The sequence below is a fragment of the Schistocerca americana genome, chromosome 4 (assembly GCF_021461395.2).
Source record: "Schistocerca americana isolate TAMUIC-IGC-003095 chromosome 4, iqSchAmer2.1, whole genome shotgun sequence".
Taxonomy (NCBI): domain Eukaryota; kingdom Metazoa; phylum Arthropoda; class Insecta; order Orthoptera; family Acrididae; genus Schistocerca; species Schistocerca americana.
In genome coordinates this window covers 430446343-430518431 of record NC_060122.1, presented here as the reverse complement: position 1 = coordinate 430518431, position 72089 = coordinate 430446343, and the positions used below count along the sequence as shown (strand labels likewise).

At 38.2% G+C, this 72089-nt stretch overlaps 1 protein-coding gene across 5 annotated transcripts; it reads left to right on the top strand.

Moving 5' to 3' along the window:
* Positions 1–23161: 23161 nt before the first annotated feature.
* LOC124613964 lies at positions 23162–70820 on the top strand. 5 transcript variants are annotated; one of them, XM_047142751.1, is made up of 5 exons: positions 23162–23381; positions 60863–61099; positions 69229–69422; positions 69534–69660; positions 70615–70820. In XM_047142751.1, the coding sequence occupies exons 2-5, from the start codon at positions 60915–60917 to the stop codon at positions 70664–70666; spliced, it is 558 nt and encodes a 185-aa protein (XP_046998707.1). In that variant the 5' UTR covers positions 23162–23381; positions 60863–60914; the 3' UTR covers positions 70667–70820. The 5 variants fall into 5 exon arrangements, with proteins under 5 accessions (XP_046998707.1, XP_046998708.1, XP_046998706.1 ...); XM_047142752.1 differs by lacking the exon at positions 70615–70820 and adding an exon at positions 70201–70608 and having other exon boundaries at positions 23171–23381; XM_047142749.1 differs by lacking the exon at positions 70615–70820 and adding an exon at positions 41119–41197 and having other exon boundaries at positions 23176–23381; positions 69534–70062.
* The last annotated feature ends 1269 nt before the right edge of the window (positions 70821–72089 follow it).

Sequence of the window (72089 nt, the reverse complement as noted above, 5' to 3'; positions counted from 1 at the left end):
TTTAATTCTACGTTTCCATTTAGCACAAGTTTAAAAATGGCTCTGAAATTTCTAGGATTCAGGGAACCTTCTGTTGCATCATGACCTCTGAACGTTAGTTCCTGCTGATATCCATCAGAATTTTCAGGATATCTCTGTTAGCCTTCACTTCATTGCTGTGTCTGATTTTCATCAGTTTATGATGTTCATTAAGCAGTTCTGAAATATTAAACACTTGTTTGGATAGTTTGTTAAATGACATAAAACTGCTTATATTTTTTGTTGTTATGTCAGTAATGGACGTCCATGTTGGTCAGGTTCACATCCCATTGCAAAGGAAAGCTCCCACAAGGAAGTAATGAGTCCTCACTCGAATGCATTACATCCATATTGGCTGTACAGGGGACAAATAATATAAGAGAAACCTAGAGAGGTGGCATCACAGCAACTGGCCTCCTGTAGCATGAAAGGACACAACAGCATGGCTAAGGTGGTCTGTACCCCCATGTCTGTTTCTATAGCCTGATTCAGGAACGATGGCGGTTCACACAGGTCGAGGAATGGATGAGGCTTACAGTGTTTCTGCTTCTCAGAATGATACTTGTGGCATACACATTGAGGACTTCGCACTTGAAGAATGCATGTATCTTGCAAATGAATTTTTTTCCTATACTTTTGTATGTTCTCTCCATTTCGGTTGGTTTTCTATATACATCCCTATAAAATTGTGTTAGTTACACAGTTTACGTCTTAGACTCTCCCCACTTTAGCACAAGTCAATCAGGAGCTGGATCCCAGCATTCAAAGCTGGGAGAGCGACCCTTGCTCTGCATACACCTATATGACCAATCAGAGACTTTAAAGTTAATTGAGAGAAAAGGAAAAAAGTTCCGCTTCATGGCCTCTTTCCCCGCGCATTTACGCCGTGTCTTTTGCTAACAACATGACCAGGATGGAACCACACCCCTCCATAAAAAGTTTGTTATCTCCACTGTTGCAACCATTTCAAAGTTACCAAAGAATTACCATAAACTTGCTAAAAGCCTCGTGCTTCCTCAAATATGTTTTGTAACAGAGTCAGAGTGTCTGGGCGCCAGTAGCCTGTGTCACGGAAATTCGAAGAACGCTCACAGTTGTTTTGTCAGCTTCCTGCCTAACAAGTGCCCATCCTCTGCTTTATTGCCAGTCTGCAATGCGCTGACCATTGCAGCGGCGACTTCTCGGCGCTGGTCAGTCTACCTGGATGCGGCTGCCTCCCAACCGTCGCTAACAAACGTGCCAGCACAATGAGACCTCGGAACTCGGCCGTTCGGAAATGTTTCCACCAGGTGCTGCAGAACAAAAGGGCTTCCTTCGGCCCATCGCCGCCGGGCTCTTTTATTGAAGTCGTTTAAATCGGCACCCAATTCCTTTGAACGTAGGTACAGCTTACCTTTATTCCTTCCCTAGAGCATACAAGAAAAAGCATTAACTACTGCCCACCATTTCATCATGATGTAATTAATATCATCGTCCCTGAGAATGCAAAGTGGCATAACTCCGAATTAGAAGTGAGAATGCGCTGCAATCTCTCAATGTAACTAATGAGGAGGTACTGAATAGAACTGAGAAGAAGAGGAATTTCTGGCACAACTTGTCTAGAAGAAGGTATCGGTTGCTAGGACATGCTCTGAGGCATAAAGAAATCACCAATTTAGTACTGGAGGGCAGCATGGAGGGTAAAAATCGTATAGGGAGTCCAAGAGATGAATACACTAAGCAGATTCAGAAGGATGCAGGGTGCAGTAGTTACTTGGAAATGAAGAAGCTTGCACAGGATAGAGTAGCCTGAAGAGCTGCATCAAACCAGTCTCTGGACAGAAGACCACAGCAGCAATAGCAGAGAATTAAACTGAACTCGTTCAAGTGGCTTTGTCAGAAGGAGCCAACTGATTCTTCCCATCCATTTGTTCTGCCATAGTACTTTGCAACAGTGCTTGTTGTTTTATCAATTTCACATTGTAAAGTATGCAGAAAAGAAGTATTTTCTTCCTAGTCACTGCAACAATTAGAACATCATTAACATAAGTTGCTACATAAAGTCTATTTTCGTTGTGTTTGCGGTAAAACTGGCAAGGATCTGCAGCATTGTTTTGAGAATCTGTTTCTTCATGAGTTCCATCAGCTTAAACATTCTGACTTAGCACCCAGCGATTCTGCAGTTCCAGTATTTTGGATCTCAGATGATGTTCAACTGACACCCTCATATTGTGTTTCTTTAGTGATTCCTTTCCTTCATTAATAGCTTGAATCCATTTTCCCTTTTCAACTGACTGAAATACCTCAGAAAAACGGTTTGAAACTTTATATCCATCACTACCAACATTTGTTAGCATCAATAATTCACCACTGTCCATCCAGACTGATTTTCTTCATTGTTTTCTGACCACCCATTTATCATATTCAGAACATTCAGAACTTCTGCTTTATGAATTATGTTGATTCTTTGTCACAGTTACTTGCTATTTGACTTGCTCCACAATCAAGTGTGCCAAATTTTGACTCCTTCCAGAAACAGACTGCCTGTGACATTTGCTTTTGTCTGCTTTGGGTATGACGTTCGACCATTTCAATCTGGGAATTTTGCCAAGAAATACCAAATTCAACATGGTCACTACAGAAGCTACAAACTGCTTCTAGTCTAAATTTTATGTTTAATACAACTTAAAACTATCAACTTTGACTGGAAGTATTTGTTTATACGAATATAACAGCCTATGACAAAAATTCTGAGGTGATCAAGTTCTCCTACTGGTCGATTATACCACAGCTCATAAGAGATTTTCTCTGGAAATGAATACCTTCCAGCACGATTTAAGACATAGACTGCTGCACTGCAAGTTTTACCCACAATTCTTTCGGTAGTTTACTTACTTTCAGAATCAAACGCCCAGCTTCAACAATTGTTTTACTTTCATGTTCAGCTGCATCATTTTACTTAGGTGTAAAGGAAGAAAGAGTAGATGATTTGTTCCTTTATTTATGAGAAATTCCTAGACTTCGTTTTTCTCTCCATAACATCTTGATTGTTTAAGTCCATAGCCATTGGCTTGAGGGTAATTTAAAAACTGTTTAAGTGCATAATATGCTTCATATTTGTGTTTCAGAAACGAAGTTCAAAAAACTTTATTGGAATCATCTTTAAAATGTAAAGTTGAGCATCTCCAAACGACTCTGTACTCGTTGGACCACTGGCAACTGCTTGGGTTAATACGCCAGCAACCACGGAGAAGTTTATTCTTTGTTTGAATGGTATTCTATGCATATTTTTTAATGTACAATAATCGCAACGTTCTTCCCTCCGACCTTCTATACTGATGAGAAGTTTCTTCAAGAAGTTCTTCACATGTTTTTTACTTTGATGACCAAATCTCTCGTGATACTATTGCAATGTTTCAGCAAGTTTCACTAAATTTACTTGATTTCTCTTTTGTGATCTGACTGCACCCATATCCAACACATACAGCCCACTTTACATATAACCTATCATGTTAGTGTCACCACTGCCGTATTCCCGAATTCTAACACTTTCATAGTCAACCATTGTATTGTATCCATTATTTGCAGCTGCTCTGGTTGAAAACAAATGAGCACTTGCATCAGACACTGTACCATTGATATCATTGTCTAGTTTCAAATGAACTGTTCCTTGAGCAAATGCAGGCATATTAGTACCTTGATTTCCCAATGAAATCACCTCAGGAACATAAAATTCACTGTGCAAAACAAAGTACTGTTTATTAGGTGTGATATTTAAAGTATTCACTATGGGCAGTCAATAAAAGGTATGGGTATAGGTTTATTGAGACGCAATTAACATGATAATACTGTTTATTAGGTGTGGTATTTAAAGTTTTCATTACAGCCATCAAGAAAAGAAGGTCCAGGTATACAATAAATCTCAGGTTTACTGAGACACAATTATCATAATAATCCCAAGTGGTGATTACTTTGTAACCAGTAATCAAACAAAACAAAATCATCTGAAGTTAACACTAAAGAGTTTCTGTGGCAGAAGGTCATGGTAGCCATGATATCTCAAGGAACTAAACAAAGTTCAAAACTAAAATCTGCACACACAAGGTGCCAGAATTAGAGACCAGAAGGGAATAGCAAAGTCCAGCACAGTCAGTGACAAGAAAGAAATAACATAAATACAATTCAAAGACAGAAGAGCCCTAGAAGGAAAAAAACACTGTTGGGAAACTGTTGTTACTAACTAGTAAGTACACAAAGCACTATGCTAGAAAAAGTTAAAATCCTTACAGGACAGGCCAAATGTCAAATGATGAGAACTCTGAGTCAGTTCAAGCAAAAGTCCCCAAAAGGCAGTCTACTATTAAAATACCAATACGACGAAAACATAGTCAAGTCTGATGTACCGCTAGCAAAAACAAAGTCCAGAAGACCTACAAGTCCACTCACAGAAGCACTAACATGAAACTTCACCTCATCGTTGCAGTGGTACCAAAATGCGTTCCTGACTCCTGGAGTGCAACTGTATTTGAGAGCTGATGGAGGAAGCCCTTCTCTTTCCAGTGACGTGGCCCACGTAAAGGAAGGTCCTCTAATGACGCTTGGGTTGCTGTCTTGTGGCCATTGGAGTGTGGCAGCCTTCACGTGTCGTCAGCTAAGAAGCTGGTCACATGTGTCACTCCAATGTAATGTATTTTGCCAACAGAGTAGCTATAGGCCCCCAACTCAGTAGTGTGTTTCATAGCACCACCGTCACTATACCATTTATTTGTAGCAATGAAGTTTCCAGCAGACTCATGCCAGGCCTGCGAATTAACCACTGCGTTTTCATTTACTTTCTCCTCTTGCCATGCATTAGTTCAAACTGGTTCAAATGGCTCTGAGCACTATGGGACTTAACATATGTGGTCATCAGTCCCCTAGAACTTAGAACTACTTAAACCTAACTAACCTAAGGACATCACACACATCCATGCCCGAGGCAGGATTCGAACCTGTGACTGTAGCGGTCACATGGTTCCAGACTGAAGCATATAGAACCACACGGCCACACCGGCTGGCCTTGCATTAGTGCTGTCACAACTGGCCATAACTGTTCCATGGACACTCTCCTGCCCATTCTCCTGGCAGTTTGCATTTAACATATGGGAATTTCGCCTTTGCTTTTTGTTTTGACATCTTCCTTTGACTGTTATTTTGTTCTCCTTTTCATGCATTAGAAGCAATAAATGCAGTTAGTTCTCCTGTGATTTGTCCAAGCAGTTCAATAGCACAGAGTTTTTCGGTGAGTAAATTCATACGGTGCTTTTCCGATGATATTGTATCCCAAAGAACTTTGAAATTATCATATTACTTTCCCAGAGTAGATAAGATTCGACCATTTAATATTGTTTCAGACCACGTATTCTCTTAATCTTTCGACAATTGAAGACCTTAGCTATAAACGGTGGTAAATGGCACACAATGGCAAACTGAGTTATTGCATGCAAAACATAGAAGTGATATGCTTTAGTCTTGTTAGTTGAAATTTCCGTGATAATCTGAGGGATAGCAACTCTGGCTCAAAAGTCAGATTGTAGCCAATGGCCACATTGACAGGATGTGTGCAGGGAAACAGTGGCAAGTGCTACATACATGGCTACCTGTAGTCACAATACATGTGCTTGTTGTGTCTAGAAGACGCTTTCCAGAAACGAACTGTACGAATCAGAGGATGATATGGATATATTTGACTTTGATACATATCATGCATGTGTTCCTAAACGGAAATGTTCATCAAATGATGCTACTAATCTGATAAATGTGCGTATTTCATTAAGCAAGTAAACAATGATAGTTCCCATTGTTTTCCAGTGTTTACATTCATGTACATGACAGTGTAATGGCAGGTACATGAATCAACATTCTTAACATTGTTAAAGTGCAGTAGATAGGTGCTTGCAGTGGTTCCTTATAAAGCATTACACTGAACAACAAATTTGAAGTGAAAATGTGTAAAGTGCATGATGTTGAGTTAGTTATGTTTATTTCAGTACAAAATGATACAGAATCATCATCTTCATAAATATTTAGCTCTAGTTTCTTTTTAAAATAAGTAATCTACATTTTTGTACAAATAAGTCACTAATTAAATATGCATTCACATTCCAAGATTCAGCATAACAAATTTTAAGTGAATAATTACTTGAATTATGTTATATGTTATGCATTGATAAATTTCAGTGGCATTCTGGAAGTACAAAAGTAAAATATTAAGAAAAAATTAAGATGATATTACATGAATTGAAACACTTTGTAAGTCAACTTTGTACCAGAAGTATAGAACTATGTAAAGCACAAAAGAAAATATATAAATTAACTGATCACAAATGTGTATAAAGGATTACAAATGTTAAATGTCCATATATATATATATATATATATATATATATATATATATATATATATATATATATATATATATACAATTACATATTTTGTTCAGAGATAAATTCAGAAGGTGACCGTTTCCACTTGGCTTGACGTTTCCACACATACTCAGGAACCTCCCTCATGACAGTCCAGCAGTAATCTGCTAAAATAGTAGGGCTCCACTTACCAGCATACCTCTTCTCAAATGTGGCAGTATCTTGATGAAATCGCTCCCCATGTTCATCACTTACTGTACCACAATCTTTGGGGAAGAAGTCGAGATGGCTAGGTAAGAAATGAATTTTCAATGGCATGTTGCAACCAAGTTTTTCATAAAATGACAACTTGTTATCTACAATCTCCTTGTAATTTATCGGTGGTTTGTTCTGTAAGAACTGTAAACAGACTGTCTTAAAACATTCCCATGCATACTTCTCTTCGTCTTGTATGATTACATCAAATGCACGGTCTCCAAAAAGCTCTCAAATCTGTGGGCCTACAAAGATGCCCCCCCTTTACTTTGGCATGAATTAAGTAAGGGAATTTCTGCCTTAAGTACTTAAATGCATCACCATCTTTGTTCATCCCCTTAATGGAGCTTTTCATGAGGCCCAACTTGCTGTGCAAGGGCGGGATCAGAATCTTTTTAGAGTCTACTAGAGGTTATCTCTTAATGTTCTTTATACCTGGGGGAAGAGATTTTCTGGAGGGCCATTCATGTTTACTGCAATGAGATGCACGAGCTTGGCTATCCCATTCACAGAGAAAGGAGCAATATTTAGTATACCCTAACGGCATACCTCATAGCAGTGCAACCACTTTCAAGTCACCACAAATCTGCCATTGAGATTCATTATACTTGATGGCTTGTAGTAAAATTTTCATGTTTTGGTATGACTCTTTCATATGCAGACTATGCCCACCTGGAATAGAAGGAAGCTCATTACTGATCTGCAAAAGCACTGCTTTTAAGCTCAACTTTCATGAATCAATAAAGAGTCTCCACTCACCAGAGTTGTAATTAGTTCTGAGAGCCTTCATTGGACCATTTATGTCTACACATTCCACAAGACTATCTCGCATGTTAAAAAAAGGAGTGAATTGTTGCTCTCTTCTGTGGCAGAATGAAACATTTACATTGCTTCCCATAAGATTGCGCTACTGCAATCTTGATACTAAAATCTCAGCCTTAGCTTTAGAGAGCTCCAAATCTCTAATGAGATCACTTTACTCATTTTGACACAATTTTTGTGGATCATCACTTGATGATGTATTTGAAAGAAACTTTGGATCTTGTGATGTACATGGTTCAGGACATTCAGAATCCGCATCAGAAGTAATCTCATACTCTGTCAGTGGTTCAGGTATTGGCAACCCTTCCCCAAGTAGATCTGGAAGTATGGCAGATGGAATGTTACGATAGATCACTGTCTGCTTCTTCTTCTTAGATATTCTCTTCTTGATAGGAGGAACCACAAAAAAGTAGCAGTCACTGACATGGTTAGTTGGCTTACACCAGATCATGGGCACTGCAAAGGGCATTGAACGTCCTTTCCCATGCATCCAATTCCTGAGGTTGTTGGCACAAGTGTTGCAGATCACATGTGGAGCCCAGTGTTTATACTGATCACCTATTTTGCACCCAAAATAACAACTGTAAGCTTTTTTAATCAATGGAGTTATTTGATGCTTTTGTGAAGCAAATGTCACTTCTCCACAAACATAGCAATATGTGTCATCGCTGTTAACACAAACTCATGGCATTTTTGTTCACTTCAATAGCAGTCAACTTGAACAACAGGTAGTTAATCTGGAAACAAATCAGCAAACATTATTACATGCATTAATAAAGTCACTGAGGTTGAAGAGGAGGGAGACAAACATATCACTAAAATTGGTATTGGAATGTTTATATCCAAAATATTGCACACACATAAGGCAAGGGACAATAATATAATCCATTGTTACTAGTTATTATGACTTTAAACTTAGTACAAAAATCTGCATATAATTATCTCACCGTAATACAACAGTGTAAAATGAAAACTAGAGCTAATTTTGAATTGTCTTTGTGATATTCATGATCAGCACATTAGAACTGATGGGAATTGGCTATTTTCATTCGCTTTACATTTTCATTGTTGCACAGTGTTATCTACAGCTATATCCATTGTGTGAAAAACTATATGAAGAAAAGTCAGTTATATGTTTATGTGCTTATGCATGTTAATACTCATTTATATATCCTATAAGACCTGTATTGCGTGTATATTATTAATTTGTTGTGTGTATGTGGGTGTTAACGATTACATACTACAAACTGTCAATGGACATATTTTACTTTTGACAAGGGCGCGCTGTAAAGTAATTCCTCTGAATATTTTATTCTGTTCTCAATATCGATTAAGATATTGCATTTCATGCCTATTACATATTCGACATCCGTGCTTCACTGAAGCAACTCTCTGCCGATAGAATGCATTGAATTGTAATGTGTAACATGGCAGTGTTTCATCTTCCATACAGCCGATCCGATTCGATTTACATCTGGTCCAAAACTTGATGAAGACCCTCAAGCACTTGGCTTTGGTATTGACGAAACGGTGCAAGTAGAGCTGCAGTTGTGGCCCCATCAACAAAGTCAGTCTAAAATGACAGTATCAACAAAGTGGTCTTTCTTTGGGAGAAATGTCTTCATGGTGACTATGTTGAGAAATAAACACGTAGACACGAAGAAGAAAAATGAGCTTATAGCTCTGAATTTTTATAGATTCAGAGGAGCATCACAGAAATGCATTCTTTCGAAGATGCACCAGGCACCTATATAGGACAAAACATGGAAGTATCCAGGAATAAATGAAGGAAAAGAGAAGTGAGTGAAAGGAATCTGGAATATACGGGGGCAAGGGGGATGTTGTCGTATAAAAACATATAGGACCCTATGTGAATGCGCTAATAAGAATTTCTAGTGAGAAAATGGCAAAGACAAGCCAAGCATATTCAAGAATTTCTGGCAGCTGCTATGATATGTAAAATGTATACCTAGAAGGTGTTTATGTTGCATAAAGGATTATCTGTAAAAGGACCTTTTAAAATTCTATTTTGGAGAGGTTTCACAGTTAATGTTCTGGTAACTCTCCCACCAAGCAAACAGCAGTATGGTAAGTCAATGTAACTGATGCAAAGTGCAAATAAAGCATATTGAGTACCTACTGACGAAATTTTAAGAATGGAACTCTAGGTAGAATTTAACAGTTTAAAAATGTTTTTACGGTATACATATGTGAAAACATTGTGTATTTGTATACAAAATGTTCATACGATATCTTACTTATGGAAATTTATTGAAAACTTACTGTGTGATTTCTCAGAACAACCAAAATGTCGCTTACAATGGTTTACAGTCATCATTTAGATCTACAAATAACTTTTGCCACTTAGCTACATGTGTGCTAACACCTTTCATCTCTTCACATTTGACTTGAATAAATATTTCGACTAACGTATTCAATCGTTGTGTGGTGCTACATTAAAATTCCACACAGAGTTGGTCCATATTTGTTTAGCATTATTGCACATCACCATAAATGACAAACATAAAAAAGTAATGCATGTGACCATAGTATATGTCTAGCCCACACAAACTGTGCAGAAATAATGGACATCATTAGCTCTCTAAAACCCTCTAATCTAGCTGGGCACGATGGCCTAAATATAATGGTTTAGAAGCCTGTAGCCAAAATGTCTCTGTACCTCTGTCTGTAGCAGTCAACAATATAATAGAACCAGCACCTTTCCAGACAGACTAAAATAGCACAGGTAACACCCATTTTTAAAAAAGGTGATAATAACAAAATAGGAAACTACAGACCAGTATCGATCCTTTCTGTCTTTTCCAAAATAGTTGAGAAAGTTATATACAACAGGATTGTAAACTTTCTTAACAAACACAATCTGATGTTTGAAAATGAAAATGGATTTCTAAAAGATAAATCAACTAGCACTGCAGCTGTTCAACTAATTGAAGAGGGGGTATCGAAAGCAAGGAACATGTGGTGGGCGTATACCTAGACCTGGAGAAAGCCTTTGATTGTGTGAATGTTGACATCCTATTACACAAGCTATGGAACATAGGCATTAGAAGCGCTGCTTATGACCTAATAAAGTGTTATATGAGCAACAGAAAACAGTCTGTTCTGCTTGAAATGGAAAGTGGTGTCTGCAAATCAGAGATCACTTATATAAAATATGGCGTGCCCCGGGACTTGCTGTTGGGCTCCCTTCTGTTCTTGATCTATGTAAATAATATTAAGGGGACCACATTGTGGTTCAGGTCGAAAAAAATCTATTTTCGGTTTTCATCATATTTCGACAGATTAAGGTTTTATTTAAGTATTCTGAAAAGGATTTTGCTAGAAAATTTTTTTTCAAGCATTTAAAGAGCATTTTCCTACCACGTGTGTTTGTGTGCCATGCCCACTTTTCTCTCACCCACTTTTCTGCATATATTTTAGATCTTTATATCCCCTACATTTCACGTTAGGGATTTTTTTTTACTCCCGAGTGTGTTGGCTATCTGTGGAATGCAACGGTCAGTATTCTTTTGTTTCTGTTGTTTGTAAACAACGCACTTTCAAAGACGTGGTTTGTTTTGTTCAAGTGTGACTGCGAGCACTTGTCATACTTACGTTTGCAGTGCTTGTTTACATGTGTTTTGTTGTGTTTATTGAAGATGACGAAACGTAAAGGCATTTTCAAGAAACGACAATTTAGAGAAAACAAATTTAGAAAGCCTTCTGTACAGGAGGTTATGTCACCTGACATCGATGTTTCTAATTGTAATTCTTCAACAAGTGCATCATCAAAGAAGCTCTCATCATTTCAAGAGAGTTACAACGAATTTACTGTAAGTTACAAGGGGTGCAGTAACATTATTATAAGTTTCAGAATATTATCAGACGTAATTTCTAAATTTGTACAATGTAGACAGTGTGGTCAGTCACTGAGCGTGAAAATTTGTGAGACTGCCAGTGGGAGAAAAGGCCTAGCAATTGCTTTGGATTTAATTTGCACTAAATGTTCTGCTGTGGTTTCATTTATGAGTTCTTCAAAACCAGATGCAAGTAGCCCTTATGAAATGAATACTAGATTAGTTTATGCCTTACGATCCATTGGCAAGGGCAGGGAGAACATTTTGTTCAGTGATGAACTTACATCAACCACCAATTAATTTGAAAAATTGACTGCAATATTAGAGAAAGGTGTATGTGAGATCAGCGAGGAAAGCATGAAACTGGTTGCTAGGGAAGCAGTGGAAGAAAATGATAGACGTTCAGATATTGCAGTTGCACTTGATGGAAGTTGGCAGAAAAAGGGACATACTTCTCTGAATGGAGTAGTGACTGCCACGAGTGCAGACGCCGGTAAAACGTTAGATGTGGAGATAATGTCTAAATATTGCAAATGTTGTAAAGTCGTTGAACATAAAGGACACAACTGTGTGGCTAATTTTAGAGGAACAAATGGTAGTATGGAAGTTCATGGAGTACAACAAATATTTATTCGCTTCATAGAAACAAGAGGCATACGGTACACCAAATATTTGGGCGATGGTGACAGTAAGGCATACAACAATGTGGAGAATTCTAAGCCATATGGAGAGGCCATTATTACCAAAATACAATGTGTAGGCCACGTTCAAAAACGTTTGGGAATGAGACTGAGAAAACTAAATGTTGATATAAGAGGAAAAAAATTAGAAGATGGAAAATTTTTCTTCCATAAGTACTCTACTGATGATAAGCCATGTCATGGATTGTATCCATCATGAGAAAATTCGTGGTGCAAATACAATAGGACTCAGGCAATTGGAGAATCTTATTTTCACCAGCGTTCTCTTCTTGCTGCAATTAAACCTATTTTCAGAGACTTGGCTCATGCTGAGCTTCTAAAGAAATGTCTGCATGAGCAGACACAGAACCCAAATGAATGTTTCAACAGCATAATTTGGAACTGCCTTCCTAAAACTGTATTTGTAGGCATGCATACAATGAAGCTAGGAGTTCATGGTGCTGTTATTACATTCAATTGTGGTAATATTGGAAAGTGTTAGATACTGAAAAAGCTGGGAATTAATCCTGGTGAATATATGATCATTGGGCTGCAATATTGCGATAAAATGAGGATAGCCAATGCAGATGGGTCTGCATCTAATATGGCCAAGAAAGCAAGACAAACATCCAGGAAGGTGAAAAAGAAGCTAGAAGACCTTCTAGAGGCCAAAGAAGGGCCATCATATGCAGCAGGACAGTTTTAATTAACTGTAAGTTACAAATTTCAAAAGTTTTTTCTTTAAAGTCAATTTCCTGTACACTAAAATTTTCAGTACGTATGTCCCATTATATCAGAAACTATTATAGATAAATGAATGGAATTTTCAGAGACTATGCATAACATAAAAAGCCACCTCTGGTATTACATTCATTAATATTCCCCCATTAGGAAGTTCACAAAACAATATTTTCTGCAGAAAAACTTAATATTTTTTGTTAATAAATTTAAAAAAGTATTTCTTAATAACTATAAAGTGGATAAAGTATATTTTAGTACAGTTGACTATTAGCATCATGTAAGATGCAGTAAAAATATTAAGTTTCAGTTTTTTCAGAAATGGGTCAAATACTTGCCTAATTTAACATGGGTTATATAGGCATGGTGTGGTCACCTTAAATTCTGTACTATAAATTCCAAAATTGTTCTGTATGGCGATGACACATACATTGTGTGTAAAAAGGAATCATGTTATGAACTAGAGGCCGATTGTAATAATGTAACAAAAGACATTGTCCATTTTATTAATGAAAGCCACTTAAATGTAAGCACCAGTAAAACATGTTTGATGCAGTTTAACAAAAGTAGTTTGTATAATGAAATTAAATTATACATTGGCAAGGAATTGCTAAAGAAAGAGTCTAGTGTAACATTCCTTGGCCTAACAATCTGAAGCAACCTGAAATGGAACACACATATTGACTTCCTAGAAACTAAGTTGTCAAAAAATATATTTGCAATCAGTACTATTAGCAAGTTCTGTAAAGACACTGTAGTCCTAAAGACTGCATACAAGGCTCTTTTCTCCTCTCACTTGAACTATGGTATTGAAATTTGGGGGGGGGGGGGGTCAACAACCAAAGCTAATCTAGATAAGCAACTCATTTTTCAAAAAAGGGTTGTGAGAATAATATGTGTAGCAAAATATAGGTAATCTTGTCGCAACTTGTTTCCAAAAACAGGGGTGTTAACTGTTATAAACACATACATTCTAAAAGCCAAATTGCACCCAAACACTTATTCCCATTTCCACCAATACAATACTAGAAATAAAGAAGGATCACTCCACGTGAAGTGTCCTAGGGCTCCCAGATTTACCATCTTCAGTTTTGATGAAATTTGTACAGGATGTACCTGTGGGGCCTACATGAACTTATGCAAAGTTTCAGGCTCACCTGTAACTTGGTTGATGCGCTAGAGCCATTTTCGTGAAGACCACTTTTACAGAGACCGAAAAGTCGTGAAGAAATCGTCAAGTTTGCCATTCCACTGTTCCAAATGTAAAAGAGCTAGACTCTTGCTTCTGGGTATAGTTAGTGGCACAACTTTGTGTGCTCTACACACAAATGTTGCAAGTAGAGTAGAGAAAGCAATGCACTTGGTATATTCTCAGTTCAAAGTGGGCAACAAATCATGTTGCAACAAATTTGCCCCATAGTTTAACAAGTCATAAGTAGTGGAGAAAGTGCGCTATGGACCTGGTCTTTTACCAAACTACTGTCTGTCTGGGTGTTTAGTACATCACAAATTTTGGCCTGGCTTGTGTGTTTAATTACTGTGCAACCATCCCGAAAATTTGCTAAAAAACATGAGTGTATCAAAATATACCCATGTTCGAAGCCATGTATCTCAAAATGGACACCTACAACATTACATTCATTAATACCATTCAACAGAGCACATTTCATTTTATTTGGAAAAGTTATTTTCATTTTGGTGTCTCTTTGGATAAGGTGCAAGAATGTCGCCTAAAATTTGGAATTTTGTTGATTATGTCTTCATGAACCATGGACCTTGCCGTTGGTGGGGAGGCTTGCGTGTCTCAGCGATACAGATGGCCGTACCGTAGGTGCAAGCACAACAGAGGGGTATCTGTTGAGAGGCCAGACAAACATGTGGTTCCTGAACAGGGGCAGCAGCCTTTTCAGAAGTTGCAGGGGTAACAGTCTGCATGATTGACTGATCTGGCCTTGTAACATTAACCAAAACGGCCTTGCTGTGCTGGTACTGCGAATGGCTGAAAGCAAGGGGAAACTACAGCCGTAATTTTTCCCGAGGACATGCAGCTTTACTGTATGATTAAATGATGATGGCGTCCTCTTGGGTAAAATATTCCGGAGGTAAAATAGTCCCCCATTCGGATCTCCGGGCGGGGACTACTCAAGAGGATGTCGTTATCGGGAGAAAGATAACTGGCGTTCAACAGATCGGAGCGTGAAATGTCAGATCCCTTAATCGGGCAGGTAGGTTAGAAAATTTAAAAAGGGAAATGGATAGGTTAAAGTTAGATATAGTGGGAATTAGTGAAGTTTGGTGGCAGGAGGAACAAGACTTTTGGTCAGGTGATTACAGGGTTATAAATACAAAATCAAATAGGGGTAATGCAGGAGTAGGTTTAATAATGAATAGGAAAATAGGAATGCGGGTAAGCTACTACAAACAGCATAGTGAACGCATTATTGTGGCCAAGATAGATACGAAGCCCACGCCTACTACAGTAGTACAAGTTTATATGCCAACTAGCTCTGCAGATGACGAAGAAATTGAAGAAATGTATGATGAAGTAAAAGAAATTATTCAGGTAGTGAAGGGAGACGAAAGTTTAATAGTCATGGGTGACTGGAATTCGTCAGTAGGAAAAGGGAGAGAAGGAAACATAGTAGGTGAATATGGATTGGGGGGAAGAAATGAAAGAGGAAGACGCCTTGTAGAATTTTGCACAGAGCATAACTTAATCATAGCAGACACTTGGTTCAAGAATCATAAAAGAAGGTTGTATACCTGGAAGAATCCTGGAGATACTAAAAGGTATCAGATAGATTATAATAATGGTAAGACAGAGATTTAGGAACTAAGTTTTAAATTGTAAGACATTTCCAGGGGCAGATGTGGATTCCGACCACAATCTATTGGTTATGAACTGCAGATTGAAACTGAAGAAACTGCAAAAAGGTGGGAATTTAAGGAGATGGGACCTGGATAAACTGAAAGAACCAGAGGTTGTAGAGAGTTTCAGAGAGAGCATAAGGGAACAATTGACAGGAATGGGGGAAAGAAATACAGTAGAAGAAGAATGGGTAGCTCTGAGGGATGAAGTAGTGAAGGCAGCAGACGATCAAGTAGGTAAAAAGACGAGGGCTAACAGAAATCCTTGGGTAACAGAAGAAATATTGAAGTTAATTGATGAAAGGAAAAAAATATAAAAATGCAGTAAATGAAGCAGGCAAAAAGGAATACAAACGTCTCAGAAATGAGATAGACAGGAAGTGCAAAATGGCTAAGCAGGGATGGCTAGAGGACAAATGTAAAGATGTAGAGGCTTGTCTCTCTAGGGGTAAGATAGATACTGCCTACAGGAAAATTAAAGAGACCTTTGGAGAGAAGAGTACCACTTGTATGAATATCAAGAGCTCAGATGGAAACCCAGTTCTAAGCAAAGAAGGGAAGGCAGAAAGATGGAAGGAGTATATAGAGGGTTTATACAAGGGCGATGTACTTGAGGACAATATTATGGAAATGGAAGAAGATGTAGATGAAGACGAAATGGGAGATAAGATACTGCGTGAAGAGTTTGACAGAGCACTGAAAGACCTGAGTCAAAACAAGGCCCCGGGAGTAGACAACATTCCATTAGAACTACTGATGGCCTTGGGAGAGCCAGTCATGACAAAACTCTACCATCTGGTGAGCAAGATGTATGAGACAGGCGAAATACCCTCAGACTTCAAGAAGAATATAATAATTCCAATCCCAAGGAAAGCAGGTGTTGACAGATGTGAAAATTACCGAACTATCAGTTTAATAAGTCACAGCTGCAAAATACTAACGCGAATTCTTTCCAGACGAATGGAAAAACTGGTAGAAGCGGACCTCGGGGAAGATCAGTTTGGATTCCGTAGAATGTTGGAACACGTGAGGCAATACTAACCTTACGACTTATCTTAGAAGAAAGATTAAGAAAAGGCAAACCTACGTTTCTAGCATTTGTAGACTTAGAGAAAGCTTTTGACAATGTTGACTGGAATACTCTCTTTCAAATTGTAAAGGTGGCAGGGGTAAAATACAGAGAGCGAAAGGCTATTTACAATTTGTACAGAAAGCAGATGGCAGTTATAAGAGTCAAGGGACATGAAACGGAAGCAGTGGTTGGGGAAGGAGTGAGACAGGGTTGTAGCCTCTCCCCAATGTTATTCAATTTGTATATTGAGCAAGCAGTAAAGGAAACAAAAGAAAAATTCGGAGTAGGTATTAAAATCCATGGAGAAAAGATAAAAACTTTGAGGTTCGCCAATGACATTATAATTCTGTCAGAGACAGCAAAGGACTTGGAAGAGCAGTTGAACGGAATGGACAGTGTCTTGAAAGGAGGATATAAGATGAACATCAACAAAAGCAAAACGAGGATAATGGAATGTAGTCAAATTAAATCGGGTGATGCTGAGGGAATTAGATTAGGAAATGAGACACTTAAAGTAGTAAAGGAGTTTTGCTATTTAGGGAGTAAAATAAGTGATGATGGCCGAAGTAGAGAGGATATAAAATGTAGACTGGCAATGGCAAGGAAATCGTTTCTGAAGAAGAGAAATTTGTTAACATCGAGTATAGATTTAAGTGCCAGGAAGTCGTTTCTGAAAGTATTTGTACGGAGTGTAGCCATGTATGGAAGTGAAACATGGACGATAACTAGTTTGGACCAGAAGAGAATAGAAGCTTTCGAAATGTGGTGCTACAGAAGAATGCTGAAGATAAGGTGGGTAGATCACGTAACTAATGAGGAGGTATTGAATAGGATTGGGGAGAAGAGAAGCTTGTGGCACAACTTGACTAGAAGAAGGGATCGGTTGGTCGAACATGTTTTGAGGCATCAAGGGATCAGAAATTTAGCATTGGAGGGCAGCGTGGAGGGCAAAAATCGTAGAGGGAGACCAAGAGATGAATACACCAAGCAGATTCAGAAGGATGTAGGTTGCAGTAGGTACTGGGAGATGAAGAAGCTTGCGCAGGATATAGTAGCATGGAGAGCTGCATCAAACCAGTCTCAGGACTGAAGACCACCACAACAACAACAACAACATGTCTTCATTGTTTAAATATTCATTTTGCTGTTTATTCGGTGATTTTAAACCAGTTTGTGACTGGTTCGTTGCTAAATTTAACCATTTAACTGTACTAGAAACTGCTACATAATTTTTGGGAAGCTGAATGCTTATTAACTTTATTTCTTTTCTTCATTTAGGACTCAACAATCTGATTTTAGTGTCTGAAGCATATCAAGTTGTTGCTTAAAGGGAAGAACAAGATCAAGTTAATGTATGCAGTTTCGGAAATACTGATTCCCCATGCCATTTAACGACATACAGTGCCTTAAAAGGACTGAAAGCTGTAAAGCAACTTTTCTCAGAAGAACAAGAATTACTTTCTACTTGGAGTGGTTTATACTCTACTGAAAATACTCAACTATGCTTCCATCATGAAGCTTTACTCCTAAAAAGATTTGAATTCTTTCAAAGATCACGGTGCAACTCATTTGGCAAGAAAAACCACACTGCAAGAAAAAGCTTGCGCTCAATGAACATTGAAACAGCTGACCTACTAAAAAGGGTGATCATGTCTGATATTAAACCAGGCCAAAAAATGTGCCCTTTCTGTAGAAAAAAATTTGATACACTAAAATATTCACAAATGGACGTTACATATCAGTCAGATGAAGATGATGAGACTAATGTTGGTCACAATTTGAATACAAGCTTAATGTCTGTCAGAATATCACCATTAAAATTTCAACAAATTGGTGCAAGGGATACAAAAGGATATGCAAAGCGCAAAATACACCAAGTTGAAGGTGCAATTATTAAGAAAATTGCAGAAGTGGGAGGACTTGATCCCAGTGAATTGGAGCAACCGTCCACAAGCAAGCAATGCTTGACTTGTTCAGATTACATTGGGCTGATCCAAGAATTGAAAGAAAAATTACATACATCAAATAATAACGAGAAAATTCAAATTTTGACCTTAGTTTCCCAAAGCTGGTCTATCAAAAAGACTATGGAAGAATTTTGTGTTTCAGAAACAATTGTAAGGAAGGTTAGAAAGTTAAAAGCTGAACTAGGAATCCTGGCACAGCCCAAAGGCAAATCTGGGAAAAAGCATTATTATGATGAAGAGTTTAGTCGGATTTGTCCAGGAAAAAAGGACTGTATTACTGTTCAGATAGATGGCGAAAAGGTTAAAAAATAGAAATACTTATTACTGGGCAACTTTAAAGAAATGTTAGTTGCATACCACAATAAAAATGGACTGGAAATTGTATTTTCCAATTTTTGTGAATTAAGGCCAAAGTGGTGTGTGACTGTAGGCACACCTGGTTCACATTCAGTTTGTGTCTGCACAACACATCAAAATGTGAAACTAATGTTAGCACATAGCCCAATAAAAGAAGATTACAAAATTTTACTGAGAAAAATTTTCCGTAATTTGGAAACAAAGGACTGCATACTTCATTACTGTGAAGTATGTCCAGGAACAGAAGCTCTAAATGAATATTTGGAAAGCGCTTTTGTAGATATTGATCCTGAGGATATAATTCAGTTGAAACAATGGACTCACACTTATAGAAATACACTTGAAACCAGAGAAATGACAGTTGAAGAATTCATTGAACTATTAGTTACAAAGTTTTTGATCCTTTCTACTCACCACTACATTGCAAAGCATCAGAGCAAGCATTTCCAGTTCACTAAAGAAGGTCTCAATCCAGAAGAATTGATTATGTTAATGAATTTCACAGAAAATTACTCCTTTATTGTCCAAGACGCAGTGCAGGGATTCAATTGGGAAAATAGTCATGCTGCAATACATCCATTTGTCATTTACTACAAGGGTAATGAAGACCTAAAGAGTGTCCGCTACTGCATAATCAGTGATTGCCTCTGACATGACACAGTTACAGTGCATTTGTTTTTAACATACTTGATCAAAACACTTAAGTGCATTTTTAAAGAAATTAAGCATATTCATTATTTTAGTGACGGTTCTGCAGCACAGTACAAAAATCTTAAGAGCTTCCTAAAACTTTGCCATCATCAAAAAGATGTTGGCAATACTGCAGAATGGATTTTTTTCGGAACAAGCCATGGGAAATCACCATGTGACGGAACTGAGGGCACAGTTAAGCGTTTAGCAGCAAGAGCTAGCCTTCAACGCCCAATTGACAACCAAATCTTAACTCCAACTGATGTGTTCGAATATTGCAAAAAAATGTTCATGGCATTGAATTTATTTATATTAAAAAAGAAATTATTAAAGATGCAAAAATTGATCAAGAGAAACGTTTTGAGGATGGATGTACAGTGGTACAAGAGACCATCACCATTTGTGCCAATAGACGAAAAGCGACTCAAGATTCACAGAGTATCAAATGATACATTGTCCTTTATAGCAAACGTTAACTGACATGCTAAAGTTGCTACTAAACATGTTGCCATTAATGAACTACAGCCTGGACAGTATGTTGGTTGCGTTTATGATGAAAAAAGGTTGATAGGAAATATCTGTGAAGTTTCATGTGAAGAAAAAGATGCCTTGATTAATTTCATGCATCCTCATGGAGCTGCCGAATCACTTCATTGGCCTACTAGAAGAGATGTTTGCTGGATCCCAGAACAACAGATAATTGCAGTCATGCCAGTCACAGCTGCCACAATGATGGGGCGGCAATACAGTTTGCCTGAAGCAATAATTTTGGACATCAGCAAAAAATTTAAAACATTTAACAATTGAAAAATTATGTATCACAGATTGGGAACCACAGAGAGGACCAAAAAAGGGTTTGGAACCTGCTAGATACCCACATTCACACTTTGGAACCTGCTAGATATTCGCATTCCGGCTTGGGAACCCGCTAGACACCCACTTTCAGGCTTGGGAACCTGATGTAAAGAAACCCACACATGGCTGACCTTGCATGGCTATTGGGCGTAGCCCCTTGGCGATGGGGTTACCAGACGTGAGATTGGTAGTGGCATAGCCACCATGGACCAACGCAGGTATTATCCGAATTACCAAAAAAGTCGATAGTTTAGGCGAATTTTTTTCACCTTACCCAAAGAGACACCAAAATGAAAATAAGTTTTTCTAATAAAATGAAATGTGTTCCGTTGAATGGTGTTAATGAATGTAATGTAGTAGGTGTCCATTTTGAGATACATGATTTCGAACATGGGTATATTTTGATACATTCATGTTTTTTAGCAAATTTACAGGATAGTAGCACAGTAATTAAGCACACAAGCCAGGCCAAAATTTGTGATATACTAAACACCCAGACAGACAGTAGTTTGGCAAAAGACCAGGTCCATAGCGCACTTTATCTACTACTTAAATCTCGTAAAACTATGGGGCAAATTTCTCGCGATATGATTTTTTGCCCACTTTGAACTGAGATTATGCCAAATACATTTCTTCCTGAACTCTACTTGCAACATTTGTGTGTAGAGCGCACAAAGTTGTACCACTATATCCAGAAGCAAGAGTCTAGCTCTTTTACATTAGGAACAGTGGAATGCCAAACTTGACGATTTCTTCACGACTTTTCGGTCTCTGTAAAAGTGGCCTTCACGAAACTCGCTCTATCACTCCAACCAAGTTGCGGGTGAGCCTGAAACTGCATAAGTTCATGTAGGGCCCTCAGGTACATCCTGTACAATTTTCATCAAAATTGAAGATGGTCGAGCTGGGATCATCTTCTAAACTGGTACACTTGACATGACCCAGAAAGATTTAACATCAGCAGCCACAGAACAGCACTTTACGAAAAGGTGCCTCAGTACACAGGTATAAAATTAGCTAGTGCACTGCCTAGTGCAGTCATGGCTCTTCCTACAATGAAACTGAAACATCAGCTTAAGAAATTTTTAGTAAAGCACCCTTTCTACACATTAGAAGAGTACCATACATATACGAAGAACAATAAATGCTTTGTGAAATTATGTAAATAGAAATCAGTAAACATCTTATTGTAATTTTTTTGCAAATGAATGACGTATTCAGAAGAATGTGTCTTGCGTATTGTACAAACAACTGTAATCATTACTGTTTCCGTACATGTGCAGTGAACCATTAGATGTTGAATAAAGCTATTATTATTAAGTTCAGTAACCGGTTAAATTAGCTCAGTTGCACTCAGACAAGCTACTTTCGCGTCATGCTGTTGCCATTCTGTTCATGGTGCCTTTTGTATCTTTGTCGGATCCCATGGCAATACCACACATGTTAATAGTACCGCTAGTGGTGATAGTTGTGGTAGTAGTTTATTCATCCTGAGACAACCTAGGCTTACACTGCACAGATTTCACCACAAAATACGTAACATACAAATGTGAAAGTATGCCCTCGAGTACGTGTGAACGAAGCGAAATAGACACAAATACAAATACACTTAGTCCAATCATCAGGCCATTAATGTTCGTCAAGATTCACTTTATAATCGCCATTTTTAGCTATGTTGTTATGGACGGTTCCCGTTACCGTTCGAACGACTGGTATCAACAATAATTTCTTCCACCAAGACGCACTGGATTTGATCAGTCTTCTCCTAAAACTACGTTTCGTTCAGCTAGACGTGGCCTGGACCCATGACCTCTTGTAGAAGTTCGACCAAATCGGTTTCATTAACGAACAGTTTATTCCCGGGAGACATACTGTTCCGCAACAAAAACGTATTACAAATAGTTTCTGTAAAATTCAAGGCTATTTCAGAAATACCATGGAAGATTAGTTTACACTGCATCCTTAAACATGCTTCCTTTTCTTACAACACATGGGAAGATGTATGTCGGTATTATGTCGTTTATTTTTCTTCTAATAATTTCCGGGTATGCAGCCGGATCCCGTCGACATTCTGCCACGATATTTCGGCCCAGAGACGTCCGGCCATCAACATGCGCGAGATTCGGCATAAATACCGCGACTGCACCTGGGCTCTTCAGTAGTTGTGTACTCACCTGATGATGGCCGGACGTCTCTGGGCCGAAATATCGTGGCAGAATGTCGACGGGATCCGGCTGCATACCCGGAAATTATTAGAAGAAGAAATACGCCGGGAAAATTTCAGAAGTCACATCGTTTATTTTTATTCCATTTATTTCTCTGTCCAATTATTAATATTGTATATTGTGTTATATATTATGTATACTTGTCATTTGTGTATGTAGCTGAATGTATTTTATCTTTATGTTTACGTAACCAATAAAACCCACAATATGTACATAATCAACAACGATAAATAAATATAGATATGAATATGCACGTCGTTCGACAATTATTATACACTCGGTAATAAATGTACACAATTGCTTCCGCGATCAGAGCTGTGGGCGATACAGTTTGTGAGACATGATAAATGTTCAAGCTGCTAGTTTCTACAGTGAAGTGCTCGTCGATTTCCATATGCGCATGCGTATTCATCTGTGGAGTGCTAATGTCAATGCACTAAGGCGCGACGTGTAACTCAAACTTTCCGCCCCGCCTTTTTTATGCATATATCAGCGGATGTCCTGTGCCACCCTCGTATCTACTGAGAATGAGATAATTTAGGTCTTTTTAGTTCGTAGCAACCTTCGAGGAATACCGCTATACCAATAATTGAGGTAAAATAAATTCAGAATCGCTTGTAGCATGAACCTGTCTTATTAATACCCATCGCATTGCTGTACAAGGTACCTAGGTAGAAGGAAGAAAAAAGTATTAAGATGTCGCATAGTCCTTTCATTTCCTTTACTTATTTTGTAGACTTCAAGGCCGTAAATATTTGCTGTCGGTCACAACGTACTGAAACGTTCAATTCTGTAATGATAATGCTGATTTCAGAATTAAACCCCAGGCATTTGCAAAAATGTTGTAGTAGTAATTGCCACATCTCTTAAATTGTTCTTAAATGTTTATCTTATTGTAATACTGTTATCGAAATGAAGGCAACACACAAATAAAATTTATTGAAAAACGTGTTTCCTGTGTTTTATCTCTCAAAAAGAATTTGGCAGCTGCAATGCAAAACCTTGCATACCTGACTAACGAAAATTATTTGATGCCGAATAAGAGACGTAATCGAAATAAACGAGGTGGTATATAGAGATCTAATTGCAGAAGTTATTAGTACTTTATTAAGAATACTGTAGCCCACTACAGTTGTAATTGTTAATTCTGTAATGCACAGAAATTTTCTTTGCATACCAAGAGCTTGTTAGTTTTTTATTGTACCCTTAATAAACAGCCCACAATTAACGTCTGAATTTACATTGCATTATTTATTTATCAGTCTTTAAATGTTCTTATACAGTGGATGTCATTGTTTTATGTCCATCTACATACAAGGTACACATATAATGAGGCAGATACAGTATCTCATAACAGCTAAAATTCTCATTATTACACATTGTATGGTTGCAATAGTGTATTTATATATTAATGTATAGTATTAACAACTTACGTTAAAGCAACATCGAGAATTAATCGTGTTACTGGCATGACTTAAATTCTTCCAGTTCTTGAAGCAGTTGCATGCTTCTCTTTGTACGATATGAACTAATTGCACTTGTGAGTAGCTATAACTACTCTGCCACACTCTAGTTTGTGCATAGTAGCAGATATGTTGATCACCTGCCTGTGGTGTGTGTCATGCTGGCAAACGAATAGTTGTTTTAGCTGCTATTTTTTGTTTTCATGAACCAACTGTTTGTACGTATGAATGAGTTAAACAGTTTCTTGGAAGTCAGTTTCCAAGATTCGTTGCTTTTTACCCTGGTGGTGTACATGATAAACTTCACTGCGAAACAAACATCCTTTTGCTCTAGGGAAACTTGCATGTAACAGCACTGTATTTGTTAAATGGCTTTGTAGAAAAATGTATAACAAGAGCTGATCAAGTGTAACTGATAACTAGGTTTCCACACAGTCTTTTTACAAAGGTGACAACTACTGTTAATCTATGTTAAAATTATGTGCATATGAATTCTGATGTGGTAAACACACAAATGATTACCGTTATGTAAACTGGAGAAACTGGCAGTGGCTTTGCCTTGATCGATATGTAATTTATTCACTTTTTAACCACATATTAAACTATTTGAAATGTTCTTCAGTGTGCTGCATTGATGTCTCCAAATTCTTTTAGGAGCTAAGGGAACTATTTTTAAACATTCTAACATAAAACTGGACAAATCATTTGTGTAAATTAAAACAGTGGAGACCTATGTACATAATCCTGCTAAACACTTGCTGTGAGACCTTCACATTAAATCCACTATTGCTCAAATTGTACTGTTCCCAGGCAGTCCTCAGGTAAGATTTCATGACAAAGGGTCTTCAGCCACTTCCGGTAACACTCTAATGGCACAATATTTTGGATAAAATTCTGTAACTGAGGGAATAAAATTGTGTAATAAAATCTTTCATCTTAGTATTAAAAGTAATTTGGATTCAGATGAAGCTGATGTAACTGAAAGCAAATTTTTCATAGCTTTAATGTAGATATATAGTAATGCTAAAAGAAAGGTGCCTACAGATTTACTGTTGTGTTACTTTACTGCTGTTTTAGATATGATAGAATAAATTTGAGAGAAATTGTATTAAAAAGGTAATCATTGTTTTATAATAGCTTCTCTATAAGAGAGAGGAAATGATGAGGTGGAAGGAATGTGTCAGTTTAGCATAGGAATGGAGTGGAAAGTGATAAGGAGGGGAAAGGGGTGGGCAAAACGTGGGAACTGCTGCTCAGCACGCCTTGAGATGAGGGGTGTTGTACTTAAAAATGATGTCTTCATCCCCCAAAGCTGTATTTCATCATCCATGCAATTTACACAATATGCTCACTGATTTGTATGTCATTCCTGCTAATTATCCTGTACTCCATTGGGTATTGCACTATTGAAGTCCTGAGTACAAGAAGTGTAGTATATCTACCCACACACTAATGTCTCCTGCATTCCACTCAAGAGCATTTCCTATCCTAACATTAAATTTGTTTTTTAATCTGATATGGTTGGCTTTATCTGTGTCATTACCTTTTGACTTTTTTGGGATACTAACTGCCAAGATTGATAGCACTAGCATGAATTGTACATCACTTCTATACAAATGTGAGGTTGCCTTTGCTGGTAGCTGCTTTATTTTATTTCACTACTGTAGGTCAACCATTACTAAAAAAAAAAAATATTTGTGTGTGTACTGATAATTGGGTTTGTGGCAGCTACATTGTTTTCCTTCACACTGTAATGCCTTGTGCATGCAAAAATTTAAATTTGAATTGACCATTAAGCATAAATCCAGTAAGCTGGATGGTGGGTCATTTTCATGTGGAAGAAGGCAAGGACATATTAACTCCAATACTACTATGCTTAGGAAAGCGGAAATACGGAAGCGTCCGATACCGCCCATCTGCTTTGACCCATGACGTCACAAATATGGCGGAAACGACCATAAACCACGGTTCCAATATGGCACATATAAAGTCGGTATGTACACATTATGAGGATGAAAATACATTGAAAAACAAACACACACACTTTCCACAAAAAGCATAATGACACTAACGGTACAAGGACGGGAAATGGGGAGTTTTTAGGTGGGGGCAAACTAAATATAAACAAATTTAGACAGCCACCCCCATACAAAACCACACAAAATGACTAAAAAAACCGACATCACAAAACTCCCCAAATACCACTAAACACATCATTTGGAATCGGACACTTCCCTTGACCTATATAGCTCAACAGCAACTCGCGATCCCATAAATTAGGCTCAAACACTTCCCTTGGCCTATATAGCTCAAAAACATCTCCCGATACCAATATCAACATACACAGCCACACATTGAGATCGAACACTTTCCTTGACCTGTGCACTGTTAATTTTATCCGTCATATCCGTTCCTGAACAAAAACAACAACCGATTAATTTTACTAAAATTACCACATGATGTACAGCGAACAACACTAAATTAACCTTTACACAAAATCGTTAACTCACTGAAACGAATTCCACTACAAACGCAGCCGACACTTGAACAATTCTGGATAATGAGCAAAAGCAAACTGAGCCCATTACACCACACAAATGAAAACCCTGAACATACCCCCAGAGAGCACAACAAACCACAACATGATGACATCTACAAACATGCCACACTCACAAACCAAACTCCGCGCCGTCATGACGTCACACATGACAACACCCTTACGTCATGGGTCAAAGCCGATGCATGGGATCGGATGCTTCTGTCGACCCAGGAAAGCATTGTGGAAATCTAATCAGTTTTTGAACTGTTGGCTGCTTCACTTTCTACTGATAAATAATGTTTAACATTTTGCAACGCTCTTTCCATCGCGATAGCAATCCATTTCGCTACTTGTAATTGTGTTCTGTAGGGCTGAATATGGATCACATGTTCTTTCCAGCTTGATATCAGTCCACTTTGCTACTTGTAATTGTGTTCTTTGGGGCTAAATACACATTGCACAATATTTAGTGATTTTCTTCAGGAAACAATGATATGCGAAAGAGGACCACTCATTATGCAGGGGAAGTGCTGAGAACCAGAAAAGCACACAATCAAGGTGTTAAAAATATAACTGTTTTTAAATTTAATTCTTTTAATTAATTAATTGTGCTCCATACATTTCATCAGGAAGGAATGTGAAACAAGTTAAGTATACATTAACAAAATCAGGTAATTGCCAGGTACTTTGACATGCATGAATCTGTTTTAAAGATGAAGGTTGTCTGTTTGTAAGGAAATCGATTGGCTATCCTCATGTTTCTGATGAATGCATAGAGAATGCATTCAACAAATTGTTCACAGTCCAATAAAGGTCACTTGTCAAGTAAGTAGAGAACTGGTAATCCAACTATCACGTGGCTTGTATTTTATGGCTTTCATTGGACCACTCTAGCCAGCTTTATACAAAGAATTTTTCAGTTTCCTGTCAGCCCAGTACTTCTTCATTCCCTCGAATCTCATCCTTCTTTCTTCATCGGAAATTACCCTTCCTGTTGTCTGTTTATTGATTCTCGTTTGCAGTCTGGTTTGTGTGTCTGTGAGTTTCCTGATTTTGTCAGTTTTGTTTCTTAGGTCTTCCACAGTAATCTGTAGCTCATCCATATCTTCCTTGATTTCTGTAATCCACTTAATGTTGCTCTTACTATTCCACAATTTTTCTATTATTCTCCTTAGGCTCCTGTTCTCCGGTGTTCTGATTAGATGTCCGAAAAAAGAAATGCATTTCTTCCTGATTGTACTCATTACCGGTTCTGTTTCCTTGTAGACTGTTTCATTTGTAGCTATTCTCCAGTGTCCATGTTTCTGGTACGATTTCAACCTTATAATAGTTAATTGGACAAGAAGAGAATAGAAGCTTTCGAAATGTGTTGCTACAGATGAATGCTGATTAGATGGATAGATCACATAACTAATGAGGAGGTATTGAATAGAATTTGGGAGAAGAGGAGTTTGTGGCACAACTTGACTAGAAGAAGGGATCGGTTGGTAGGACATGTTCTGAGGCATCAAGGGATCACCAATTTAGTATTGGAGGGCAGCGTGGAGGGTAAAAATCGTAGAGGGAGACCAAGAGATGAATACACTAAGCAGATTCAGAAGGATGTACATTGCAGTAGGTACTGGGAGATGAAGAAGCTTGCACAGGATAGAGTAGCACGGAGAGCTGGATCAAACCAGTCTCAGGACTGAAGACAACAACAACAACAATAGTTAATTACTGATTGCTCTGTATTACTTGAAGGATACATCACGTAGTGTTTTATAATTTTACCCTCAGCACAGGATGAACATACTTTGTCACTTCTCGTGTTGGTTGGTAAACAACAGTGGTGTTCAAAGCATTCATATGAATTAGACCAGCATGAAAGAGATCTCCTTGCTGAAACATTTCTGTTTATGCAGGTTGTTCATGAAAGACTGTCATAAACTTAATGTATTTTTGTATCATTTCTCGATAGAGGTGTATGACCCAGACTTCTTTTTGACTGACACTATCACAGAAATATCAAACTTGTAAATTATGAAAAACTGGCTTTTCTGAAAGGGAATGTGTGACTCTGATGATGTCATTTTCCAGAAGGGTGGAGTTGTGTAACATTATTAAAATGATTTCTGAAAGTATTTTAACACAGTTAACAGTGGATAGATCTCATGGGTCCAAACAATTTGTGATTGTGTAAATGGCTATTTATGTTGCCCATCATTCTGTGTCTGGTTTTGTTTCTTTGTGGGGTATATTAAAGACACTTATCCATCAACCTTTGGGTCTTCATCAATGCAAAATCCATGTCTTATATGAATATTTTTGGCACACATATGCTGGCCATCCTTTGAGTGAGCCAAGAGAATAACCTCAAAGGAGGAGGTATATTATGTGATGACACAGTACACACAAATCTGTAGCAAAGACTTGGCAAAGGTCCCTCGTAGTTATGTGCCCCTACAGGAGGTGGAGAGATTGCTCATTTTGTTGAGTCACTCAGCAAAGTATTTTTGATCCTGACAACAATGTATCAACTTTTCTGTAAACTAACTACAATGTGGTCCAGATTCTGTGCCTTGTCCTGATTAAAACCACTATTGCAAATCAGGCAACCTCACCATGACCTTTGGAGTGTATGTTTAGGCGTTTGTATGGTTGTATGTGTGAATGTGCCTACTTTTGCTAGAAAATGAGTGTGTGCTTGAAAGCTAGTTTGAGTGGTGTTTTTGTTATGTGTTTCAAGCATTGATCTGCTGTAGGGGAGTGGTTGTCTTTCCCTTATTTTACACATGACTGTTGTAATTTAAAGAGTTCCATATGTCAGAGTAATGTTTATTGGGACTACCACTCAGGTTCGATACACCTTTCACAAACAGTCTGTGTTGTTTGTTCAATATTTGAATTGCTGTAGCTGCCACAAGGAATGTGGTACACATCTGTCTAAATGAAGCAACTAAATATATTTGACGGAACCAAAAATAAACACAGTCTTCCCATTGTAACAAAGCAAGCTGGGATTATCCGAGCTGCTCTTATACGACTCCTGATGCCTACATTATTTTCTCCTTTTCTATTGTCTTTTTGTTATTAGTTGGTATACAATAGTTACAGGAAATAACTAATGTCTCTTTTAAGCAGTATTTCATTAAATTTCATTATTCACTGTATAATTTACAGATTGCTGATGACAGCAGTTTATTTAGTTATCTTGGAAATGTTATATTTAAAGACATATTCATTATTTACTATGCAAACTGTATGAATGTAAAAATTCAATAATGATACAATTGTTTGTTTTAAGAGGGACATAGCATGTCTGAAAACCTTTGTTCTCCACTTTGAAGCAGGCATCTTACTTTTCCTGATAACACCTTGTTTCAAAAGTTATTCATGTTTAAAATATTAATATTCCAGAATGCCCCAATCTTGAAATGTAATTCATTGCAAAATCCAAACTTCACAGTTTTTGTAACACCAATTTTTCTATTTCCAGAAATATATACTTTTACTTAAAAACCTGTTAGTGTGTTAATTATTCCAATAAAAATTTTACTTTCTTGAAGATTTTTGGTGAACTTTGGAAACTCCTGTGCACATTAAGATTGCTCTCCCATAAAATAGTACCTAATAATTCAGTTAATAGTTAGAAAAACTTAACTTCACTATACAGGGTGAGTCACCTAACGTTACCGCTGGATATATTTCGTAAACCACATCAAATACTGACTAACCGATTCCACAGACCGAACTTGAGGAGAGGGGCTAGTGTAATTGTTTAATACAAACCATACAAAAATGCACGGAAGTATGTTTTTTAACACAAACCTACATTTTTTTTAATGGAACCACGTTAACTTTGTTAGCACATCTGAACATATAAACAAATGCATAATCAGTGTCGTTTGTTGCATTGTAAAATGTTAATTACATCTGGAGATATTGTAACCTAAAGTTGACGCTTGAAACCTCCGATGTTCAGTTGCGTATTGTAACAAACACAGGCCATGGTCGGCGAGCAGCATCTGCAGGAACATGTTTACGATGACGACCGTGTTTACGAGTGTGGCTGTAGTGCACTGTTGTGGTTTGGTCTAGCTGTCGCAGTGTCCGCATGTAGCGCTTGCTGCTATTGTTATTCTTCATTCGTCTCCGCACGCAGACCAACTGTAGTACACCGTGTTACCAGATGTCTGTGATAGTGTAGTGTTGTAGGAACTGTGACCATGGTGTATTCGAACTCTGAAAAGGCGGAGATGATATTCATCTATGATGAGTGTCGACGAAATGCAGCTGAAGCCTGCGGGATGTATGCAGAACGGTACCCGGACAGAGAGCATCCAACGTGCCGCACATTGCAAAACATCTACCGCCAGCTGTATGCAACAGGTATCGTCGTAGCACGCAAACGGGTCCGTAACAGGCCCGTCACAGGAGAAGCAGGTGCAGTTGGTGTGTTAGCTGCTGTTGCCATGAACCCACACATGAGTACACGGGACATTGCGAGAGCCGGTGGACTGAGTCAAAGTAGTGTCATGTGCATACTGCATCGTCACCGCTTTCACCCGTTTCATGTGTCGCTACATCAGCAATTACATGGTGATGACTTTAATCATCGAGTGCAATTCTGTCAATGGGCATTAACAGAGAATGCGTTGCAGCTCTACCTGTTTACCGATGAAGCGGGTTTCACAAACCACGGGGCAGTGAATCTATGGAACATGCATTACTGGTCCGTGGACAATCCTCGCTGGCTCAGACAGGAAGAGCGACAGCGACAGTGGACTGTAAATGTATGGTGCGGAATCATTGGCGACCACCTCATTGGTCCTCACTTCATTGCAGGGGCCCAAACAGCTGCAACATACATCGCGTTTCTACAGAATGATCTGCCAACGTTGCTCGAAAATGTCCCACTGGAAACGCGTCGACGTATGTGGTATCAGCATGATGGTGCAGCTGCACATTCCGCAATTAACACTAGGCTGACCCTTGACAGGATGTTTGACGGGCGTTTCATAGGACGTGGAGGACGCATAAATTGGCCAGCCCGTTCTCGTGATCTTACACCTCTGGACTTCTTTCTGTGGGGTACGTTAAAGGAGAATGTGTACCGTGATGTGCCTACAACCCCAGAGGATATGAAACAACGTATTGTGGCAGCCTGCGGCGACATTACACAAGATGTACTGCGGCGTGTACGACATTCATTACGCCAGAGATTGCAATTGTGTGCAGCAAATGATGGCCACCACATTGAACATCTATTGGCCTGACATGTCGGGACACACACTATTCCACTCCGTAATTGAAAACGGAAACCACGTGTGTACGTGTACCTCACCCCTCATGGTAATGTACATGTGTGTCAGTGCAAAAGACCAATGAAAAGGTGTTAGCATGTGGACGTAATGTGCTGTTCCAGTCTCTTCTGTACCTAAGGTCCATCACCGTTCCCTTTGGATCCCTACGTAATTTTGGTGCTCTCCGATACACACGATCGAATAGCGGAGGAGTGGTACTCAAGCGTCAACTTTAGGTTACAATATCTCCAGATGTAATTAACACTTTACAATGCAACAAACGGCACTGATTACGTATTTGTTTATACGTTCAGATGTGCTAACAAAACTAACGGGGTTCCATTTAAAAAAACGTAGGTTTGTGTTAAAAAACATACTTCCGTGCATTTTTTTATGGTTTGTATTAACCAGTTACACTAGCCCCTCTCCTCACGTTCGGTCTGTGGAATCGATTCGTCAGTATTTGATGTGGTTTACGAAATATGTTCAGCGGTAATGTTAGGTGACTCACCCTGTATATTGCATCTTTGTCACTTTTAATTGTCCTCTCTTTTATGTTAAAATATAAAATGAAATAACATAGCATTTTCCCATTTTATAATTCCTTTAATACTCACATATATAATAGGCGTTGCAAATTTAGCATGATTCAGCCACCAGTTATCATTCATTTGGTGCAGCCAGGAAGTCAGTCAGGGCCCAGCAGTGAACTCGCAAAATATCTAATGTTTACGTAATTTTCTTTTGTGGAGAAGTTTTAAATCATCATAGGTGCAATGTCAGCCTGTACACGGTAATTGAAATGTTAGTTTCTGTGTCATTCAGATGTGATTCAACGGTTGAAGTGTGTAGATGCAATATGTCAGAATGGTGAAGTTTTAAGTGAGTCTCATAAAATTTACATTTATTTTGTTGATTATTTCCACTTGTGAAAAGAGTGAACATTCTCTGATTTTGTGTAGCTTACTGATGTGTGAAAATACAGATGTCCTATAGTTTACATAGCTAGTCTTTGAAGCAAACTATGTGTCAGTAAATGTGAAGAGAAATTTAAATAAAATTCTACTGTTTTGTTTACAATTTAATAACAGTGCATCATAGTCTGTAATCACAGGAAGAAGATAAAATAAAAAATTCTGTGAGATTTATGAGGCAGAGGCGTACACAGCAGGTTGGCGAGACAAAACACAAGGGCAGAAAATCACATTTGCTTGATATTTTTGGAGTATCTGCCCTAACTTGTAGAAAGAGCACTCACAAAAAACACGTATACCGCATACTTAAACACATCACATTCATATTTCTGATCTTATACCTGCACCACGGGTTTATGTGAAACCATGCTGCTGACATCCATTTTCCTCAGAACCACTCTCCAGTTGTGCAAGGTCATCTTCTAGGATATCCTTCTCAGCAATACTTTGTGCACTATGCACCTAGCCTGGTGCAATTAGCTCTGGGATCTGTGCTGGAACACTGCATAAACATGGACCGCTTAGTTGAGATTTTAACAACCACATCACTTTTTGTGTCTTGGTGATAAAGAAAGCTGTGAAGGTTTTTTATTGGTGGAGCTCAATAAATCGTGATAATAGTTTTGATTTAGATAAGGCACACAATCTAGCTTCACTATAATTATATTGCAGGAAAGTAACAACAGTTTTGCCAGCAACAAAAATACATTGAGGAATGAGTCAGTCAGTTAAACACCCATTAAAGAACTGTTTATGTACCTCCACTTCTGACTAATGTGAATGAACTACACAATCAGATCACTGTGGCATTGATTCTTGGCGTGCTCACATCAGTATGGTGTGAAGTGCCCTATAATATCGACAAAATGTGCTCATATAAACATTAAAATTTTTGATTTAACTATGTATTTAAAGACAAGCACTTATTTTTGGTTTATGATTAAAAATATATAGGTTTTTGAAATCAAATTATTATTTTTGAAGCAGCCTATGTTGTTACGAGAATAGTGTTGCATAAAACTACTAACTACATCGTGGTGGCAGTACAGAGTGATAGCATTAAATGTAGATATAGAGCAACTGGAATTTGTGAGTTGGTGTTTTGATAGTGAAAGAAGACAGCTGATGTTAATCGAGAGTTGTCTAAGTATCATATGTCAGATGAAAAATGATAGAAAACGATTGGGCGATTCGAGGCATGTACATTAGACTGCATGAAGAATCATGTATGAATTTCAGTTTAGCTTGCAGTACGCACACGGGATGAAATATTTGTAGGTATTACTGACTGCACAACATTAGATCACTGATGGTTATGTGTGTGTTAATGCTGGTGCAATAAATGATCATTTCACTCTACAGGTTGACTGTACTGTTCCACACACAGCTGGTTTCATCAGTGATTATATTAAACAGAAAGAATTTCAGCTCTCACCTGACTCCTTTTAAGCATGATTTCTATGCTTGTAAAAGGCTTGTTGTTGCTGACAGTCCTCTTCTATGATCTTTCCTGTGTTACAGGAAGAAATGTGTTTCTCTCCTCTGAGGCTCATTGATGCTGTCAGTAATAGAATCACCATTATACTACCACTTTCAGTACTTACATAATCACACTCTGTATTGACATTCCTTGTGCTGTACCAAACTGATAGAAATTCTAGGTTTGAACATAAATTCTTTTTTGCTTATCAAGTCTTCTATACTCTGGCTTAGTTTCAACACAACCAATGCACATCTGTTTGAATTTCGACAAGTTTTGTGATTTTTTTTAAAAACCATGATTATCTCATTTCATCCTCCAAGGAGCACATGGAACCATTACTTAGCACGGGCTTTCTTATTATTGTCATCTCCTCAAAACTTCCATATTTTTACCTTGATTTATAGAAATCAAGGTATTAGGTTAGTGCATAAGTTTGCAGCATTTTTCCACAAGCTTAAGAAACACAACAGAAACACTTAACAGAGACTTTAGTCATCAATAATATATTCTCCTTCATTATTTACAGTAGCCTGCCAATACTAGGGTAAATTTGCAGTTCTGCCTCGAGCCATGTTCGGAGCGCGTTTTCATCTGAAAGGAAGTGCCTCGAAGATTGTTCGATAGAGTGGAAAAGGAGAAAATCTGAGGGTGCAAGACCAGATGAATAAGGTGGATGTGGAATGACTTCCCAATCCAACTTACATATAGTGGTTTTTGTCAGTCTAGCAGAATGCAGGCAGGCATTATAGTGGAGTAGCATCACTTCGTGCAGACTTCCAGACAGTTACTCTTCAATTGCATCTGCAAGACATCTCAGTTGTTGACAATAAATGTCAGCAGTGATGGTTACACCTCAGGGAAACAATTTCTAGTACACCACACCATCACCATTCCACCACATGCTTAACATTTCCTTTTGTGGGTGTACGTGAGTCTTTGTCCGTGGAGTTGCTGCTTTGTTTTGGCTCAGCCATTCGTTTATTTTCCATATGTTAGCATAAAGACACCATTTACCATCACCAGTAACAATACAGGGTAGGAAAAGTTGGTGTTGTTCACTAGCCAATTGATGACAAGCAAGCAGAGATGCATATATGACCACACACAGATTTTTGTGATTTAGGCATAGAGTGTGCGGTACACACACACCCAGTTTTTGACCCTTCCTTATTGCATGCAAATGTTGCATGATGGTGGCATGATCAAATTCCTTACCTTTGCCAGGTCTTGAGTACACTGACATGGATCATTGTGGATTAAGGCGTGTAAACGATCTTCATCAAACCCTGATAGTATTCCTGCGCATGGAGAGCTACTAATGTGAAAACAGTTCTCCCCAAAAGCAAGACAATCAATGTCTTACTGTGCTCTGTTCGATGGATTTATCCCCATGCACGGTGCAAATGTTTCTGGCTGCCTCCATGCTGTCATCCCTTTATTGAACTCAAACAGAATAATATATCGAAATGTACTGAGTTCTCCACTTGGTACTCCATATTCTAATATCCACAGCTCCACTCACTATGTACATATGACAAAATGACAATATGTAAACATCAGTAGCAATAATGAACTACAAATAAAAAATGGCAATTGATAAATAAACCTATAGTGACCACAATACCAACATGCAAAATAAAAACACTATGGACGTACTTACCAAGCTAATACTTTGATCGTATCAGATAACAAACATAAGGGCTTTCTTTGCAGTTGTTCAATATATGCTGTTAGTCTAATGTGGTTTCAATTTATATGAATGAGAAATATTCATGAGTAGGCAGTGTGAATGTTTTAACTATATTTTCCTTTGCAGATGAGCCATAGTTATATATATCAAACAATAGAAAGTCCATGATGGAATAACGACAATATGGAAAGAATAGACTCCAGCTCACCACAGAGAACAGATGTTGAGTTGCAGATAGGCACAGTGAAAAGAATGCTAGAAAAGTTCAGCTTTTGGACTATGTCCTTCATTAGAAGTAGTAAAAAACACACACGTTCACACAAGCATAACTCAAACACACATGACCTCTGTCATCTCCGGATGCTAAGGCCAAACTGCAGCTGAATCTGAGGTGAACAGCAATCTAGCTGGGGTAGGTAGTGGGGGCACAGAGGAGACGTGAGGCAGCAGGGTACGGGGAGACACCAGTGTTGCCTGTGCTGTGAGCTGTAGGTGGGGTGGGGGGGGGGGGGGTGAAGTAGAGCGGAAGAAAGGACTATATGCATGAATTGGTGGAATGGAAGGCATGAGTAGTACTAGAGTGGGAGCAGTGAAGGGAAGAGGGAACTGGAGAGTAGGGACTAGCAAAGGCTGAGCCCAGGACCATTATGGAAACAAAGGATGCATTGCAGGGAGAGATCCCACCTAAGCAGATGAGTAAAGGTGGTGTTGGTGGGACAAATAAGGGTAGCACAGGCTGTGAAGCAGTCATTAAAGTGCTGGGCAGCACAATCAGCAACTGAGTTGGCCAACTGCCTCTCAGCCACAGTTTGGTGGTAGCTATTAATATGGACAGACAACTTGCTAGTAGTCATGCCCATGGAGCTTGCAGCACAGTGGTTGCAGCCAAATTTGTAGGTCACATGGCTGCTTTCACAGATGGCTGTGCCTTTGATGGGGTAGGATATGTCTGCGACAGGATTGGTGTAGCTGGTAGTGGGAGTATCTATAGGACAGGTCTTGCATGTAGGTCCATTGTAGGGATGTGACCGACGAGGCAAGGTGTTGGGAACAGGGGTAGAGTAGATGGGCTGACAAAGATATTGTGTAGGCTGGGTGTTCCGTGGACTACCATTGCAGGTAGGATAGTAGAAAGGTTATTTTTCATTTCATGGCATGATGAGAGATTATTGAAATCCTGGCAGAGAATGTGATTCAGTCACACTAGTTCTGAGTGGTACTGAGTCACATGATGAGTACTTATTTGTGGATGGATAGTGAGTATGTGGGGGGTGGGGGGTGACTGGGGAGACAAGGCATGAGAGATCTATTTATGGGCAAGGTTTTGAGGGTAATTTTGGTCATTGAAGGCCTCAGCTAAACCCATGGCATATTTTGAGAGGACTGTTGTCACTACAGATGGGAGGGCCATGGGTGGCTAGGCTGTATGAAGGGACTCACTGGTGTGGAATAGGTCACAACTGTTGAAGTGGAGGTATTGTTGATGACTGCTAGATGTGATGTGGTACTGATGTGTCCATCCTTCAGATGGAGATTGACATCAAGGAAGATGGCTCATTGGGCTGAGGAGGATCCGGTGAAGTGTATGGGGGAGGAGATGTTGAGGTTCTGGAGGAATGTGGGTATGGTGTTCTGCCCTCGGTCCAGATAATGAATCTGTTACCAGTGGATCTGAAAAGAAGTTTGGATGGATGGATAGCCCACGAATAGATTAGCACAGGAAGGTTTCATGTGAGTATCTATTGCTGAACCATGGATTTGTTTGTAGGTGATGCCTTCAAAGGAGTTGTAACTGTGGATGAGGATATTGTTGGTCATGGTGACCATGAAGGAGGCTGTAGGTTTGGAATCAGCCATGGATTGGGAAAAGTAGTTTTCAATAGTGGCAAAACCATGGGCAGTGGAGATGTTAGTATAGAGGGAGGTGCCATCAACAGTAATGAGCAAGATGATGGGTAGTATAGGGAGAGAAACTATGGAGAGTCAGTGGAGAAAATGGCTGGTATCTTTGTCGTGGGAAGGTGGGTTACAGGTGAGTGCAGATGTGAGGTTGGTTTCCATGTTGTGGAGTAGGATAAGAGGAACGATGGCTAGGCAAGGTTTGAGGTTAGGAAATTCTGCAAAGTTAACAGGGGATGATTTGGGCCACTGGGGATGCATCACAGTTAGATGGAGAAATAAAGGCTGAAGGTGTCCACTAGGGCAGAGATACTCTCTGTGGGGGCACAGTAACCAGCCATAACAGGGTGTCCTGTATGGTTGGGTTTATGTCCTGTAGGTAGCATATAAAAGGTAGGAGTGCAGGGATTGTTGGAGGTGAGGAGAGAGATAGAATCAGGGGAGAGGTTTTGGAACAGGCACAAGGATTTGAGGAGGGACTAGAGATCCTGTTGAATTTCTGGAATGATGTCAATGTGGCAGGGCTTTGAGGTGGATGTATCTGACAGCTGGGGAAGTCTTTCTGCCAGGTAGTCCTTGTTCATGAGCAGAGTGGTATAGCCTTTTTGTGGCAAGTAGGAGTATGAGATTGGTATCAGTTTTTAGGTGAAGTAGTGTGGTTCTCTCTACAGATATGAGGTTGGTTCCCATGTTGCAGGATAAGGGGAATGATGGCTAGGCAAGGTTTGTGGTTCGGAAATTCTGGAAAGATAACAGGGGCTGATTTGGGGCCACTGGGGATGGATCACAGTTAGATGGAGGAATAAGCTGAGTCAGGTAGGGTCCTATAATGGTTTTGGGGTGAGTCTGATTGGTAGGGTTAATGGAAGAAAAATGTAACCACCGTAGGGATAGAGAGAAGGTCTTTAAAAGCTCAGTATGACTTTGGGCGAGGGAAAAAGGTGAGGCCTTAAGAAAGGACTCTATTTTGCAGATCTGAGGCATTTGGAGGAAAGGTTGATGACTGTGTTGTGGGCCTGTTTAGGCTCTGTGATGTGTAGGATGGAGGGAGGGAGGTTCTGAAACTCCTTATGTAGGCATGCAACTGTGTTTACTGACAAATCACCAATGTTTCAATCAAATAATTGTATATGACATGTCATGTGACAGGAAAAATTTTATTATGTTATATTTGAAGGGGCAAGCAGTGAATTGATATGTAAAAAAGATGGCAATTTATACAAAATCCTTCTTTCTAAGGCAATAGTGATGATCTGTCCTCATATCAGTATTATATTCCATCATTAGTTTACCACTCAAACAAATGCCAAAAAAAAAAAAAAAAAAAGAAAAAAAAAGGAAAAAAAATGCATAGATGTAAACAATAGTAGGAGTGAAAAGGAAATGAAATTGCTCGAAGGAAAAGAGGCCACTAGATCCTATGAGATAACTCATAGAATATATATTTATTGTGCATAAGAAGCTGCCACAAATCTGTTAGTTAATTATAGATTGCTACTGCAAAGGTGCATCGCATGTGATGGGGAAAGGGCACAGCTCTTTTCAGATTTAAGGTGGATAGCAAGACAAGTGCATAATTGTCAGAGTATTTTTTTGTCCATCTACAATACCAATCAGGCCAATTTAAGATAGTGACTCTATGGATGCCATAATAAATTAAGCAGAAAAATAAAAATGGTCTCAAGTGGTTTTAGAGGACTAAGTAGAATTTTTTAAATGGAGATTTTCAATCTATATCTGTTATCAGATTCAATTTATAACAATGAGACATGGACTTTAAATGTGAAAACCATTTAAAAAAATGAGGGTCACTGAGCAAGCCATGAGGAGGTGAATGGCAGGCACTTAAATGTGAAAACCATTAAAAAAATTGAGGGTCAGTGAGTGAGCAATGAGGAGGAGAATGATGCACACACTGGTGAACAATAAGAGATTCATTCTGGAGGGAATCCCTCAGGCTGTGGGCGAGCCATTTCTCCACAGTATCCTCTCTTATGGGAGAGCTGGTCCTGCGTGGTATGCAGGAGAACTTTTGTGAAGTTTGGAAACTAGGAAAGAGGTATTAGCAGAAGTAAACCTTTTAATGCTGTTGGGAGTAATGCTGGGGTAGCTTAGTTGGTAAGAATATTGCCTGCGACATGCAGGGCTCCAGGAATGGCACATAGTTTTAATATGCTAGTACATTGCAATACAGTGCTCACTCTGCTCTGTGGGGTGAAAGATTTATTAATGAAGAGGCACATGGTGGAATTTACTAGGAGAGATATAAAAACAAACAAATGGGTCAGTGGAGTGGAAGATACAGTTATGGTTGTAGTGAAAATGAAATGCTTGTGTGCAGGTTATGAACTAAGGCATATGGAAGCATGCTAAGGAAATTTTTTGTGTGATTCCCTGATATTGGAAAAAACTAAGACGATGAACTAATGGTAGGTAGGTGGATGACTAATTTGAAAAAAAAAGAAAAAAACTTTTGTGAAATTATTTCTCTAAAAGTAGAAATAAAAACCTGTGACACACTTTTGAATGATGTTCAAAATTATGTGAGCAGATGTGGCATGTCAAATGCTTCTCTAACCTACTTTATTTCTTACGTGTAGACAAATCATTTCACAAAACATTTGACTATTTTCTTTTTTAAAAAAAAAAATTTCTTTTCTTCTTGAGTTTTGTTCGGAAAAAAATTTTAATATTGGATGGTGTTCTACCAGGATAAATCAATAAGTATCTGCAATCTTCCTTTAATTGTCTTTGGATTGGTTCTATAGCATTGTGTGCCCGAAAACTGCTAAATGGACTGTTATCTTCGCCTGTAGTGGGTTACAGTGTTATCTCAACAGTCCACTTTGCACTGTTGCAACATAAAGATGGCTAAGTCACTCTCTGTTTGTACCATAGACAGCATTCTGTAATCTGTTTTTTGTGGGGTGTGTGTGTACCAGGAGCACCAATTCATAGAAGACTTTCAGCACAGTAAGGGGACAATGTTTTGTTACAGCAAAGTGTTTACCAATGGACTGAACAGTTCAAAAGTGATCAAGTGAGTGTGAAGGATGAGGAAAGAGCAGAGCATCCAGGTACAGCCACAACTGATGCCTATACTGAATAAGTCTGTGCCTTTGAGTAACAGGCAAGTGACTGTTAATTATGTGCCAAACCACATTAGTCCACTTAAAGGTGTTTTAAGAGTTCAGCTCTGATTAGTAGGAGAAGGAAGTGGTGCAAACATGGCTTGTTGCACAACAAAAAAACTGTTTTTTTGGAGGTATTGGGAAGCTTGTGCAGTAGTGGACCAAATGCATTGAGAAACAGGAGGACTATCATGAAAAATTATATAATTAAATCTTGTAGTCCTATTGCAATAAATTATAAATATTTATTTCAGACACCTATTGACTTATCCTTGTATTAATGTTAAGAGTATACAGATTAAGACAAAGCACAGAGGTTTCAATTTATGCTGTAATTTGGTATTTATTTTGGGTTTCAATATGAAAGAAAGAATTCCACAATTTGTACACAAATGTAACTTTTTCCACACAAAATAACTAGCCCTTGAAGAGGCAAACTTTTTGACACTTCATTTACATAGCCAGTAGTAGCCATTTGTGAAATATTTCAGTTTTTCTTCTTATCACTAACTATGTATTTTCTTAATAATCCTGATTACTGTCAAACAAGTAAATCTTTTCTTGCGAAACCGGACGTTGCACTAGTAGTTTGATACCCCATTTGACCCTTTCCCATTCTTTGTTTGGCTATGAAAATTCAGTTAAAAATTTTTCCTCTGATAACTCATTAACTTTTATTAGCTATCCTGATTACTTTCAAGCAGTGAAACCCGTTTTGCAAAACAAGACCTCACACTTGTCAACTTTATACTCCATTTGTCCAGTTCCAACTCCTCGTGTGGCTACAAAAATTCGGACAAAAATCCGTTGTGTAATATCTGGGGAGTATTGTTTCCACTCCACTCAGACATTTGATCAAAACATGCAGCAACACTGTGATACATTCAGCTGAAGAGTGTAATCCATGGAAAAGTCTGAAGGTGGCTTTTAAAAAGGAAAGAAATTTATGATATAACCGCGTTGACATCAAGGTTACTAGAGATGGAGCAAAAGCTCGTAAAGTTTCAAGAATGTAGAAGGAAATTTGCTGTACCCTTTGAAAGGCATTTTTCAGGTGTGATTTAGGAAAATCATGGAAAACCCAAATCTGGATGGCTGACATCAGATTTAAACTGTAGTCCTTTTGAATGCGAGTCCATTGTGCAAACCACTGCACCATATCACTCATTGGGTGGCATTTATTTAGCAGTGGATGTCATATGGTTGATGATGATTATCGAGAAATAACTGAAGTCAGATCTTATTCTGGTAGGTCTAATAAGTTAACTGATAGTGATCATTAAGTTCTACAGCATGCTGTACAAATCAGCCAGCAAACACCCTTATCTGTCTCCTCAGAGCATTCTATTTGCAGCTCAAGTACAGAGATCAGTGACAGAACATGCCATTGAGATGCAATACAATTTGATTTTCATTGTTTTATACAAGCCCATAAATGCTAACCACAAGGTGACATTTTGAATGGTGCAAACAATGCAATAATTCGTCTGTGAAGTGACAAGTTTTATTGTGTGATGAATTTGGTACATTGTGTGACAGATAGCTTGTGTGGACCTGCAGATGGCATTTATGAGTGTGTGTTGTAGTGGCAGTAAACTTCAGTGGAAGTGATTTGCAGGTAATATTGTATTACCTGTGGTGCAACCATCCTGTCTCATGGGCTAACCAGCTGACCTGTATGGTCAGCCTTTATGGGTGCCCCACTGTCAGAGCACATCACATTTTTGGATTATAGGCTCTTGATCCTTGGACTGCTCTCTGGACAGAATATTCAGTGCTTATGACAACTCAGAACTTTACCTGGACTTTCCAAATCTTTCATATAGTCTGATTAAAATTATCATGAGATGCAATACAATTTGATTTGCATTGTTTTATACAAGCCCATAAATGCTAACCACAAGGTGACATTTTGAATGGTGCAAACAATGCAATAATTCTTCTGTGAAGTGACAAGTTTTATTGTGTGATGAATTTGGTACAGATCTTATCATGATTCAATTGCTATAGCCAGACTGCCACAACAAGTGGTCAGTTCACTTCCAATTCCTTGTCCGGCATTCTTACTTGTGTATTGATTTCGAATCATGGGTCTGCACTTTTATTTCATGTTTCATCATGCATGATAACCACACTATGAACAAAAAACACAGACATAATGATGGTAATGAAATATACATAGTTCATACCCAGTGCTAACTAAACACTACTGGATACTTGCACACAAGACATGATTCAGCATCACATATGCGGTTATTAGAATCACAAACCTCAGGTCACATTAGATAAGCTTCACGCAACATTGCATGAAAGCAAGTTTTTGAAGGCTGCAATTCATCTTTGTGACTGGCTGGTCAAGATCAAAAATATAACAAATGTACTCAGTGTTCTGCTTTATCGCAATGGTTAGCATATTAATTTGCCGTTGTAAACGTTGCAGATTTGAATCTTGTCAAATGTGAAATTTATTTTTTCTAAATCTAATCAAAAGAGTTGTGATTATCATTTTTATTCAGCTAATTTTTTTATTTCTAATTCTTTGCCACATCATTTTCATCGTGGTATTGACTTTTGTATTTGCTTTTATTTTTCTACCTAACATTCTTTTTTCATTTGGAATCTGCCTCTGTCATCTATAATCTGCAACCAACTGCCAATAAGGACTGCAGATTTGTTAGTAATGCAGCAGCTCACATAGCCAGAGGATAGTTTCAGGTAACTAATGATAGCAAGGAGTTACAGTTTACTTTTAGTGCAGAAACTGAAGTTTGTCTGTCTTGAGTTTGCACTTAGAAGTTAGCTTTGATAGCCATGAACAAAGCGATTGTGATTTTAGTTCTGCCACAGATTGTTGATCACCACTTTCTCAAATACATATCACATCATAAGGTTGTGTTTAGGTTAGGACACGAGTTTAAATTCAGGGCCACAAAATGTGTCCCCTGCTGCAGTCCAGTCTTTGGCCACTTAAAATCAGCTGTCGACATAGCATCTTACATTTCCAACATACTTTGTAGCGGCTACTTCCAATATTACTGTGTGTTACACCTTAACAGCATTTGTGAAGTGACTTGCCATGTTTGCGTGTTACGTATAACAGAGCAGTAGCTGGCGGCTACTGTGGCAGCACTGCAGTGGCAAGTGACAGATGTCCACTATCAAATAAATTTAAATGGACTACAGGTAGTGTATTAATCTATTCACTGATGGCCCAGCTAGAACTGGCATTGATGGGAATACTGTGCCATATCTGTGTATTTTTCCTTTGCCAGATGCTTTGTACTGTTGGGCATAGGGACTATTTATCCAGTTCTGCACTCTCATTTTGTTTTAATGTGTATAGATGGCTATTGCTATGACTATTTTTTCAGTATATTCCTTGTTATTTGTCTTATGATCTCTTATAGATCTGTGGAATACATGTGCAATAAATAAATAACTGATTACTGTAAGGTGTACAAGGGGCATTTGAAAAGTCCGTGCAAAAATAAAAACTACTTACGTGTTTGGGGTAAACCTTTTTTATTTTTCAACATAGGCTCCTTTTAGACTTATACGCTTCGTCCAATGCTGTTCTAATTTGTTGATCCCTTCCAGATAATAGGAATTGTCGAAGTCTGAAAAATAACTTAGTTGCTGCAATCACCTCCTAGTTTGAATAAAATCTTTGTCCCGCCAGCCATTTCTTCAAATTGGGGAACAAATAGTAGTCCGAGGAAGCCAAGTCTGCAGAATAGGGGGGATGTCAAACGAATTGGAATCCTATTTCCACTAATTTTGCGACCACAACTGCTGAGGTGTGTGCTGGTGCATTGTCGTGATGGAAAAGGACTTTTTTGCGGTCCAATCACTGTCGTTTTTCTTGCACCTCGGTTTTCAAATGGTCCAATAATGATGAATGATATTCACCTGTAATAGTTTTACCCTTTTCCAGATAGTCATGAGGATTATCCCTTGCGAATCCCAAAAGACAGTCGCCATAACCCTTCCGGCTGAAGGAATGGTCTTTGCCTTTTTTGGTGCAGATTCTCCCTTGGTAACCCATTGTTTGGATTATTTTTTGGTCTCAGGAGTATCGTAATATATCCATGTTTCATTCACAGTGACGAAACGATGCTTAAAGTCCTGCGGATTCTTCCTAAACAACTGCAAACCATCCTTGCAACACTTCACATGATTCCATTTTTGGTCAAGCATGAGCAATCGCGGAACCCATCTTGCGGATAGCTTTCTCATGTCCAAATGTTTATGCAAAATATTATGTACCTGATCATTTGAGATGCTCACAGCACCAGCAATCTCATGCACCTTAACTCTTCTGTCATCCATCACCATATCACGGATTTTATCGATGATTTCTGGAGTCGTAGCCTCCACAGGGCATCCAGAACTTTCAGCATCACTTGTGCCCATATGGTCACTACAAAAATTTTGAAACCACTTATAAACTGTTCTAATCAAAGGTGCAGAGTCACCGTAATGTTTATCAAGCTTCTATTTAGTCTCCTGAAGCATTTTGCCTTTCATAAAGTAATATTTAATCACCACATGAAATTCTTTTTCGTCCATTTTTCGACAATCACTTGACTTCCTTCATTAACACGAATGCCAAATACAAACAAATACACCAATATGGATGAAACTTGGTGTGCGTTCTTTCCAAAGATGCTACTAACTAAACATGACCTTGATATGTGCCAGTGGTACCATCTCTTGGACTTTGCGCGAACTTTTCAAACGCCCCTCGTAGTCAGGCAAATATTATTCCAATCTCTTTATTAAATGGCTTTCATTAGTTTTAGGCATCTATGATCACTGAGGGATAGTTTTTTTTTTGCTCCGATAAATCAAGTTCATCATGAGCTAATGCAACTGTACTTAATTTCTTACTTTAATGAAACAGTGAAACATGTAGAAGGTATGCCCAATTGAAAAGGAGACCTTCACAGTAGTTGCATTGTATGAAGTCCCAATGTGTGAATGTGTTTGCTGAGAAGTGGTGTGCTGGTATTTCCAGTTGCAGAAGTGAAGTTAATGGCTTCATAACAATTTCCTTATTTCTGGCGAATTTTTTCCACAGTTCATTGCATGATGGGTTCCTCCTGATCAGCACAAAGAGCTGTTATCCAGTTTCTATATGCAAAGGGGAGCATGCTTCACAAATTTATTGCAGGATGAAAGAGGTTTACAGAGAGCAGTGTCTTATACAGTGCATAATATTCTGGTGTTTCCAGTGTTGTGAGGCAGGACGTGTAAACATCAAGAGCACACCACACTATAGGCAATGCACATTGTCACCACCAATGCCACGATTTTGGCATTGGAGGAGCTCATATGGATGAATCGTCGGATGAGCACATATGACATTAAACAAAGGGACTGTGCATGACATAATCTATGAGAAGCTTCGGTATGGTAAAGTTTGTGCACAGTGGGTGCCCAAGCATCTTTCAGAGAATCACAAGACGGCAAGAATGGGAGTTTGCGTGATCCATCTGTTGAGATAGGTGGAGCAAGGAATAGATTTCATTGCTTACATTGTGGCATGTGATAAAACGTGGCCTCGCCACTTCAAACCTTGCCTCCAAACAGATGAGCATGGAGTGGTGGTATCTCGGCTCCTTCATCCAAAAAAAGTCAATTCTGCCCCAAAAGCTGGAACAGTAACACTCAGTTTGTTTTTCAATGAAGAGGGACATCTGTTTATTGACTGGCTACCAGGAAATGCAACAGTTAATGCTGAGCAGTATTACAAACACATGCTGATATTCAAATAGGGCATCAAGGAAAAGTGCAGGGGCAAGCTGTCAAACTTTTCCAGGATGATGCTTTTCTACATGTGGCCAAGAAGACCTTCAGACTGCTTCAAAAATTTCAATAGGAGGCCCTAGAACATGGTGGGCAACTGACAGCCCATGGGTCAGATCCAACTCGTAATTGGCCTGTCGAAGAAATCAATGGGAGGGAGGGCAAATTGCTCACATTGTAATGTGCTCGGGACCCATTTTCTGCTCTGCTGTCATGGATTTGACCAGCTTCGGCCATTTTGTGCATGCAATGTATGATTCGTGCCTATCTTCTACAATGGTAGAAATGTCACATGTAAGTTAAGAGGTGCGTCTACATTAAGATTTTTATCAGTACGTCAATATTCTGATTCCTTGAGAGTGAATATCAATCTTAGAAATGTTGATGAACAGTAGCGATGCTGACCAAAATATTCTCAGTATTACCAATGTGTACTGACTGTGTGAGGGCAAGTATTATCAGATCCTTTGCCATTGTGTGTTTGCATTCTTCCTGTTTGGCTTCTGTATAATATCTACATCTACATCTGTACTCTGCAAACCTCTGTGAGGTACATGGCAGATATCTTCCCACTCCATTCACTTATGGAGTGCAAGAAGAATGATTGTCTGAAAGCCTGTGGGCATGCAGTAATTATTCTAATCTTCTCCTCACAATCCCTACATGAGCAATACATTGGGGATTGTAGTATACTCATTTAAAGCGAGTTCTTGAATCTTTGTTAGTAGACTTTCTCAGGATAGTTTACATCTCTCTTCAGGAGTCTTCCAGTACAGTTCCTGCTATACCTCTGTGACACTCTCCCATTCATCAAACAAACGTACACTATGTGAACAAAAGTATCCCGACACCTGGCTGAAAATGACTTACAGGTTCATGGTGCCCTCCATGGGTAATGCTGGAATTCAATAAGGTGTTGGCCCACCCTTAGCCTTGATGACAGACTCCACTCTCACAGGCATATGTTCAATCAAGCGCTGGAAGGTTTTTTGGGAAATGGCATCCCATTCTTCACAGAGTGCTGCACTGAGGAGAGGTATCGATGTTGGTCGGTGAGGCCTGGCATGAAGGAGGCATTCTAAAACATCCCAAAGGTGTTCTGTAGGACACAGGTCAGGACTCTGTGCAGGCCAGTCCATTAAAGGGATGTTACTGTTGTGTAACCACTCTGCCACAGGCTGCGCATTATGAACAGGTGCTCGATTGTGTTGAAAGCTGCAATCACCATCGCCAAATTGCTCTTCAGCAGTGGGAAGCAAGAAGTCGCTTAAAACATCAGTGTTGGCCCGTGCTGTGATAGTGCCATGCGAAACAACAAGGGGTGAAAGCCCCCTCCATGAAAAACATGACCACCCCATAACACCACTACCTCTGAATTTTGCTGTTGGCACTGTACACGCTGGCAGATGGCATTCACCAGGCGTTAGTCGTACCCACACCCTGTCATTGGATCGCCACATTGTGTACCATGATTCGTCACTCGACACAATGTTTTTCTATGGTTCAATCGTCCAGTGTTTATGCTCCTTACACCACATGAGGCATCGTTTGGCATTTACCAGCGTGATGTGTGGCTTATGAGCAGCCGCTCAACCATGAAATCCAAGTTTTCTCACCTCCCACCTAACTGTTATAGTACTTGCAGTGGATTCTAATGCAGTTTGAAATTCCTGTGTAATGGTCTAGATAGATATCTGCCTATCTGTAGACTGACAGAGACCACCGACAGCTGACGAGGGTCATGTGTGGAAATGGAAATGTCGTGTGGCTAGGGCCTCCCGTCGGGTAGACCGTTCGCCTGGTGCAGGTCTTTCGATTTGACGCCACTTCGGCGACCTGCGCGTCGATGGGGATGAAATGATGATGATTAGGACAACACAACACCCAGTCCCTGAGCGGAGAAAATTTCCGACCCAGCCGGGAATCGAACCCGGGCCCTTAGGACTGTCAATCCTAAGGGCCCGGGTTCGATTCCCGGCTGGGTCGGAAATTTTCTCCGCTCAGGGACTGGGTGTTGTGTTGTCCTAATCATCATCATTTCATCCCCATCGACGCGCAGGTCGCCGAAGTGGCGTCAAATCGAAAGACCTGCACCAGGCGAACGGTCTACCCGACGGGAGGCCCTAGCCACACGACATTTCCATTTCCACACATGACCCTCGTCAGCTGTCGGTGGTCTCTGTCAGTCTACAGATGAGCTCGGCCTGTACGCTTTTGTACTGTACGTATCCCTTCACGTTTCCACTTCACAATCACATTGTAAACAGTGGACCTAGGGATGGTTAGGAGTGTGTAAATTTCGTGTACAGATGTATGATGCAACTGACACCCAATAACCTGACCATGTTCAAAGTCCGTGAGTTTTGCGGACCACCCCATCTGATCTCTCACATTGTCTAATGACTACTGAGGTTGCTGATATGTAGTACCTAGCAGCAGGTGGCAGCACAATGCACCTAATATGAAAAATGTATGTTTTTGGGGGTGCGTGGATACCTTTGATCGCGTAGTGTGTGCCCATTTGTGCTGCTCTTCTCTGTTTATGTTCAATTTCCCCTGTTAGTCTTACTTGGTACGGGTCCCACACACATGGGCAATATTCTCGAACTGGTCACACAAGTGGTTTGTAAGCAGTCTCCTTTCAAGACTGATTGCACTTCCCCAGTATTCTACCAATAAACTGAAGTCTACCACCTGCTGTACCTATGACTGAGTCTATGTGATCATTCAAATTTCATATCCCTACAAAGTGTTACGCCCAGATATATGTATGAGTTGGTCGATTCCAACAGTGATGCAGTGATATTATAGTCATAGAATACTATGCTTTTTTGTTTTTTGAAGTGCACAATTTCACATTTCTGAACATTTAAACCAAGTTAGCAGTCTTTGCACCACTTTCAAATCTTATCAAGTTCTGACTGAATATTTATGCAGCTTCTTTCAGATAGTACTTCATTACAGATAACTACATTATTTATAAAGAGCCTGAAGTTGGTATTAATATTGTCAGAAAGGTCATTAATATATGACATGAACAGCAAGGATCCCAACATAGTTCCGTGCGGTACACCCGAAGTCAAGTCTACATCTGACAATGACTACCCATACAAGATAACATGCTGTGCCCCCCCTTACCAAAAAGTTCTCAATACAGTCCTAAATTTCACTTGACACCCCACCAAATGATAGTTCATCAAAGAAAATATGAATTTAGTCCATCATAGATTAAATAAGGTGGAATAGGCAATAGATCATAGTATTTCATGTTCTGAAACTTTTGCTACTTTCTTGGAAAACTTCCTACATGTTTTTAATCAAACTTTCCCCCTTACTGTACATCATAAAAAGTAGGAAATAAAGTAAAGTGGATTACTGAAGGAATAAAAATCTCTACTGCAAGGAAAAGAAGGCTACCTAGGGAACTAAAACATAACAGAAGTCCAGATTTTGTTACCTATGTAAAAAGTTGCAAAAATATTTTTCAAAAAGGTTGTGAAGGTAGCAAAAGAACTGGCAAATAATAGATTTATTTTTGATAGTGAAAACAAATCAAAGGCATTATAGTCAGTGATCAAAGCTGAAGCAGGTGCCACAGCTAGAGGCCATGATATTTCTGAAATCAAAATAGAGGATAAAACTATTGTAAATCCTCCTCAAATTTCTGAATTATTTAATGAATTCTTTATAAATGTAAACAAATCAAACATCATTGTAGAAGATTCCATAGATAAGGTAAATTTTTCAACAGTGAGCAATTTGAAGGTGAACTCTGCATTGCATTTACCAAAACTAATGTAAAAGATATAGAAAATGTGATACTATCACTAAAAAGTAAAACATCAGCAGGATGGGACGAGATACCAACAAAAGTGTTAAAAACACTCTCTAAAATAATTGCACAGTCACTGTCTACAATACTTAGCCAGTCCCTTCAAGAAGGTTATTTTCCAGACACACTGAAGTATGCTAGCTCCTCTCTGGACAACTCACTGCTTGCCACAGGATTTTTTTGCGAACCTAATGAAGACCTTTGATAGTGTGAACCACTCCTTGCTACTCTGTAAACAGGAAAAGTATAGAATTAGGATCACAGAATTAGAATGGTTTAAGTCTTATCTAACTAAGCAAAGACAAAGAGTACTTATATCATCAGAGAGAGGAACGTATACTTACCAAAATGGAAAACCATTTCACGTGGAGTACCCCCAAAGCTGTATTTTGGGTCCCATTTTGTTTCTGTTTCACATAAATTATCTACCACTTAACATGGAGTGTCTCAGTTTTATTTGCAGATTAAACATCTGTAAGCATTAAAAGTAATAGCACTGACCAAATTCCCCAAACTGTATTAAATACTTTAGAAAAATTAGATACCTGGTTTGATTTAAACAGGTTAAAATAATCATGGAAAAGACTCAGTTTATGCAGTTAAAACAAAACAAGCAAAATTAAATGATATTCAGGTCAGTCACAAAAACAGGGTTTCCAGGAAGCTACATCTGTGCGAAATTCCTAGGAACGCAACTGGATAAAAATCGATCATGGGGCTCACATATACAGTACCTTGCAAATAAATTAAGTAGGATACTGAACAATGCTGCCAGTATGGGCATAAAAAAGTAGTATATCACAGCTACTTGAGTCAGTAATAAGGTGTGAAATCGTGTTTTGGGGTAACTCAAACCATATGCGTTGAATGTTAAAACTTTGGAAAACTGTCATTAGAAATATGCACAATATAGGACAAAAAAAAAATCATGTTGCCCTCTCCTAAAAAATCTAAATGTATTAAGTGTTCCTGCACTATATATCTGTGAGCTGATTATCTTTGTGCACAGTAGCCCTGATTTATTTGTAACAAATCATTTTCAACACGATTACAACACCAGAAATCAAAATAATTTTATGCTGCCCACGCACCGTTTAAAACTTTATGCTCAAACTCCACATTATATGGGTACAAAAATTTATTACAAAGTAAAAGGAAGAGAAAAGTCAGATGCTTTTCAGAAATCAAGAAATATTGCATCTGTCTGATCGCCTTGATCCAAAGCTCTCAGTATGTCATGTATGAAAAGTGCAAGGTGAGCTGCACATGATCAGTGTTTTCAGAATTTACACTGGTTAGTATTGAGGAGGTCACTCTATTCAAGAAAACCAATTATATTTGAGCTCAGAATATGTTCTAATACATGTTATAAATGATCCAACATACAATAAGTTCAAGCAATCTAGAGTTTTAAACAATTTAAAATGAATAAATAAATGATGACTTAATTTATTTAGTGTGACAGAAACCACCCATGCTAAAGTGAACAGTTATTAGAAGTATATTGGGGCAAATATTTTAAAAAGGCGTGCTGATAGTTTTGTAGATATTAACACACTAAATTTCAAACACTCAGATGACCTGGCTATGGCAAAAAATTGCAAAGTTACTCCCAATTGCTTGTTGACTGGGATTGTCTATCCACCTCATTGCCATATTTTGTTTATTTTTATATTATGTATATTAATATAGTTTATAGGTATTAATGATTCTATCAACAGTTACTTTATGTATACTAGGCAACTAGTTTCAAACATTACAGGTTCATTTTCAAGCCTGGCCTACTGAGGCTGCACTGATGGTGCCTGATTGTAATAATAAAAGTAATAATAAAAAGCAAAGTAGCAGTATTTGCAGAATGAATGCCACAATCCACACGTGCCTCTTACAAAGTCCAAATCAAATGTCAAAACTGAAAAAAGCTATATTTTGTGTTTCTACTCTGTCTTGTAGTAACATTTGTAAATAATTCTTGTCTGTTGTGGATGTATTAGTCACCACAACGGTAGTTACAAACTGTGCAGAGCCTTCAGCTAGGTATCCACTTTTAAAGAATGCATATAGAATCATATAGGTGTGGTGTTATAGATAGATTATATAATGGTAAGACAGAGATTTAGGAACCAGGTTTTAAATTGTAAGACATTTCCAGGGGCAGATGTGGACTCTGACCACAATATATTGGTTATGAACTGTATATTAAAACTGAAAAAACTGCAAAAAGGTGGGAATTTAAGGAGATGGAACCTGGATAAACTGAAAGAACCAGGGGTTGTAGAGAGTTTCAGAGACAGTATTAGGAAACGATTGACAAGAACGGGGGAAAGAAATACGGTAGAAGAAGATTGGGTAGCTTTGAGGGATGAAGTAGTGAAGGCAGCAGAGGATCAAGTAGGTAAAAAGATGAGGGCTAGTAGAAATCCTTGGGTAACAGAAGAAATATTGAATTTAATTGATGAAAGGAGAAAATATAAAAATGCAGTAAATGAAGCAGGCAAAAAGGAATACAAATGTCTCAAAAATGAGATCGACAGGAAGTGCAAAATGGCTAAGCAGGGATGGCTAGAGGACAAATGTAAGGATGTAGAGGCTTATCTCACGAGGGGTAAGATAGATACTGCCTACAGGAAAATTAAAGAGACCTTTGGAGAAAAGAGTACCACTTGTATGAATATCAAGAGCTCAGATGGAAACCCAGTTCTAAGCAAAGAAGGGAAAGCAGAAAGGTGGAAGGAGTATATAGAGGGTCTAGACAAGGGCGATGTACTCGAGGACAATATTATGGAAATGGAAGAGGATGTAGATGAAGATGAAATGGGAGATATGATACGGCGTGAAGAGTTTGACAGAGCACTGAAAGACCTGAGTCAAAACAAGGCCCCGGGAGTAGACAACATTCCATTAGAACTACTGACGGCCTTGGGAGAGCCAGTCCTGACAAAACTCTACCATCTGGTGAGCAAGATGTATGAGACAGGCGAAATACCCTCAGACTTCAAGAAGAATATAATAATTCCAATCCCAAAGGAAGCAGGTGTTGACAGATGTGAAAATTACCGAACTATCAGTTTAATAAGTCACAGCTGCAAAATACTAATGCGAATTCTTTACAGACGAATGGAAAAACTAGTAGAAGCCGACCTTGGGGAAGATCAGTTTGGATTCCGTAGAAATATTGGAACACGTGAGGCAATACTGACCCTACGGCTTATCTTAGAAGCTAGATTAAGGAAAGGCAAACCTACGTTTCTAGCATTTATAGACTTAGAGAAAGCTTTTGACAATGTTGACTGGAATACTCTCTTTCAAATTCTGAAGGTGGCAGGGGTAAAATATAGGGAGCGAAAGGCTATTTACAATTTCTATAGAAACCTAATGGCAGTTATAAGAGTTGAGGGGCGTGAAAAGGAAGCAGTGGTTGGGAAGGGAGTGAGACAGGGTTGTAGCCTCTCTCCGATGTTATTCAATCTGTATATTGAGCAAGCAGTGAAGGAAGCAAAAGAAAAATTCGGAGTAGGTATTAAAATCCATGGAGAAGAAATAAAAACTTTGAGGTTCGCCAATGACATTATAATTCTGTCAGAGACAGCAAAGGACTCGGAAGAGCAGTTGAACGGAATGGATAGTGTCTTGAAAGGAGGATATAAGATGAACATCAACAAAAGCAAAACGAGGATAATGGAATGTAGTCGAATTAAGTCGGGTGATGTTGAGGGTATTAGATTAGGAAATGAGACACTTAAAGTAGTAAAGGAGTTTTGCTATTTGGGGAGCAAAATAACTGATGATGGTCGAAGTAGAGAGGATATAACATGTAGACTGGCAATGGGAAGGAAAGCATTTCTGAAGAAGAGAAATTTGTTAACATTGAGTGTAGATTTAAGTGTCATGAAGTCGTTTGTGAAAGTATTTGTATGGAGTGTAGCCATGTATGGAAGTGAAACATGGGCGATAAATAGTTTAGACAAGAAGAGAATAGAAGCTTTCGAAATGTGGTGCTACAGAAGAATGCTGAAGATTAGATGGGTAGATCACATAACTAATGAGGAGGTATTGAATAGGATTGGGGAGAAGAGAAGTTTGGGCACAACTTGACTAGAAGAAGGGATCGGTTGGTAGGGCATGTTCTGAGGCATCAAGGGATCACCAATTTAGTATTGGAGGGCAGTGTGGAGGGTAAAAATCATAGAGGGAGACCAAGAGATGAATACACCAAGCAGATTCAGAAGGATGTAGGCTGCAGTAGGTACTGGGAGGTGAAGAAGCTTGCACAGGATAGAGTAGCATGGAGAGCTGCAACAAACCAGTCTCAGGACTGAAGACCACAACAACAACAGGTGTGGTGTGGTGATGAGAACTGATGGAATGTGATGGCATGCCACTGAATGTGAAGCAGTCTGGTGTGGAACTTACCTTGTAACCTTTAAGGTGTAGCTGCAGATAGTGCAATAATTTGTTTTAGAGGCATGGAAAAAAGCAAACATCCAGAGGCTGAATTTGTCCAGTGATTCCAGGTGGTGTCAACTGAAATGTGACACACTTTTCAGGAGTGATATATTGGTCTAAGGGGGTATGATTTTTTATATGCAGGCCGGGAATCAAACAAAAGCAAGTTATTTTGACGAGCTATTGGCCAAAAGCGGTGTTCATAATATAGTTATTGTTCTCTTACACCAATTTTCCCATGCTTGGTTGTTATGATGTAAATATTCCCTACTGTCCTTGCAAGATCATGCTGACGAGAAAGAATAGTAGGGGTTAGAGCATCTCCAACTTTAATACCCAATAAATGACTTTCCAGCCAGTTTACCATACAGATCGACAGTTTGCATAATTGTGTATGAATGCATTAGGGCATTGATGTTAGTTGATCTTGGTACAGCTCTCTTGGTACCTATAGTTCCCAGGGTTCCTTTCATATGCATTTCCTCTTCAAGTCCCAGTTGGTCAGACCTGAAAACAAATCCCATACTAAATGATGGGATAAGTTTGTTTATCTCATCTACAAATTTTTGGGTCGATTTCTCAGTTTACAGTGCATTATCAAGTTGACACTTTGTTTGAAATTTTGTTATCTTACTTCTTCCATGTGCAATTTGATATGCATAACATAGTAGGGCACTATCATATACATCCTGAAATGTGCAAACACCAGTTTTTGTAACAAGTGCACCTTGTCCTCCCTTGAATATCCATAGTTTTTCTTGTCCACAACATGGTCATATTGCTGTGGACCTATTCAAAATCTGTTCATAATTGTTTTTCTTACTACGATGCAGATGATCTTTCATGTATGCAATTATGTTTAATACCCAGTCCTTGGACAGTGATTGCATTTGACTGGAGATGGGATTTGTAGCTCCCTGTCCAGCAATTATGATGAACTATGAGGCTCAACACCTGTTTCAGTATCATGTTCACTTGTTAAGCATGTAGTGTCATCACAGCACTCCTCATGTAGATTGTCCGCAGAGTCGAGCATATACGACACCATATATTCCACTGATTCATCATGTAGAAATGCTAATATTTCACTGGCTACTTCTTTCTTACTCTGCAATATTTCTTGGGTTTCCTTCTGACGAAATGTCAATTTCAACAACTGTTGTTGTAGGTATAATCTAATGTTTGCTTTGTTTGTCATTGCTCTGTTTTGTATCAACATAGCTAGCACTGTAGCACTGTTGTTCAGATACTTGCTGTCTAAGCAGTTCAGCTACACTCTGTAGACTCATATCTTATCACCCAGCAAAGCAATTATTTAGCTAATTAATCCAATGGCACCCTTACAATAGTTTGTGGGAGATGGGGGAGGAGGGGGTGATTTTTTATTTATTTATTTATTTATTTATTTGTCCATATAAATCTCTTTTTAAGTACATATATTGTACACAGGATATTGGACAGAAAACATTTTTTGGCTATTGGATTTTCAAATATCAAACATAAATTTTATAAATTTTTATGACAAATTGGATCTATACAGTTAATAATTACAAATTTTTGAAATACTGTATATTTATAACTTATTTCTACAATTAAAGATACAAATTACATTTTTTCTTGCATAAGATACTGTGAGACTGAATAGTAGCAGTTTTTCAGAAGGTAGGATGTCACAGACTTTTTAAAGCTTTGTAGTTCAGTAAGAGATTTTATATGTCTTGGTAATCTGTTGTAAAGTTTTGTTCCTGCATGATATACACCTTTTTGGCATAATGTGGTGTTACAATGATTGACGTGTATGTCACTGTCTGACCTGGTACTGTAATCATGGACACTTTTGTTTTGAGGAAAAAGGTTTTCTTTTCTCAGTATGCTTTTTTTGACATGCGTGACTATTTCCAGTATATAAATGCAGGGAAGGGGTAGGATCTTTAGATCTTTAAAGAAAGGTTTGCATGATTTTCTGCTGCTCACTTGTTTCATTATTCTTATAATTGCCTTTTGTTTCCTGAAAACTGTTATGGCCTGATGTACATTTCCCCAGAAAATGATACCGTACTTCAGTATTGAATGTACACGAGCAAAGTATACAGCCCTAACTGTTTCTGCACTAGTACTGTTGCAGAGAATTCTTACCACATAGCTCATTTTTGCTAGTTTTGAATTTAGGGCTGTGATATGAGTGTTCCATTTAAGATTTTCCTGGATATGAATCCCGAGAAATTTAGTTTCATTGACAGAACTAATGTTTTGGTTATCCATACATATTACAGGTTGTGCCGGATTTTTATTTTGATCAGTGTGGAAATTCATTAGTACAGTTTTTTGGGGATTAACTATTAGCCTGTTTCTGGTAAACCATTCAGACACTCCTTTTGTAATATCTTTTGCAGATGCAGTAAGATTTTCTTCATTATTCCCTTCAATCAATAGACTGGTGTCATCTGCAAACAGTACTGGTTCAGAATCCCTAACGTGTGATGGGAAATCATTAATGTAGACCAAAAAAAGAAAGGGACCTAAAATGGAGCCCTGTGGAACACCATGAGTTAGTCCACATGGTTCTGAAACGTGTACCTGGAGTTCATTTCCTTCTGTGTACTTAATTTCAGTTACCTGAGAACGATATTCCAAATATGATTTGATCCACTGATTTGGCACACCTCTTACACCATACCATTCGAGCTTCCTCAGGAGTATAGAATGATCAATCACATCAAAAGCTTTTGTTAGGTCCAAGAATAAACCTGAGATATTTCTGTGGTTGTCCACTGCATTTACGACATGGTTTATCAGATTGAAAGTGGCAGTTTCAATTGATCTCTGTGGTCTGAAGCCATGTTGACACCCAGAAATAATATTATTCTTGTCGAAGAATGTAATTAGTTTTGAAAGGAACACTTTTTCAATAATTTTCGAAAACCCTGACAATAGAGACACAGGCCTATAGTTACCCATACATTGATGATCACCTTTTTTATATAGGGGTATTACTTTTGACATTTTCAGTTGCTGAGGGAAGACACCACATGATAAGGATGAATTGCATATGTCCAATAAAGGTGAAAGTATTTGTCTTGCTGTTATTTTTATAATATAATCTGGAATATCATCAATACCAGTTGAGTACTTACTCTTCAGTGAATTAATGGTATTTAGGAGCTCTGTTGGGCTTACTGGACTGAGGAACATGGATATATTATTTATTTCAATAGATGAAAGTTCTTTCCATGTTGTATTAGGTGGATTTCCAAATTTTTCCTTCACTAATTTCCCAGCAACAGTTGCATAGTAAGAATTGAAACTATTTGCAACTTCCCTAGGGTCAGTGACATTATTGCCATCATGTGATATCACAATATTTTTGTGAGTTGTCTTCTTCCCAGTAAGATCCTGCACAGCTTTCCACATGGACTTAGTTTTATTGGATGACTTCATAATATATTTGTCGTTTTTCTTAATTTTTGCCTCCTTTATGATGCGTTTCAAAACTAGCTTGTATTTTTTGAAATAATTAATAAATTCTGGACTGCTGTTAGTTTTTGACTGCAGAAAAAGTTCCCGCTTCCTTTTACAAGATACTCTGATGCCTGATGTAATCCAGTTTCTGAATCTATCTGTGCTCTTGGAAATAACTTTCCTTTGTGGAAAAGCTATGTCAAAGTTATGCTTGAATATGTTCAAAAAATGTTCCATCTTTTCGTTAGTATTAGAGGTATCATATACTTCTCTCCAAGATTGTTCACTGATTAGGTACTGGAAGCATTCAATATTTTTCCCACTATAAATCCTTTTATGGATAACATTTTCTATACTGGTCGAAGTGTGATTTACAGGTATGGTCAGTAATTGTGAAAGGTGGTCACTATAGCCGGTATCAAAGTTTTCTGATGTACACTTGTCCATGTTTACACATACCTGATCAAGGAGAGTGACACTAGTTTTAGTTACATGTGTTGGAGAGCTAACAGTAAGACAAAGATTGTAGGCTTTTATAATATTTAAAAACGTTTCCCTGTGAGGGCTATGGCTCAGAAAGTCAATATTAAAATCACCACATAGTACCACTGTTTTCCCAGTTGTCTTAAGTTTGCCTAAAGCAAGGTCCAATTTTTTGAAAAAAACACTTATGTTGCTAACAGGAGATCTATACACACATAAAATAATAGTGTTTTCAGACATTAACTCTACAGCTGAGATTTCAAAGTATCTTTCACAACCAAGTTTGCAAACAGATGTTATACTCTTATAATCTACATTTTCTTTTACATATATACAAGTTCCCCCATGTTTTGATTCCATTCTACAAAAGCAGTTTGCAAGGTTAAAATGTAATATTTTTAAGTACTGAAAATACTCATTTTGTAACCAATGCTCACAAAAACATAACACTGAAACATCTTTCCATTCACTATTGAGGAGTATATTTATTTCATCAACTTTGTTTGTTAATGACTGTACATTCTGGTGTACAATCTTCAGTCTATATTTGCAATTTAATTCTGCATCACATTTATTTGTGATACAGTCTACTTCCCTAAAAAATGCCTTTCACCCGTTTTATAAGACATTGCATCTTTCTTTATGACCCATTTGTCCAAAGTACTTTGGACTGCTTCTATATTAGGCCTATTGAGATTCCAATTTGCTAGATGACAGATTTCTTCAACCAAAAATTGTTTCCCAATGTGATTTAAATGAAGGCCATGGCTGGTGTGCATGGACCTGTCTAACGTGCTTACATTTTATATTTGGGCCTTGGAGTATTTTTAATATTTTGGAAGATGAGTGATGATGTTTAAGTAACCAAAAAAGTTCCAATTATGACCCAGATAAAAACCTGTGTAAAACCAATTTTTAGATCATTTTCTTGAAAGAAAAACACTCACTGAATACACTATATTTTTTCCATTCCCTAAGAGGTTGGGGAGGGGGGCGGGGGGAAGGGAGGGAGAAAGAGCGGCCCCTTGCCCTATGATATGGACACCCATGAATGAATCTAAATCCTGTGACTTAATGCAAATCCTGTAACTGCAACACTAAGGTGAATTGTAGATATAATTTGTAGAAACAATGAAGGGAAATATTTTAAGGGTTGCTCATTTCTTCCTTCCTTTCGAGCTGTTCACAAATATTTCACTTGAGTGTGCCAACAGTTTCTATCTGGCAGTTAAGCTTACTCTCGCAGGATTTAGAATAATTATTTGTGTAATTACTTTGTTGAGGGATAAGATTTTGTTACTTACTTTGAAGATGTAACACTTTGTTTGCATTTACCCTTCTTTATGGATAGCATTTGTTTTTGTTGATAGAAATCAAATTCATCATTTGATAATGCAGTTGTATTTAACAACTTACTTTAAGAAAACAGTGAAACACATAGGTAATATTTTGCATATGATCATTAATAATACAATGAGAATTAATTTTTGGAATAGCAGTAACATAAATTGAATTTCAGAAATAGAATATTAAATGTTTTGTGCAGTTTTATGAGAAACTTTTTGCATTTACATTTTTTTCAGTTAGAGCTGTTACCCTACAATACCATAGAAAAAAGATAAAATTCCTCCAACAATGCAGATCCGTTGGTACAAGAAACGCATAACTGCTGTTTCTATTGCAGCAATTGTGCTTTATTTTATCTTTCGTTCTCAAGAGCACAGTGCCATTTTTAAAATTATCATACGAGATACTAAACCAGCTGATGTCTGGGAGTATGTTGCTGATTTTAGTAACATGAAGAAGCTCAATCCTACAATGTGAGTACAATAAGGGCCTATACTACATTATTGTAATGCATAGTAGTTTAGAATTTTCTGTCTTCATTGCAGCAGTTTGCTTTGTTTGCTTGCTGCAAAGTAACAGACTAATTCTTCTTTTTGGCAGACAGTGCATACTATTACTTGTGTGCATAAATGATATAGGTAGCCATACTCCAGGTGCAACCACTGTTGTTGTTGTTGTGGTCTTCAGTCCTGAGACTGGTTTGATGCAGCTCTCCATGCTACTCTATCCTGTGCAAGCTTCTTCATCTCCCAGTACCACACTGGATGGATATTGGTGGAGAGACCAGACTAACATATGGTTCTTGAAGAGGAGCAGCAGTCTTTTCAATAGTTGCAGGGTAAACTATCTGTATGTTTCACTGATCTGGCCAACATGGCTTTGCAGTACAGGTACTGTGAATAGTTGAAAGCAAGAGTGAATTACAGCTGTTAGATTTCCTGAGGACATGCAGTTCTTCTTTATTTTTTTAATTAGGATCACATCTGCTAACATAAAATATTCTAGAGGCAAATAGTGTCCCATTTGGATCTTCTCACAGAGGCGACTTTGGACGTTGTTGCCACCAGAAAAACAAATCAGGTGTTATGTGGGTAAGAGCATGGAATTTTAGATTCCTAAGTAAGTAGGTTAGAGAATTAGGAAAGCGAAATCAATAGGCAGAGGTTACATAAAGGAGAATTAGTGAAGTATGGTGTCAGGATGAATAGGCTTTCTGGGCAGGGAGTACAAGGTTATCTACATAAAATCAAACAGAGGTAAGGAAGAAATAGGGCTATAATGAATAAGAAAATAGGAATGTGGGTAAACTATTATGTACAGCATAGTCAACACATTATCATAGTCAAGATATCACAAAGCCAAGAGCCCACCACCATAGTACAATTTCATATGCCTACTAGCCCTGCAGATGATGAAGAGACTGAAAAACACATTATATAATAAAAGAAATTACTTAGTTCATTGATGGAGATGAAAATTTTGTTATAGCTGAGAGACTGGAATTCATTAGTAGGAAAAGGAAGAGAAAGAAAAATGCCAGGAGAAGATGGATTGGATAAAAGGAATGAAATAGAAAGCAGCCTGGTAGAATTTTGCACAGACCAAAATTTAGTCATTGCAAACATTGGATTTAAGAATCATGAAAGAATTTTGTAACAAAAAAAGAGATCTGGGTACACTGAAAAGTTTCAGATTGACTTTATTGGTAAGACAAAGATACAGAAATAAGATTTTAAATTGCTAAATATTTGTAAGAGCAGAATTGAACTCTGGCCATTATTTATCAATTGCAAACCGCACATTTGGAAACTAAGAAGGTGGAACTGTCTAATTGAAAGAAATAGAGGATTTTGAGAGTCCCAAAGGGAGCATTATAGCATTTGGTTGTAATTAATGTGCGGCAACTCACAGAGGTCCAGTGTGTGCTGTAATTGTCGTGTGGCTGACATTACAGAAAGGTAGGAAATTAATAAGATGGGAGCTATCTGATTGAAAGAAATAGAGACATTTGAGTCACAAAGGTAGCATTGTAGCAGGTGGTTATAATTAAAGTGCAGCTACTCACAGAGAAGTGAAACTCGGTAGATATTCTTATGCATTAATGAGGAACCGATTTACGATGGAAAAAAATTAATTCCAGTTTTGACCACCAGGTGAAAACCTGGCTCTGTAAATGTGAGAAAAACATATAGAAATGTTTCTATATATAATGGATTAGGAACAGGAGGAGTGGGCAGAAAAGGTCAAACAAGTGAGAAGTGCATAAGGTTGATTTTATTTTTAACATCTGCTTACACAATTCGTTCAGGATGAGCACTGGACACATTGATGAGATGCTGCATCCATAAAATGACATGATCAACAGTTGCTTGCAGCAGTGCTGGTGGAATCTAAGTAATGTGTTCTTGTATACTGGCCTTCAGATCAGGTAGGAACCGAACATGTCCCTGATAAATCCCCAGAGCAAAAAGTCACATGGATTCAGATCAGGTGATCTTGCAGGCCATACATCTGGAAAACCTCTGGTCTCAATACGTTTATGAATGGTTGCATTAAGCAGATCTTTCAATGATTGAGCAACATGAGGTGTTCCCCCTTCTTGCATGGAAACAGTGGTTTCCACACATTTACTCTTATCCAAAACAGGAATCATATGATGGACAGGGAGGTCTCGATAACATGCTGATGCCATGGTACACCTGACAGGCCCTCTGAGTGTATTCTCTTCATAGAAGAATAGACCGAGAATAAATCAAACAATGGAAAATCCAGGATGGAATGTAACAATATTAGAGAAGGAATTATAGCGGAAATGCTGAGTCGTGATAAGCACAACAAAAAGATTCACACAATTATAGCTTTTGGCCATTAAGGCCTTTGTCAGCAATACACACACACACACACACACACACACACACACACACACACACATATGCAACTTGTACACACGTCTGCAGTCTCAGATAACAGTGTGGTTTCAGTTATCTGAGACTGCAGACGTGTGTGCAAGTTGCGTTTGTGTGTGTGTGTGTGTGTGTGTGTGTGTGTGTGTGTGTGTGTGTGTCTGGTGCTGACAAAGGCCTTAACGGCCGAAAGCTATAATTGTGTGAATCTTTTTGCTGTGCCTATCGTGACTCAGCATCTTCACTAGATCGAGAATAAAGGTGCTTGTGAATCCACACCACACAGTCACATACAGAAAGTGCAACAGCTCTTTGTGCACAACATGGAATTTAATAGTACTATAAATTCAGCAGTTCTGTGTATTCACTGTGGTGTAGTATGAATTGCTTCTCCGAGGTGTAACCATCACTGCTGACATTTATTGTAAACACCTGAGACACCTTGCATATGCAATCCGAGAGGAATGATCAGGAAGACTGTGCGAAGTGATGCTACTATTCGATAACACCCACTCCCATTGTGCTAGACTGACAAAAAACCCTATACAAGAGTTGGATTGCGAAGTCATCCCACACACATCTCATTCACCTGATTTTGCACCCTCGTGTTTTCTTCTTTTCCACACTCTGTTGAATAATCTTCAATGGACTTCCTTCCCAGATGAAAATGCACTCCAAACATGGCTCAACAAGTTCTTCACCTCAAAATCACATATTTTCTGCATTTGCAGATTCAAAAAGTTACCCCAGCAATTACAGAATGTTATAAATAGTGAAGGAGTAAATATTATTGATAACTAAAGTCTCTGTTGTGTGTATCTGTCATGTTTATTAAACTTATGAAAGAATGCTATGAACTTATGCAACAACTCAACAGTAAAGAAGTGTTACAGTCTCGGTACAAAATAATTAACATTGGCAGAACTATAAAGGATGTAAAATGCAGACTTCCAGTTACATGTCGAGCTTTTATGAAGAGAGAGAACTTTAACATCTGACATTTAATTGTTATGAAGTTGTTTCTGAAAGTATCTGTCTGTAGTGTTGCTTCATACAGAAGTGAAATATGAAAGAAACAGAACAGGAAAGAAGAGAATATAAGCATTTGATATGTGGTGCTATAGAATAATGTTTGAAGGTAATTACTGAAGTGGTACTGAATCATATTGGGGGAAATATAAATGTATGACACAACTTGACTGAAAGAAGGAATAGGTTGATAGAACACATCCTAAAGCTTCAAGGAATAATCAGTTTGGTTGTGGAGGGAAGTGTAGTGGGTAAAAATGGTAGAGGGAGAACAAGATGTGCCTACATCAAGCAGATTCAAGTGGATGTAGGTTGCCATAGTTATGAACTATTGAAGAGGTTTGCATAGTGTAGCCTAGTCTACATGCATACTCCGCAAACCACTGTGAAGTGCGTGGCAAGGGTCCATTCTATTGTACCTGTTATTATGGTTTTCCCTGTTCCATTTACGTGTGAAGCTTGGGAAGAATGATTGTTTAAATGCCTCCACGTGTGTTGTAATGAATGTAATCTTGTTCTTGTAATACCGAAACTTCACAAGTAGGCTATTTTGGTATAGTTTACAACTGTGTTTAAGAATCTGCCTGTTCAGTTATTTCAATATTTCTGGGACACTTTCCAGTGGGTCACACAAACCTGTGACCATTCATGATGCCCTTCTCTGTACGATCAGTATCCGCAGTCAGTCCTATTTGGTAACACTTGTCTGCAAAGTTATTATACACAACATGACCGGAAAGGTGTCAACACACTTCCCTTGGGCACCAAAAAGTTACTTTTACATCTGCTGATGACTCTCCAAGCAGGATAACTTGCTGTGTCCTCTCTACCAAAAAAGTCCTCAATCCAGTCACAAATTTCGCTTGATATCCCATATGATCATATTTTTGACAATAAATGTAGATGTGGTATTGAGTCAAATGCTCTTTGGGTATCAAGAAACACTGTATCTATCTGACTGCCTTGATCCGAATCTTTCAGCAGTCATATGAGAAAAGTGTGAGTTTGGTTTTGCATGATCAGTGTTTTTGGACTACGTGATAGTTAGCGTAGAGGATATCATTCTTCATTAAGTTTGAGCTCAGAATGTGTTCTAAGATTCAGCAACAAATCAACGTTAAGAATATTGGACAGAAATTTTGTGAATCACTCTACTACTTTTCCTGTAAATGGATATGATCTGTGTTTTCTTCCAACTGCTGGGCACTGTTTTTTGTTCAAAGGCTTTACAGTAGGTTACAGTTGAAAAAGGGACTGACTCAGCTGCAAATACAGTATTGAATATGACAGGGATTTTATTGGACCTTGGAGCTATGTTCAGTATTAACAACTTGAGTTGTGTCCCAACACTGCTGACACTAACATTTATTTCGCTCAACTTTACAGTCTCTGTATGTCCATCTCTTTAGAGATGGTTGTGGGACTCGGCTGTTTGATAGAGGATGTCAAATTAAACACCTTTCAGCTGTCAAATTTCCAACCTTATTTTATTTGGCAACCAGTTTCAGCATTTTACCACGCCAGCTTTAGGACCCTGACTGATGTGTAGGAAGAATATATCTGGATTATGATCAAAACAGGGGCCAGTAACTCTGGTGTTAGTAGATATTTGCTACAGTGATTACTTCAACCATCGCCTGCCGACCCGCAGGTTGAAGTGATCACTGTAGGGGTCTGAAGATGGAGTACTAAAATGCTGAAACTGGCTGCCAAATAAAATAAGGTTGGAATTTTGACAGCTGATTGGTGTTTAATTTGACATCCTCAACTTTTCAGTGGTGCGAGGATTAAAATTGTGCAATTCTCCTGCATTTTCCTTTGTAAAGAAACATTTGAAAATAGAGTTTCATGTTTCAGTTTTTGCTTTGATGGTCTCAGTTTCAGTTCCTGTCTCATCTCCAAGTGACTAGGCACTTTGATGCCTCTTTAACCTTTACATATGGTCAGGATTTCTTTGGATTTTGTGAAAAATCATGTGACAATATCATAATAGTAGTCATTGAAGGCTTTAGTTGTTGCTCCCTTGACAGCCGAAAGTGTTTCATTCAGCTTTTCTCTATTTATAACCCTATGCTTTGTTTTTCACTTATTAGGCAGTAATCTCTGGATCTTTAGAAGTTTCTTTACAGTGACTGTATGCCATGGAGGGTCCCTTCCATTACGAACTGTTCTACTGGGTACATATCTATGCAGTGCATGGAGAGTAACATCAAACCAGTCTTCAGACTAATGTGTTACATATACATGTAATAGCCCTCTCCGCCCCCCCCCTCCCCCCCAGCACTGTCTGCTCTTGCTAAAATGAGCACTGACGTTATAGTGTTCTGTCCCGACCTCCTTCTCATGCTTGTAGGCTTAATTAACCTTGGCCTTTAGCCTAATCACAGTGACTGTGATAAAGCTACTAATAGATATGAAGACAGGTGGGGAGATTACAAAGCTACATAAATAATAATCATAGATATACTCAAAGAAACATATATATTGAATAAAAACCTCTGAGACAGTTACAAGAAGCTCTATTAATTGATGTAATAGCGCTGAAATCAGTGGCAAAGATTGGTTAAACTCTTCTACTTGTAAAGGTTATTGAAATGTGTGTCATGGCTTGGAAAGTAGAGAAAATCACACACAATAACTGCTGAATTACATGCAAAAATGAAGGCAAGCAAGAGAGTGATCCTGTCAAATAATGTTACAGGGGCTATAGGCATTTTAGTGTTACCATAATCTGAAGGTCAGTTATAGTCAACTTTTGAGTTTTCTTCATAATATGTGTCTCTCAGGTCTGCCACTGGACCATTTTTTACATACCCCACAATATTTCTTCAAGTTAATAGCTTGACATTGTCAGGTGGCAGCTGCTTGTTAATACTGGCAAGTGACAACTCCCATTGTTTGCACTGCTTTGGTCTTTTAGCAGGCCAGGATTAAAGACCAGCATGTGTGGTCAAGCTGGTTGCAGACAGATGACTGTAACTGTTGAGAGCCCCCTACTAGGAACTGAGCTGTGGCCTTATGTGCATACACCAGGTTACTGGTACTGCTGATGAGTGTTACTCTGATAGGGAGCCATACAAAAAGTGTTAGCTAGATGGACCCTCCATGTCACTTGGCACATGTCAGAAGGCCACTGCATGCCTCCTAGTAGGATGCTCTGAACATGCTACCGTCATCCGTCTGCATGCAAGTTGACCATGATGCATGTCTTCAGACCGAACGAGGCCTCCTAACAGTGCATAATAGTGCTGACACCAGCACTTACTACTTACCAGCAGTGATAAGATGATGTTGAGCAGTTGTTTCAAGAACACATTGTGCTGTACACAAAATGTGATCCAGTGGCAGACCTAAATATCTGTTGGGAGAGCCTGAAGAGTCATATCATGGTAATGTAAATCTAGTCACTGCAGTGAATGAGGAACAAGACTCTTAGACAGTTTGCTCATCAAAAACCAGTAACTTTCCCTAATCGTCTGAGTCATCAGCAAGCAGCTATAGTGCTGCAAAATGGTGCCAGGCTGCTGATCCTTGTTGTGTGGAGGCTGGCTCAACCTATCGTGGAAATGTATGTTGACTTCTTCAAGAAGTGAGCAAGTGAGACTCAGTGAATTCTTATCTGACACCTTATCTGAATGATTAAATATGTACTTGAACCATTGCCACAATTGTAAGCAATAAACAGCTGTTTGTGCTTTTATTTCCAGGAATTATTTTCTCCTCTTATTATGTGCCTTACTGCTGTATCTCAAACACTACAAAAACTCATAATTTGAAACATTCAGCTTCTAAACTGTATAGTTATGATTTCATTGTTGACTGTAGGTATACTTTAAGCTTTCTTAGAAGGTTAAAGTATATTAACAGTCAACATTGAAATCATATCATTTCTTATCTGTTCACACACAGTAATGCAAAGAGCATTCAGGTCTATCAGTATGTATTCTGTGTACATAAATGTTGGCTGTTATCATATGTCAGTGACCTAAGAACACTTCAAAAGCTAATGCAAGCAGTTCATTGACAAAATCTGGGTTGTCGCGCATTGCTTTGCCCAAATTTAGAGAAAGCACATGTGTATATTTTAGAGAATATATGTGCTTTGTTGTTATGAGTTTTATTTCATAATGTAATAACCATGCCAAAAGTTTATAGCACACCCCATTTTATCCTTGTTACTCACTATTATGCAGTGATCATACTTTTGATCAATGAAGAGTGGCTTGGAATATAATACCATAAGATATGAGTGTGTGAACTGAAAAAGCAAGTCAGGTTTTTGATATTTTCATCTCAAAAGTCTGGTATTCACAACAATGAAAAAACAAGGGTGATGTTGATTCATGGACATAAAAACTGTTGTAAGTCACTCTAAGGAAAAAAGGGACTGGTCAAGAGGCTACAACCATCTGTAACTGATTGTTACTTGACATTTCCCAAGGAATGTCCTTTAACAGCTTTTGAAGTATGGTTCCAAAGAAACGAATCATGCTAAAATTTTAAAGAGAAGTTTTTGGAAAAATTGTATTAGTGCCTAGTTAATGAGTGTAATCATTATAATTGATTCAGCTGAAAACTTTTGGCATGTTAATTGTATCATTGTTCAATACTTGAAAAAAAAATGCATCTGAAACTGACAAAATAAATTTGTGTGTTTCTTGAAATTAAAGTGTAGACTTCAGCATTTTGACAGAGAGTGGTAACTATGATCACTGGAAATATTCTGCTGAATATAAAGAATTTCTGCCACATGCACCATTTATCCACCACTCCACTCATGCTGAATTTGAAGTACGACAAGATGGAGAGTCTTACATAATCAACTCAAATCATAGCACATGCTTTTTTAAGGGTGTGGCTTGCTGTGAGTATCTTGCACTATTTCATTTACTAACATTCTGCTACATTATTTTTCTTTACATTAATATGTAAATGCATTTAAAAAGTTAATAGTTTTTTTTTCCTTTTCATACAGTTCCTGCAACATCTGAATTCATGTTTTCCAAATTAGGGCCAAATACTCTCTGTGTTGAGCGGGTGACTTATAAGTGCCCATTTTTGTTTGCAAGAATGTGTCAAAAAGATGTGGATTACCAGAGAAGTTCAGTAATGCGAAATTTGGAGAAACAATTCACAGTTAAGAAAAAAGTTAAGAAAAGCTAGAGGAAACAGATGTCTTAACAATTATACTGGAAACCGTATGGTTACGTAGCTGAACAACACTGATTAGTTTGTGCTGCCCTACTTATCTCTATAATTTTTTATGTCAGCTATGATGTATGACTGAGAAAGTCAGTTGAACAGAAGACAAAGGTGCTTTGAAAAATATAATTTTAATAACAAAAATTATCATAGAATTAGTGTGTTAGAGACTTTTCAGTATTTCATGTTAGTAAGTGTCACTAATATTTTTATATAAATTTTTGTACTTGTGCATAAAATTTGTATTTATATTATGCATTTTTAGTATTAATGTTTACAGCATAATTAAATGGTTTATTGTATTTGTCTCTGTTTTTTTTATCTGTGTATGTAAATACCTGTGGATTTTAAACCTTAGTTAAACGCAGTCCGTGTAAATAGTTAAGTCTATTTGTCCAATGTTATAATAAATGAACATAGTTTATGGTTTCATATTGCAGATAAAGTCACACATGGCGAAAGAGTTGTGAATATAGTATTTTTCTAACTTGCTGTGCTTCGGACAACTAGGTAAATGAGTGAAGATTTTTATCGGTCAGTACTCCACTTCATTGAATAATGCATAATGATGAGAGTTTTCTCCTTTTAGTATTACAGCAATATTGTCAATTTTGGATAATTACTGATTACAGCAATATCATTATTAGGTAGAAAATGTATTGCGAGGCTGTCATCAGTGTGCTGGCCTCTCTAAGTGATTGTCAAGAAGAGTTAGCCACCACACATTATCCATATTACTCATCGATAAGCATAACATTTTCCCTCAGTGAAGTTTTGCCACATAATGTTAGTCATAAGACTCTAATAAATTAAAGTACATAAAAGAAGTGAACTTTATAACAATTGTATTTCAGATGCCCACTGCCAAATGCAATACAAAAGTTGCTGAACTTCAATTATAAGTAAATTTGTGACATGTGCAACAGTCTTATTACTGTGAATAGCTCTGAACAATAGATGACTTTTTCCACGAAGCCATACTGTAAGTCAGAAAAACATATTTTGATTTTGTTATGTGTCCTGATAGTACTTGGAATGAACACCATTTTTGTTAAAACTAGATGTCCGTCTTGTCATTGTACTGTTCACCATAATCCTTTACCAAGGCAATGAATAAATTAAAATTCAATGGACTGAAATTTTTGTTAGTGCTTACAGTATTGAACTGATAATAATCTTTCTTCCCATTGCTTATATGGCTTTCACTGCTGCTTTGTCCAGTGATAAAAGTGGCAGCATGCTTTCAATGTTCAGAAATGTAAAATAAAGCTTTAAAAAACAGCTTAAGAAAATATGTTTGGAAACTACATTTTTTTAGTCATTTTTGTTACGTGTATCCCATGCTCAATGTTGGACTAGTTGAATATGGAAAACCTAAATCATCTTCAATTTGGCTTGTAGAACTGATTCTTAACATCATAGGATTGAGCCTAGACCATCAGTGCCTCCTCAATTTGACATACGCAACCATGCCAACTCAGCTGCCTTATTTGTAACTATGTGATTGCATACTGCACTCTGTTGAGATTGAGAAAGTGCCGACTTCTTTTTGACAGTACAATTTCACTCTTTGTTTTCCCATTTCTAATGCACAAATTGGTATTTTATATTTCTGACTGTCACATATGTGTAAAGCATAGATGGTATGGTCATTTATTTTCAGGTTTTACTATGAATCCTTTGACATATAAAATTCAGTGTACTCTCAACAGGCTGTCACAGGTCTTGTTTGACTGTGGACAAAAGATAAACTGCTGTTGTGCAGCAGGGGAGGGAAATCTTTGTAGAATTTTTGGATGGATATCAGCCAGGCGTATTACAGTCATGTTTATGGATTGGGAGTGAGACATATCGGCACCTGATGCCGGACTCTGCTCAGGGAGATGGCCCAGTCCTTTTCTGCAGCTTGATAAGGACTGTATGAGCAAGTGCCAGAAGAGAAATTGAGGACTATTTTGGCAACGTTATGTAAAGGATACTCCATCCTCTTTGACTGCAGGCAACACAAAAGCTGCCACTGCTCTAAGGAACCAGAATAATTTCCTCTGTGCAGGGTGACAACCCAATAAATGATAATTATGTAATCTCTACTAAATCTACAGCAATTATCTTCTTACAGTTTGTAGAATCACAAACATTTGTTTCTAGAAATGCATCAGAATTCTGAAATGAGTGAGAAGTGTATCTTCTGATTCCAAGAATGGGGCAACTGCCATGCACTTCACTGAGAATGGATGTCAATGTAACTGTGGGTATAACAGCATCAGTGATGTGTGGCAGTGGACATTCTTTGCCTCTTGTGGGCAATACTCTTGAATATTCTTGAAAA

Bases quoted from the DNA above. Each gene is read 5' to 3' on its own strand.
- LOC124613964 (XM_047142750.1), top strand. From the start codon at position 60,915: ATGCAGATCCGTTGGTACAAGAAACGCATAACTGCTGTTTCTATTGCA. The intron at 61,100-69,228 runs GTGAGTACAATA...TTGAAATTAAAG, and splicing joins AAGAAGCTCAATCCTACAAT to TGTAGACTTCAGCATTTTGA. The intron at 69,423-69,533 runs GTGAGTATCTTG...CTTTTCATACAG, and splicing joins TTTTAAGGGTGTGGCTTGCT to TTCCTGCAACATCTGAATTC.